A 71,373-nucleotide genomic window follows, 5' to 3' on the forward strand; every position below is an offset into this window, starting at 1 on the left:
GGAACTCCTGGGGGACATGGATCGCAATGAGTTTGACCAGTATTTGAACACTCCTGGCCATCCAGACTCTGCTGCAGGGGCCGCGGCCCTCAGTGGGCACACCCCCGGCTCTCAGATGACACCCACGGGCCCCACAGAGACCAGCCTCATCTCGGTGCTGGCTGATGCCACGGCCACGTACTACAACAGCTACAGCGTCTCATAGAGCCGGAGGCCCGCCCAGCCCTGCCTCCGCCCAGCCCTGCCTCCGCGCCTGGGCACGGAGCTATGGACCTGCGACCTGCACATCTGCACCAAGGGACCGAGACCGTCAGGGAACCGGCTCTGCAGATCCCAGTACCCTCTCCATCCCCCTCCTCCCCGGCCCCAATCCCCTCTGCCTGCATTTTGAGTATATTCCTTCAAATGCGTTGTCATTGGCTACACCTGGGAATAAGGCCAGGGAGTTTTTGAAAGACACAGGTTCCAGGTAGAATTTTCACGGACCTTTCCTCCCGGTTCCCATCTCAGAAATAACTGTAAAAAGCCCAGCAGCATTCCCACCTGGGAGCCGTGGGCTGGGATCCAGACACCCAGGATCTGCAGAGGTTCTGGTGATACCCTGACTGGCCTCTCCTTCCCTTCCAGCCTGCTCCCCACCCCCATCTGCAAAGTGGGGGACAGATTTAACACCCAAGGTCCCTTCTGCTCCAGGGTTTTCTGATTTAGGATTCTCTCACGGCTAAAAGGAAAATAAAGGTGGCCCCAGGAAGCTCGTTGAGGTGTAATCTGGGATAATTTCGTGTGCACAGCCCAAGGACACGGGGCTTTCTGCACTTGCACTGCCTTCCAAAATGATCCTACTTGTCAATTTTCCTTCCAATTTGAGGGAAAAACACACACACTCATCTTGATTTGGGGAATTAACCACTGAATTACTGAAAATGAGATTGTATTCAAGCTGCATTTTTAAAAACGTATATTTTAGACATTTCAAGAGAATATACACAGCCTGAATATATATAGTCAGGGTGTAAGAGATGCACGACATACACACACCTTCATGCACACCCTTACATGCATGCCTGTGTGGCCTAAATCAGATACTCTTGTTGACATTGGCAACTTTTTGTCAACTCCCTCTTCCTATTGACCCAAAGAGCAAGGAACCTAAAAAGAATTTCCTCTGATCTGAATGTGTTGGTTTCTTGAGCAAGATTTCAGCACACCCTCCCTTCTGCAAATGCAAAGGGAGCTTTCTTCCCACTGTCTCCATCTCCCTCTCTCCCTTCCTGGGATTTCTTTTTCCCTTTGCTCTTCCTCCACCCCGAATTGGCCACTAATTCAAAGGTCCCCTGACTTGAAAATTCCAAGCTCGATTCCCATGGCTGGGATGGGAATCCCTCCTCCTCACCAGCCCTGCTGGTCCTTTAGGTAACATCTTCAGACAATACTTCAAAACAGCTTCTCCTCTACACCTTCAGGGTGCTTACTTCCCAAAGAACAGAAGCCCACTGTGATTCGGAAGGTGTTTCTGAGCCCTGCCCCTGGCCCCGCCCCCAGAACATTTCTATCCTCTCAGACCTCCTTTGAAGGAACGTACCCAACAGGGAGCGAAAAGGCCGTTGTTGGTCTTTTGATGTCTGCGTATTATTGCCTGTATGAAATATGTAAGTGTTTTATATATTCTCCTATTTTCACCTTATATTTTGTATTGTTGAAAGTTCCTTTTCTTTCCTTCCAAGGAGTCCGATTGTAAAATCACGTATAATACATGATTAATCCTTATGCTATTACTGTATATAATGTTTGGTAATAAATAGTAAACCATTGACAATACGATTGACTGGTGCAGTCCAGAACGTGTATCAATAATCTTGTAAAACATGATCACAGACATTAAGCTAAACTGTTCCTTTTTTTTTTTTTTTTTCCTAAAAACTACACATGGTTTGGAACGGTTGTAGATATTGTTTTGTCTAAGATATTTAATTTAAATAAACCTTTTTGTACCGTGACCATTCTATCATTTGAAATCAAGTTGTGCCCAAAGAGAAATGTTTTCGAGTGAGGCAGAGATAGCATGCCCAGCGCTGCTGAGAGTATTGGCCCAAATGTTTTCCACGTCAACTTTTATTTTTAATTTAAAGAAGTTGTTATTTGTAGGGGTGGCTTACTTTACCTTTGAGTTATGGTGGAGACATAAAGGCTGGTATTACACATTGAAAACAGCGTTGTTTGTAATAATAATGAAAGAAAAGAGCAATTTATAGCCTGCTGGCAGGACAGTTTTCTCCTTAGGATGTCTTCATACTTGAAAAACAGAACTGTGTGTTATCTCAAGATAGGAAGTAAGTTCTGCCCAGGTCATTGCTTACTTAAGGCTACCACAGTTTATTTATTTATTTATTTTGAAGCAGTCTTGAAAAATACCTGGGTTGCCCTCTCCACTATGTACGTACGGATGTGGCAATAACAAAACATGTGGGCTCCCGAAATTGGATGGAATGTTGTGAGAAGGCAGGGAGCACACGGATCAGCAATTAAAGGATGTAACCACGTGTGAGGTTTGGGATTAAAATGCCAGCCAAAAAGTGCCTGGAAAAAACGGAGGATTACTCAGTCCTGCAGGTCACTCATGCCTGGCTTCTCTCTGTGGTGAAGCAGTTGTAACTTGTTTGAGTCATGGGTAGTCTTGTGTTCCCCCGGGGCCCTCTGGGCCAAGGAGCGGGTCTTGGGAGAGCCCAATATGTCCCTCCTTCAATTTGGATCATAATCTATAGTCATTATGTTAATAGCACTTTATAGGTGTAGAGAGTTTTACAGCAAGTTTTATGGGCTATTTCTCATCTACAGCCCCAGGTGGGGCCTTGTCATCCATCCACCCCAAGGACACTGAGGTCCAGGGGGGGAGGTGGTGCTGTGCAGCTCCCCTCTCCCTACTCGGCCAATGGTGGCTGGGGTTTCCCCCTTTGTTTTCACATACATTTGTTGGTGGTATCAGCCTGACAGTCTCACAGCGAGGGGCTTTGTACTCCACCATGGCACGGAATTACTGTACATGCAGTCCAATGTGTACCTATCCCAGCCCAGGAAAGAACGAGCAAAGAGGCAATCACAGGGCCAGAAATAGACCTAATTTGAACTCGCAGCCGCCCAGGCCCACCACGGCTGACAGTGGCGGTTGCAGGGTCACAGTTGGCTGGAGCACTCGCCCAGCAGCATCTGCCTAAGACATCGGCCCTCAACGGTGCCAAAGGGGCGTATTTCATTCCAGGACACACGGTGGGAGAGGGGGTGTTGTCCCTGCCCCTGGGAACGCAGGAAATGAGCAGGCGACAGGGCCACTGTTTCACTTTTGCCTCAGCTCTGAGTGCAATGGTGGTGCCCCGGTGATGAGAGCACTTTTTGCTTTGCCTGATAAGAATTGATTGATGGGTATAAAGTGTTATAAGTTATTTTTCTAAAATGTAGATGTTATCATTTCACTCTTTTCCTTAAGATCCTTCAGCGCCTGCTGGCCACTGCGGCACACAGGGTGAGTGCGGCCGGGGGCTCATGGGAAGCCGACCAGGGTCAAGCCGCCCCGTCCCCTCAGGTCTGCAGGTTCCTGGGAGGCACCTGGTAATGTAGTCACATGGCCATTTGTTTTTATAAACTTTGTGAAAAAAAAAAAAAAAAGGATTTCTTGGTATCCTTTTCTTTCAAAGCCTCCCCCCCCCTCCCCCCCAGTTGTACAAGCTTCAGGACCCTTCACCTGGCTTGGTCGCATGTGAGTGCCCCTATGGCAGAGCCTCTTTCCAGAAGCCTCTCATGGTCCTGTCACCCTCCCCCACACGGTGCACCGACTGCACAGAAAGCCTATTGTTCCTGGAAATGCTGTCTTTTCCATACTTTCGTGTTTTCCCCAAGCTTTTCCCTGACCTGGGAGACCCTCGCTTCCATTATCTATCTAATGACATCCTACTCCCTGTCCCAGTCCAGCTCAGATGCCCCTGACCCTGCTGGGAGGGCTTGAGCAGATCTGGGTTACGGCACTTATAGCCCGGCAGCATCAGAATCATTTACCCATCACATGGTAGCAGCGCGACAAGTAAGTGAACAAATGAATAAAGTCGTCATCTGAGATGGCCTGTAGGTATTCTGCCTGGTGGGAAAAACCTGAAACCTTTGGGTTCCTAATTTTCTGGCTCATCTCTCTGGAAACGAAGGAGCAGTGGTTCTCAACCTTCCTAATGCTGTGACCCTTTACTACAGTTCTTCATGTTGGGGTGACCCCCAATTTCATTGTTACAAATTGAACATAATTAAAGCATAGTGATTAATCACAAAAACAATATGTAATTATATATGTGTTTTCCGATGGTCTTAGGCGACCCCTGTGAAAGGGTCATTTGACCCCCAAAGGGGTTGCGACCCACAGGTTGAGAACCGCTGCTCTAGAGCCTTTGTGTGTGCAGTTCCCAGGCTCTGAGGCTGGATGTGATGCAGCCACAGCTATTCACCCTCACCTGCTAGAGTGTAGCCCGGAGCAGAGAGGTCAGGGGGTGGGCACGAGGGCACCAGAGAGGAATCTTCTCTTCCACTCTTACAGCAGCAGAATAGAGCTGAGGACAGATGATCTGTAACATTTGTAATTGTCGACTTTTTCTTTTTGAGAAGGTTGTGCTCTTGATTTCATCCCAGTGAAAGGGATTTGGATGGAAGGAAGGAAGGAAGGAAGGAAGGAAGGAAGGAAGGAAGGAAGGAAGGAAAAGAGATAGGTCTATGTATGTATGTATGTATGTATCTATCTATCTATCTATCTATCTATCATGCATTTTTCTATTCATTCACCCATCTCACCCACCCATTTATCTTTCAGCTATTTCATCCATCCATCCTACCTTCTATCTATCCATCATTTTTTGATATTTTAATTCTCAAAAGAGACAGTCTTTGTATAAAGTTAAAAAAAATAACACCATAGATTAAAATAAGTCATCTATTAAATAAGTCCACATCTTAAAGACATTACTGGTGATTTTTTTTGCATCCATCCAGTCTTTTTTTTTGGTCTAGTTCTACATATACATATGTCTTTTATAATAGACAATTTTTCATTAATATTAGATAAACATTTTCCTATGTCATTAAACACCATTAAAACACCATTTCTGCAAAAGGTATTTTCTTTCCAGTTGAAAAATCACTATGAAAAAATTTGGAAGGAGATTACCCACTCCATTGATGTAACCATTTTTAACCTACTTATTTTTACATACCAACCTCCTTAGTCTTGCAATGATGTGTTCAGAATTGGACGTGGTGTGCTCACAGTGCAGATATAGATCCATTGGTATTTGTCTTTATAGTGGTCATTGTGACAATGGCACTATACTTCGGTGCATTAACGTACTTCATGAGCTTAACCACCCCCTTGCCATTAGATAACTGAATTGCCCCATTTTAGTTCTTTTCATTATAAGTAACACTGCAGTGAACGTTTACTTCTTCTGTTGTTAGCTGGATTCCCAGCAGGGTATCACTGGGTCTGAGCATATGAACAAGTTTCCAAAGAGTCTCAATTGGTAGTAGAGGTACAAAATGACTTCATTCAATACCCAGAATGAATGAACTCTTTCTTAGCAGGAAGAATGAACCCCTGAAGACTATTTATAACTGACTTACCTCTGACCAGGTTCAAGTGGCTGTATTCATGGTGGCTTTGCCTTCCTGAAGACCTATTACATGCTTGCTGCTGGCTTCCACTGGCAAATTGAGAATGTTCCTTCCCTATACACCATGGTGGATGGCACGCCATTCCCTGAGCATCCACTTATCAGTGGGGGAAAGGGTTAGTCCAGTGGTAGGCAAACTGCAGCTCGGCAAACCGCGGCTCGCGAGCCACATACGGCTCGTTGGCCCCTTGAGTGTGGCTCTTCCACAAAATACCGACATCTTCGCATGGGCCATGAAGTTTCAATTGCACTGTACGTGTGCACCCACACGTGGTATTTTGTGGAAGAGCCACACTCAAGGGGCCAACGAGCCACATGTGGCTCGAGAGCCGTGGTTTGCCGACCACGGGGTTAGTCTATCAGTTAGCAAGGCAAGATCTTTGGTTCCCCAGCATCCCTGGAGCACTCTGTCAGGGCTGCTGGCTATATTCATGGGGCGCGGAGCTCTAGATGCAGCAGGACAGCGTCTGGAAATAGCCCGGACCCATGGACAGGGTCTGCCCTTACCCCATCACTGGATTTTGATTGGGATTTGGGTAAATCCCTGGACCTGTTTTCTCACCTGAGGAGGCAGTTAGTGAATTTGTGGGAACTTGAGAAATTGTAGAGCTTTATATGCACGTACAAGATAAGTACTGTCTATTCTTTCAGACAGTGTAGATTTCTTTCAGGCCTGGAGGCCGGTACTCGTTTGAAAAATCTGGAGCCATGTGATTGTCATGCTGGGATTGACTGCCTGGGAGAGACCAGGGAACAGGACCCCACCGTGGCTAGAGAGATAGCAGAGGAACTCAGCTTTCTTATCTGGGCACTAAACTGGGATGGAAAGAGACCATTTGGGTCATTTAGTCCATTCTCCCGCTTCTACTGAGGACCGCCTCTTAGCCACTCTGGGCAGCGGGGTTCTATTTGGTTTGCCAGCCCTCTGGGAAAATGGATTTTTCTCTCTGTAAGCCAGTCTAACAAGTTCCATCATCGAAGGTTTTCTTCTGCCTCCCCTGAGTCCCTCCTGCTTTCGTCTGCTTTCCTGTCCGCCTGGCCCTGAAGGCTGGTGCTTAGGCTCCTTTTCATTTTGTCTGGGCCCATGTTTGAGGCCGGGTAGGGGTTACGGTCCCCTCCAGACCCTCTCTCAGGTCTGCATTCCCCTCAGTCAGAGACTGAATGTTGTGTGGATGTGGGCGGGGCGGGGAAGGAAGGTCTCCTAGCCACACTGTGAGGGAAAGGCAGGCGACTTCACCGGGAGTAGGAGAGCGGACTCCTCGGGCACTTTTGGAATGCTCTGCGCGTAGGTGTAGGGTGTGGTCACTTCACATCACTGGGTCAAATAGTCGCTCATCTTCCATCCATCCGAAGGGCGGTGGAGGGGCACTGATCTGGGCCAAGGGGAAGGAGACCTTAACCCAAGGAAAAGATTTCACTGGATTCTGGAGAAAGCACGAGATTGTGATGGACGGAATGGCTCTGCAGCTCCAGGGGCATCAGGGAGCTGGCTCTCCTGTTTGATGCTGAAACCCAAGAGGTGAGGCTGCTGCGACTTCCAGGGGTGAGAGGTCCTGTGAAGAGGGCAGATGGCCAAAGGCACCCGGTTGCTCCCCCTGCATCTCTTCAGTCTGGTTTGTTCTTACCGAGTCAGAGAATCCAGGAAAACATCCACATTTCAGGTGCTGCACCGGTCAGGGAAGCGGGGAACCTTATCTCCACGGAGCCAGGGTAACAGGAGAAAGCGATTTGCTCTGATGAAGACCACCAGCTGTCGGAGGGGCGTCCTCATGGCAGGAGAGGGGTTCCATTTGTCCTGAAAAGAACACGGGCCTCGGAATTAGGAGATTCTCATCCCAGCTCTGTGACCTTGAAAAAAAATCACTGGCGGTCAGAGCTGGAAAAACTTACTGTTATCACGCTGTCACCCCCCAGATTTGATGAAAGAGGAAGCGGAGGCCCAGGGAGGTCAGGGGATTCGCCTGAGAGCCAGGAGCTGAAAGCAGAAGCCAGTGGAGAACTGGGGATGGGGGGGGGGGGGATAGACTGTGGGGGGAGCAAGTAGTGGGGGCCGACAAGACCCCTCAGGGACAGGGGGTCAGTGGTCACAGGGTGGGGCAGGCAGTGGTGGCCAGGGGGACAGCCAGGGCAGGGCTGTGGGAGAGGGGCTCCATTGCTCTCTGCTGGGCCACAGGTCTCAGCAGTGGACAGGAGCAAGGGGCACAGGTACAGGGAGGTTGGGTGATGGGGAGAAGCGGCCACAGGAATGCAGATGGAGGGGAGGCAGAAGCCCTGTGCGTTGGGTGCACCTTCAGGAGACCGCTCACGAGGTTTCTTTTTGTGCTTCCTGAAGCCCAAATGGTCTCGGTAGGTGCTGGCCCAGGAGGGTGAGGCTGGGAATGGGCAGCGCAGAGGATGGAGAGGCACTGCACTCCCTAGCGCATGCCCTAGGGCTCCCAGACAGTCCAGGGACCAAGTGGTGGCTTCTGAGGGCCAGGGGCTGGCACAGAGAGGCCCGAGGAGCCCACCTGGACATCTCTGGGAGCCAGCGGCCCTCAGTCATGCTTCTGCCACCCCTGCCTGCCCCACCCTGTGTACGGGCTGCAGAGAAAGGCAGCAGGCAGTCCAGGGGCGGCAGAGGGGCTGGGAAGCCGGCACCGGGCAGAGCTCCCAGGGCAGCAGACCACACACTGGACACTCTGCCTCCCCAGTCGCTGGAGGATGAGGAGGAGGAGGGCGAAGGCAGCAGGAGGGGCTGTGAGGGCGGAGGAGCAGCGGCTGCTGAGTGTTTTCCTGCCCCTGGGAGCTGCTGTGACCAGGAGGAGGAGGATGTGGCCGGAGCCCAGTGTTTCCTGCCTGATAAGCCGGCCCCTCCCTGGGAGCCCTGGCCAGCCTACCTTCCAGCGCACAGCCCTGCCCAGGGAGGGGCTGGCTGAGGAGGAAAATCACTTCTCCAGATTAGCTCGCCCAGGCCCAGCCTTCCTCCCCCGCCTCTGTCCCTGCAGCGGCCACAGGAAACGGGCTGGGGCCAGCCACCCCGAGGTCCCCACCTTCAGGGCACTCAGGCTCCAGGCCCAGGGATCAGGCCTGTCTGGGAGCCCCACCATCCAAGCTCCCTGAGTGCGGAAGCCCTCTGGCTCCAAAGCCAACTATTTCCAAGGAGCGCAGCGCCTGCGAACCTTTTATGTGTTTGTCAGATCTCCTGCCTGCAGTTTGGGCCTAGAACACTGGCCGCTTTATTCACGGTGAGTATAAGTACCAGCCCCGCCCACCTGGCCACTTCTCCCAGAGCACAGAGTACAGAGGGTGCTGGGCTTGCAAGGTAAGATGCCAGGCTGTCACGGAGGGAAGGGCAGGGGCTTCCTTCCCCCAAACCCAGCTCCCGCTCTGCTTTGCCCAGATGGGCTGTGTGTCAGGGGTGAGACCCTCACCCTCTCTGAGCTTCACTTCTCATCTGTAACTGGAAGGGGTGACCTTGTGAGAGCGAGGGCTTCCCTCCCTCCCAGCATTCAGGATCAAGGGTGAGGGTGCTGGACTTGAACGCTTGTAGGAGCGCCAGGGAGAGTGGCACCCCTGAAATAAGGACAGAGGCCCAGAGAGGGTAGGGGGGCTGCTCAGAGACACGTTCACAGACACGACCCCACCAGGACTGTGGGCCACTGACACCCAGGTGAGCCCCTTCCCCAACAGCGTGGCTCTCCCCCAGGCTCACCGCCCCGGGGGGTTCCACTCTGAAATGTGGGTGCCTCCTTCCCCACAGCCTAGACCTGCTTCCCGAGCCGCTGCTAAGGGCCCCCCTCCACCCTCATTGGGGAGCCAGCTCTTGGTAATAAAAGTGCACAAAGGGAGGACCTAGTGCCTGGCACAGAGGAACACGTGCTTGCCTGGGGGAAACATTGCACAGGTGTCGACAGACACTGAGTCGCACACTGACGTACATGAGCAGGCAGCACCTCTGCCCTTCCAACGTGGGGTTAACTGCCTTTTACAAGGCGCGTCCCGGCTGGTGTCTTATGCGATCCCCACAGCAATCCCGAGGTAGGCAGCTCCGTAGGTACGATTATGTCTTTCACAGGTAGGGAAGCTGATGCTCAGGTGGGGCAAAGAGGCCGAGTAAGGTCACCTGGCTGGTAAGCAGAGATAGGGATTGGGGGACACACCTGCCCTCCCTCATTCCTGCCCAGAAGGAAGGTCTGGCTGTCCTCAGCCTGCTCTTGGGGGAGCAGCCACACAACCACAGCTGCGCCTGAGCAGCTGGTGGGCGGCTAAGAGGAAGATGGGAATTCCCTGGGCCACAGACTGCCTGCAGCCCTGCGGATGGCACAGGGCCACCTGCCACCTCTGCTCACCTGGGGTCTCCTGATTGCCGGAGACCTGGATTTAGGAGAGGCGGGAAAGGAAGGAAGTTTGGGGTCTAGGCCTTGCCATCTTACACCAGTGATGGCGAACCTATGACACGCGTGTCAGAGGTGACACGTGAACTCATTTTTTGGGTTGATTTTTCTTTGTTAAATGGCATTTAAATATATAAAATAAATATCAAAAATATAAGTCTTTGTTTTACTATGGTTGCAAATATCAAAAAATTTCTATATGTGACACAGCACCAGAGTCAAGTTAGGGTTTTTCAAAATGCTGACACGCTGAGCTCAAAAGGTTCGCCATCACTGTCTTATACTCTGCAGGGCTGGTCCAGCCACTTGCTGCCATGGGCAGGTCACTTTCCTCCTCTGTGCCTTTCTAAACAGGAGGCCAGAATCCATAGTCTTGGGGGCTAGACTACCCTGGTTCTCTGAGACTGTGAAAAGGCAGCAAGGAAAAGAGGAGTCCCCTCCTCTCTGCTTCTGGCCTCAATGAGGAGTGGTCTCTAGGGAGGTGGCACTGGTGGGGTGTTGCTGGGCAGTGGTGGGGTGTCCCCCTGAGCAGAGAGAGAGCTGTACAGGTCCGTGCTGGAGCTGCAGCTCCCGAATGCAGGTCCTGAACACCTCCCACCGCATCCCCCACTCCTGCCTCAGCTGCCCAGGGCTGCCTCCCAGCCTCTGTCACTAGGCCATAACATGAGGTTCCAAGACACCTGGCCTGGCCCCACTCCCATACGTCAGCCAGGCCCTGGCCCCACCTTCTTGGAGCTCTGCCCCATCTTATCCACATCGCCTAATCTCTCTACCTCTCCATATGGGGTGCTGGCTGGACAGGATGGGGCAAGAGACCTCTGTCATCTGAGCCCAGCCCAGCAGGTCCTCACGTAAACTTGACACCCAGGAGCACCCTCCCTGACAGGCAGGATGTGGTGGAAGGTTGCATCTGACCTCCTGATGAAGGCTGGGCCTCTATGGAGACTCTCAGACTTCATCTTCCCCATCCCTGTCCACTCCAGGCCCCCAGCACAGCCACTCAGGGCTGTCACCTTGCGCCTCTCTACCTCCAATCTAGCTAGAGGTTCCATAAGGTCTGAAAATGTCACCCTTTTGCTTAAGCTCTTTTCTACCCAGTACTGCCAGCAACAAGAAGCTCAAACTTTTTCTGAGGGACATTCAAGTCCCAAATCACCTGGCTGGCTTGACTCACTCCCCACCCTATGTTCTGAACATAGAAAATTTCCAAATAGGAATTGTTTCTTCATACCTCAGTGCCTTTGCATAGGCTATTCCCTTGGGCTGGAATGCTCTTCCCCACATCTTCACTCTGTGGATTCCTACTTATGTCTCAGGAGGACCCAGGTCAAATATTTCCCCTCTCAGAAAGCCTTTTCCTCACACTCTCCACCCATCCAACCTACCCTCCCCTAATCCCCGCCCCAGGTGAGTTTGTGGGCCCATTTTCTGCATATTCCCACAACCCCCTCATACAGCACCTATAGGGTGCTGATGCAATCTCTATGTTTTTAAGCCTCTATCCTCCCACTAGTCTGGGAATGTATTTATCTTGGAAAGACATCTCATTTCTCTTTGATTCCATGGGACCTACTTTGTGCCAGGCACATAGTAGGTATCCATCAATATCTGTTCAATGATGGAACAACTACTCATCTCGAACATGTACTGGTCCACCCTCTTCTCGGTCTTTAATCTCAGGCCCATCGTTTTATTTCTCTATGACTCAGCTTTTTTCTCTGTCAACTGGCACTGGTTTATATCAAGAGCTTTCAGATTACGGGAATAGCTCTGGGGATGATCAATGGTGAAGTATAAAGTCCTACTGTTGCCTTTTCATGATCCCTGGAAAAGTGTAATTCTCACTGGCAATTCTACCACCTACTAGCCCGTGTCCATACCCCACCCTTGGCCATCAGTCAGGAATGAAGACTATTTGTAATGTTGTCCCTACCAGAGCAGATTAGGAAGAATATTTGTGCTGCATATGGAGATTATATATATACACACACACACATCGTACACACACACACACATATCGTACACACACACACACATATCGTACACACACACACATATAGTACACACACATATAGTACACACACACACACACACACACACACACACACACACACACACACACATGTGTGTGGAGCCTGATATAAAAGGCCTGGAATACCTTATTTTCTGGCTGCCTCTAGATACAGGGGCTGACATGAACAGGTAGCATTAGGCTTTATCACAGTAAGGAGCTGGCTGCTAATTCTATAGTAATACAAATGCTAACTTCCCTGTGAAAATAAATTTAGCCCTTTGGTAAGTTGCCTTTTCCAGGCCTAATTAATTTTTTAAATTATATTCTTATTACATTTGTTGTTATATAGGTACATCCGGAAAACTTTGAAAAACATCGACACAACTAGAGAGGAGAGAGAGAGAGAGAGAGAGAGAGAGAGAGAGAGAGAGGGAGAGAGAGAGAGATTGTCATCTGACCTTGCAAAACCTTCTGTTAACATTTTGCTGTATTCTTTCTAGGCTTTTTTTCTATGCATAGGTGTGTGCTCATACAAATATTTTTTAGCTTTAATTTTAGAATATTGGGATGACATTGTTTCATACACTCTCTTTTTAAAGAAGTGAAATTCAGCCCTGGCCAGTGGTGCTCAGTGGTTGGAGCGTTGACCTTGGCACTGCAGGGTTTGTTTCCTTGTCAAGGCCATGTGCCTGGGTTGCAGGTTCCATCTGTGGCCCTGGCCACAGTTGGTCAGGTGCCAGAGGCAACCAATCGATGTGTCTCTCTCACATCAATGTTTTTCTCTCTCTCTCTCTCTCTCTCTCTCTCTCTCTCTTACTCTCTCTCCCTTGCCCTCCCTCCCTTCCATTCTCTCTAAAACTCAATGGAAAAAAATATCCTCGGGTGAGAATTAAACAAAAACAAAAAACAAAAAACAAAAAACAGAGAGTGAAATGCAGCATGCTTCGGCTGTTTAGAAGCCCCATTCTGTTCCCTGTGTTACTGGAGCCTGTGGATGCCCTGCAGGCTGCTGAAGAAACCTGGGTGGCCCTAAATGAGGACCTTCTATTCTGCTAGAGAGTTCACCTGCTTGTCACATCTGACGAGTCAAGTATGCAACTCCCACCTCTCGGGGGTTCTCAGCCTTCAGCTGTCCTCTCTTTCTGGGAGTACAGCGCCCCCTCCCCCCAGGGACTCCCTCCTGTGCCTGTTCCCATCGCTCAAGCAGTGTTCAGGGCTTTCTTCCGTGGTGTGTGTTGTGAAAATAAGTAGGCACTGTTTTCACTTTCTAAATGCAGGTTCTATTTTTCCGTGGAATATCAGCTTTCAAAGGAGATGTTTCCCACTCTCCAATATCACCTGACCTCCCTTGCCACCCAACCAGCAGCGGTAGTTCTGATGGGAAGAGACCCTCTGGCAAGAGTGTGGGTGGTGAGGGACGCAGGGATGCCCACTTTCAATGCCAGGCTGGGTGCCCGGGAGGGAAGTGACTTGTCTGAAGGTTGCTCGGTGAGTCAGCAGCTTGGCCCAGCTGCCCTGCGAGTGCTGGGAATGGGCCCCAGATCGCGGGCTGCGGGCCTCGGCCTCTGACGTGTGCTGTCTTGCTCAGGGCGGAAACCTCTCTTCCTGGGAAGGAGGGGCAAAGGCCCTGGGGTGGCCTTGGGCCTGGCGCTGCCTCCCTCTGCTAGAAACCGCACAGGGGGCTTTGGGTGGTATTTTCCTGTGTGCGTCTCCTCTGTCCAGCCAGACTGTGACTGTGCAGGACGTGGGCTTCCTGTCTCCTGTGCCTCCCCAGGTGGAGCCCTTCCCAGCTCGCTGCAGGGCAGAGCGTGCGCACAGGGGGCAGAGGCCAGGATCTGTGAGACCAGGGTGAGTCACTCCATTTCCCTGAACCCCAGTTTCTCCAGCGGGAAGGATGGGGATCCTGAGACCCCCTCACAGGGTGGGTAGAAATCCCACGTCGTCCTCAGATGATTCAAAGCAGGCCCTCCTTACTGAGCACTTTTCCTTGTGCTTCATCCCATCACTGCCCAGCTGGGAATCACCGTGGCTCCTCCCCTGGGAACACTGCTCGGAAGGCTCCACCTCACCTGTAGGCCCTTTTCCAGGGTCTTCTCCCAGCCTTGGTCTGCAGCGAGGCAGGGTTTGTGGAGGGGGCACGATGCCTCTGTGAACACACAATTTAAAGAACAACAGGACTCACTGTGCTGAGGCAGCTTCAAGATAGGCCTCCTGGTGCTGCTCTATGAACTCGGCGTTCAGGAGCCCCCACCCTCCTACACAGACATCCCCAGGCCTGGGTCCCACCGGCCAGCCTTACCTCCACCACGGCCACCAACTCTACCATCCACTCTCCTCCTCAGCAACCAGCCTTTGCTCCAGTGAACACTGTGCCTGCTCTGGTGCCCTCCCCTCCCTCTCTCCAGAGACTCCTATCCCTGAGGCCTGGGCCCTCCTGGGGTCCTGCGGTCCCTCCTGGGCAGGAGTCTGCTTCTCCTGTGACCGCCCCGTCCCTGAGTGCCTATGGGCCTGCCACTCTTGGTCACATACCTACGGATGCAAGAGGAGGTTTTGGCCTCTTGTCTAATGGACTTCCTAGAGGGGAGGGATCACATTCGTGGGCAGACCCATTTAGAGACGAGGTTGAACCCAGTTAGGATTAGGTCAGATGGGCTTGGGTTTGAATCCCAGCAGGTTACTTATTAGGTCAGGAACAATATAGGTAAGTCCCCAACTCCCCCCAAGCTCAGTCTCCTCATCCGTGAAATGAGGATAATGAAATAAAGTGCCCGGTACTTGCTAGGCACTGAGTGCAACGTTAGAGATGACGTTTGTTGTGCTATTTCTGCATTCTCTTCAGTGCCTCTCGTGTTCCAGCGGTTCCACCAGCGTTCCCGACACGGGGAGCCGCGCACTGTGGATGGGACAGCGGTGGGTGTGCTGGCTGGGCTGTGCAGCCAGGACAGGCACAGATGCAGAGCCGGCAAAGCTGCACACAGAGGCCCTGTGGGGTCCAGTCTGAGCCCCTGCCTGTGCTGGCAGCCTCAGCCCTTTCACAGGCTCCCTCCTACACTCGGTTTCTGAAGAGTTTTCAGTAGCTGCTTACATCAGGTTGAGGGTGGCATGTCCCAGGGATAGAGACTTGAAAGGGATTTGGAAGGCAGAGGTCTAGATGGAGAAGGTGGCCCTTCTTGCCCTCCTCTGGCCAGCATCGCAGCACACTGGGAGGATTTGCACTGGGAACTCCAGGTCTGGGCTTGTGTCCGCCCTGCCGTCCCCAGGGCCTTGGTTTCCTCAGCTGCACTGTGAAGGGCAACCTCCTGAGAAACTCCTCTGAGTCCATAGGGCCTGGATGGCAAAGTCGTATTGTATCAGGCTCAGAAAAGTTTCTCCCTGTCTCCCTCTAACCCAGGTGCCTGGGAACCTTGGCTGGCAGCCACGTTGCAGCAGAAAGGGGCGTCAGAAAGGATACAAGGGTTACCTGGCTCCTCATTTAAAAAATGTGGGCCCGGCAATGTTCTCTGTTTTCTCAACCTTTGGTGTAGAGGACTTGACAATGTCAGAAAGCCCATTGGGTTATTGGGTGGACATTTTACAAGTACGCCTGTGGGGAGCTATAATAATAAAACGCTGATGGCTGACAGAATTTTGGACTGGATGCGTTTTAGGCTGGAGACCCCATTGAACAGGTAAGATAAGATGGGGCAGTTTTCTGAAGAGGAACCACTGATGATTGGTAAATTCTGCCTCGTGTTGCTCAAACCTTCCATTTGACTTTGTGCGTGCAAGTTCCCAGAGAAGAGGTTCTGTCCTCTGGGCCCCGAGTAGTTTTCCATCTAAGAGCAGATGCTGTGGCCTCGATCAGTGTCCAAAACAAAAAGGGTGGCTTATACCCAGGAGCCATGCCCATGTGGGCAGGGTGGTGGTTGTGGCTACAGGGACTGTGCCCTTTGAGGCAGTAGATGAGACAAGAACTCCCAACGAAAAGGTAGAAGTTCTGGTTGCTTCTGTCCCGGCTTCACCCCTATTAGTCAAGTGACCTTGAGCAATCGTTTCACCTGTCCGAACCTCAGTTTCCTCATCTGTCATGGAGGAAGCATTCCTTGCCCTGCCTGTCTCGCTGACCTCAGTCAGATCCTGGGTGTGTGCACACCACTGCCAGGGTGGAGCTGCCTCCAGGGTGATTGGATTACAGAGCAATCTCTCAATCAATCTCGCCTTTTTTCTCTCCTGCTTCCCATTGCATGTTGTTTTTCTTCTCTCAGGCTGGAAACAGCTACTGGCTGCTCTGACCTATTAGAATCCTTACAGCCTCAAAGCCAAAAGCTAGAGAACCCTGCCAACAGTAGGTAGAAAAACTCCTGAATCAATCACCATGGCTTGGTGACGGTGGTAGGTGGAGTGAGGATAGAGTGTTTTGATTGGTCTAGCTTGGTTCATGTGCCCATTCCTGCCTGGTCCAATCACTGTGGCTGAGGACAATGGAGTACTATCATTGGTCTACTTGGGGAATGTGCTCATTCTTTGGCCAGGGAGGGAGGCAGGTAGCTGGGAGCCCCTATCAGAACCAGCTGATTGTGGCAGGGAGTAGAAAACAGTTCTTCAAAGGAGGAGCTGTTGATCTGGGAAGTCAAAATTAAATACCCACTGAGGCACAGGGCTCCTTTGTAAGCCTGCTGGTGCCATATCTCTGTTGTTAGCCCTGTACCTGAGTTCTGTGAGGAGAGCCAGGGACTGGTACCCTGCTCCACACTGAGTACCCTGGCCAAAATAATGGGAACTTGAGTTCTTGCCCATCATTGAGAATTCCAGTGTCTGATAGATAAAACAGGTCTTCCTTTTAAAGCAAAGAACGCAGGATGAGTGCCATTAAAAATGGTTCTCCTTTTTACTCTATCAACACAACCACTCTTGGCTGAACAGGTGGCCTTTGGCAATGCTCTCGAGTCTATGTGCATGCAACGTGCCCAGCACGGTGTGCCTCTGAGCAGACACAGTAGAGATGCAATGGCTCCTGGCTCGCAAGGAGTTGCAGGCTAGCAGGCAAGGCAGCTGGCAAACGAGTGCTCAGGAGCTGCTGGGGGAGGGGAGAGAGCGGGGAGGCAGGGGCTACAGATGCCTAGTCTGGTGAGAGGAAGGCCCCTGTTATTACCAGGCCACCAGCCCATGAAAAACAGTAAAATGTGGAAGTGGAGTATGTGCTCTGTCCAAAGCTTCTGGTGTTATTTAAGCCCTGCCCATCAGTTTTCTCATCTATAAAATGGGAATGATAATAATAGGATCTACTTCATGGGACTGTCACAGAAATAAAAATATGTTAGTAGATATAAAGTGTTTAGAAGAGTGCATGGCACACAGTATGTGTTTAACTCATATAACTGTCACATGTATTACATCAACTATTTACATGTTTATTCATTTACCCTCCCCCCACTAGATTATGAGCAGGGACGTTTTTACTTTTTGGTGTAGTATTCTCAGGGTCCAGAATAGTCGCTAGCACACAGTAGGCACTTACTAAATATTTGTGTATTGCATACTGACAGCTAATGTTACATTTGACCTGAATTATTATTTTTTAAAATATATTTTATTAATTTTTTACAGAGAGGAAGGGAGAGGGATAGAGAGTTAGAAACATCGATGGGAGAGAAACATCGATCAGCTGCCTCCTGCACATCCCCTACTGGGGATGGGCCCACAACCAAAGTATATGCCCTTGACCGGAATCGAACCTGAGACCCTTCAGTCCACAGGCGGACGCTCTATCCACTGAGCCAAACCAGTTAGGGCTTGACCTGAATTATTTTAATAGCTTCCTTCCTGGTTTCCTTTCTTCCAGCCTATATATCCCTCCAATCACTTTGCTCCCCGTCTAAAGCCTTATAATGGCTCCCTTTTCCAGAAGTGAAGAATCCACACTCCCTGGCCCCGGTCTTTGTAATTGGCTCCACCCTTTGTAGACAGTTTTGACACCTGCTCTTGCTCCAATCCCTGCAGCCACCTGCCATAGCCTGCTTCCTACCCTGGCTCCAGATTTCTCTTCTCCCACTAGGACCAATGTTTTTATTGATTTTAGAAAGAGAGGAAGGGACCAAAATAGAGAGATAGAAACACCAATGAAAAAGAAACATCGATTGGCTGCCTCCTGCACGCCCCCCACTGAGGATCAAACCTGCAACCTGGGCATGTGCCCTGACAGGTTTGAACCGTGACCTCTTGGTTCCCGGGTCCACACTCAATCACTGAGCCACACCAGCCAGGCCCTAAGTATTTTTCAATATCCATTTCACTCCTTCATTTGAGAATCTCTCCTGTCTTTTCCATATCTTTATATACTCAGCCTATTCCAGTGTCTATCACTTACTAAGAGCCTGTTGAATAGCCTCAGTAGTAAAGTTTCTGTCATCCCGTAGTTACTTGAGTTGTATACCTTCCCATGGCCTTTGTATCACACATTTTAATCAGGGAGTATCTTTTTAAATTGCTTATTTGTGTCCATGTTGGAATGTGAGCTCCTCAGAGAGCGAGGTCTTATTTATCTTGTTTATTTCTGAGCCCCTAGTGCCTAAAAGTGTCGGGTACAAATCGCTGTAAGTAGTATTTGTGAGATGAATGAAAGCACAGTGTCTGTGTGGAAGGAGTCTAACTCTGTTATTCCAAGTTGCCCACCACTTTCTCCCATCCCTCCTCCATCCTTTCTTCTTCCTGTTCCTCTTGGTGCAGGCCTGCATACTGTGTATGCCCAACAACGAATTCTGGGTACATTTCTGCTCTATGGTGTGTTTTTTTTTAATTTAGTGAGAACATTGCTTTCACAATAATTTATATATTTGAGGTGATGATATTATAACCTAAACAACAAACACTGTTGTCTTTTACATTGAACTTATAAACAGTGAGTTTCCAGTAGTGTTCACAATATTGAGAGATGTTTCACCTTGAACACAATGAATTTCAAACAGCTTTATGTTGATAGACGATGGAAAAAGTGAGCTATTATTGGAATTGACTGATTTTTTTCTATTGATGCATCTGATTACACTAATATGAAACTGGCATCATTCAACCCTATGTGAACTTCTCTTGAGGGTGCTACAGCTATCACTACGCTCTGAGCATGTGTACACGAAATCTTGGATTTGACAAATGGGCTGGACAGAGTTCTTCAGAAAAACACAACCAATAGGATATAAGATAAATATAATTATATGATTATATATAGAAAGAGATTATATGATTATATACAGAAATTATGTGATACATACACACATATCTATCTATCTATCTAATTCTCTCTCTCTCTCTCTCTCTCTCTCTCTCTCTCTCTCTCTCTCTTTCTCACGACTGACAATTCCAAAATGTTAGAGCTGATGTTTCAGTTTAAGTCTAAAGGCTTAGTCTGCTATAGCAGTGGTCGGCAAACTGCGGCTCGTGAGCCACATGAGGCTCTTTGGCCCCTTGAGTGTGGCTCTTCCACAAAATACCACGTGCGGGCGCGCATGTACAGTGCGATTGAAACTTCGTGGCCCATGCGCAGAAGTTGGTATTTTGTGGAAGAGCCACACTCAATGGGCCAAAGAGCCTCATGTAGCTCGAGAGCCACAGTTTGCTGACCACTGTGCTATAGAAACAAAAAGAGCTGATGTCCCATTTCAAAGGCTGTCTGGAAGGAGGAATTTTTCTTACTCAACAGAGGTCAGTGTTTTGTTTCATTTAGGCTTTCAACAGATTGATTTAGGTCCACCATGTTAGGAAGAGCAATCTGTTTTATTTAGTCTACTGATTCAAATATTAATCTCATCCAAGACACCCTCACAAAAACACCCAGGATAATGTTTGGCTAGGATTTTAGACAGCCTTCTTAAAGTTACTGATGACCTTTGAGTTAGATGCTGGTGCTTTTGAGCAGATTTTGTCTTGCTTTTTATTTAATAACTAGAGGCCCAGTGCATGAAATTTGCCGAGCCTGCACCCTCTCCAATCAGGGACCCCTCGGGAGATGTCTGACTGCCGGTTTAGGCCCAATCCCAGGAATCGGGCCTAAACCGGCAGTCGGACATCCCTCTCACAATCCGGGGCTGCTGGCTCCTAATTGCTCACCTGCCTGCCTGCCTGATTGCCCCCAACTGCCCGCCCCCCACCCTGCTGGCTTGGTTGCCCCACAAAGCCTGCTGTTCAGTCATTTGGTTGTCCCTCACTAACCCCCCTGCCAACCTGGTTGCCCCACACAGCCTGCTGTTTGGTCATCTATCCAGATGTTTTGGTTGTGACGACCCCTGGCTTTTTATATATTAGGATTGGCATCACTATGATTCTCAGGGGGATGGTAAACACAGGGAATCATTTTACATGTTACAGTTTCATCATTAATTTTCTTGAAGAAGAGAAAGTCAAGATAACTTACATTTTCATTACTCATGCACTTTCCTTTTTTTTGTCGAAGTCATTGCTACTGAGGGTTATCGAAAAATGAAAATGCCATAGCAAACACCAAGATAAATAATTGTAGATTCACACTGTACAGTAAATGGCACTGTCTCCAGCAAGGCTGCTCCCACCACGGTCTGAGTTCATTAGCAAGACACCTGCCTTTGAGCTCCTGCACCTCATGTGTATACCCTCACTTGTCACTCCCATCTTTCCCTGCTGACCCGGTGGCTTCATACATTTGCAGGCCATGGCACAACTGGCAGAACAGCAATACTGTTTGTCCCTTAGCATCACCCAGAGGGGAAACTAACTCTCATTAGTTGCTATATCTGCATGCGTTTCACCATCTCAAGGACAGTTGCATGCATTGTCCCTGAGAGGGTAACACTGAGTCAGGAAAGGGTGGGGAAGGACAGGCAGGTCAGCCCTCATCACCTTTCGTATTTAGCTTTGAGTTGGGGTGAAAACTTGCTCACTGCGCATGTGACGCACACACCAAGAGAAGCAATCTTGGGGGAAGCTGGAAGTACAAGTGGAGGGCTACCCGTCCTATCCAATTCTTAATTGGATTCCCTTAAGCAATGACAAACTAGGCAGGACATAGTGACAATAGGAGTCAACCAGCAGGTATGGTCACCTCACCAATGGGGCACTTTATCCTCGGTCTCTAAGGGATGCTCCAATCTTAGCCTGATTTTAGGGCATTTTCTCAGTTTGGGGTTTCCACACCTGGTGTCAGCATCCACGCCTGCCTAAGAGTGGGGCACAGGTGGGACTGCCCTCCCACCGTAGACCTGGGGTCATCCACAAGTTGCTACAGGAGGCTGCTTAGTGCTGCTTCCTCAAGTGGGGCAGTGGGAGGGGCTTTCCCAGGGGGCCCTCCCATTCTCTGTTCTAACCTTGATAGAGAAGACTCAGTTTTAGCTCCCCTGGTGTAGAGGGCTTGAGGCCCCCACCCCTGTTTCTGCGGAAGCCTGGGATCCACTTGTCGCTATGGCTTCCCTCCTCATTTCTGGTTCCTTGCGACTTCCCCATTCCCAGGTCCTTCATAAGTGCAACTCAGCTCCATGTGAAGCAGACATTTAACAGGTTCTGTAACCAGGACAACTACATAATTGGGGAGGAGCTGAAGGGGGACAGCAGCTTCTCAAGTCTGCGCAGGGACCTGTGCTTGGAATTAAACTTTTCCAAAGCCATTTGGTTTGCTCCTGGACTGGAAGGGCCTTGAGGTTTAGGGTTTCCCTCCTCCTCCTCAGACACCAAGCCCTCAGGCTTCCCCTGTTTGTCCTTAAGCAGATGACACCAGGTGACTATGGAAATCAGCTGGGCATAGAGGTGTTGGTCTCCCTGCTAAATGGGGAGATCTTTTCTAGGACAGTACCTTAAGGGCAAGGCAGGCTCTTATTTCCATCAACCCTACTTTTGCCCTTGGCAGGTCCCTCACAGGGAGGAGGGTCTAATACCTGAGAAGTTTGATAAGCTTCCCAATATTTTTGTGAACAGAGGAAGGGAGTTCCATGATTTTCTTAAAATTTGCATTCATTTATTCATTCATTCATTCACTCACTCATTCTTCCTTCACTTCCCAAACATTATTTAACAACTGTATCTACTATGTGGCTGAAACCCTAACTCCAACCCCAACCCTTCCAGGTTAGGGAAAGCCACCCCTAAGGATAAAATGAGGGGGTGGGTCTTTCAGGCTGACTATGCGGACACACAACTTCAGGAACCACCTTCTCCCCCCTCACAGCTTCTGCATTACCCCTCGGTCCCCTTATTAGACACTTGGTTGATGCTAGGAGGATGGCCCTGGCCACACTGGGGTTCTACCCATGGGGTGGTGACTGGCGGCACCCATGGTAGGAGTCCTTCTGGGAAAGGTCAGGTCCAGTGAGGAGAGCAGTGTCAGTAGTCCATTGTCCACAGTTCTGGATACAAATGGCCTGAATCTGAAAAGGTTTAAAGCCTTGGGGGTCCTGAGGATCTCTCTGGGCAGTGGCAAGGCAAGGCTGGGATGCGGGGTGTGGGTGTGAATGGGATGGTTGAATCTCCCTCAACTTGGAAGTAAGGCAAGGCAAGAGGGAGCTACAATCCCTTTGTACTGAATTGCCCCAGCCTATCGTCAACCGATGCTTCCAATGCCTTTTGGACACAATAGCAGTGCTCACAACCCGGTTTGTTCCTTGGTTGGCCAGGGTGTCTGATTATGTCCTGCTTCAGCATGGGGGTGGGGGGTCGTCCCCAGCATATGGCCTAAACATGGAGCAGTATCCACTTGCCCCTTCTGCATCCCCCAAACACACATACATGCTTGCACATATGTGCACACAAACACATACACAGCTGCATGGGTGTTTGGGGATCCTGGTCAGGCCTGGACAGGATAGGATGGCAGCTCTCACACTTCCCTCTGGGCCCTGGAAGTTTCAGTAGATATGGATATTAAAAAATGTCTGTGGAGTGAAGGATAAATACATAAGTGAATGAATGAAGAGATGAAAAATTTAAGGAAAACCTGGAACCTCCTTCTTCTGTCCAAAGAAGTATTGGGAAGCTTATAAAATGTCTCAGGTATAAATTATCCTCATTATGGCATCAAAGTAAGATGGAGAGAGAGAGAGCCTAGGGTAGTGTTCCCGGTAAGGCCCTTTCCAGGCCAGAGTTCCTGTCTCCTGGAATTTTCTCAGAGGGCCCCAGGGATGGTGACCTGCCCTCCCGGGGCTCCCTCTTCCTACCGAAGTTCAGCCTGGCCTCCCAAAGCAGGCTGGCTTTGCCTGGAAACAGAGACCCAGGCACATCTTCGGTGGCAAGACCTAGAAAGCAGCTGTGGTCATGGAGAGACAGACGTGAAAATGACAGGGAGAGCTGCACTGTGGCCTGTCCCATTGTGAGCAAGGAGCATGGGGTGGACGGCAGAGATGACAGCAGGTCACTGGCATGGGAAGAGTCAGTGAAAGGTAACGTCCTTTCTGCCATGATCTCTGGGGCCCATTCACCTGTCATTATATGTCTGCAATAGCCAACAGCTACAGGATTTGTGTGACTGTTTACACGTGGCACAATGTTGCAGGGGAAAGAGCACATGAATGAGTCTGGAAGCCTGAGTTCTAATCCTGGTTGTTTCATTGCCTAGCTGAGTGACTTTGAGTAAATACTCCACTCCTTGAACCTTGAACCCCCTTGACAAATGGAAATACCAAACCTTGCTTCATCTATCTTCTAAGGAAGATGGACATTCGACACCAGCCAGGAACTCTCTCACTTGATAGAAGAGAGAGCTGGGGCCCTGAGGCAGAAAGGACACTGGCAAGGTCACACAGCAGACCAGCAGCAGAGTTGGGTTTGAAACCTGATCTCTGATCTCTAAGACAGAGCTTGCTTCCCTGACTCAGTCTGAACAGAGTGGATTCTCTCAGAAGGAAGAGTTCTCTGGAGGCACCGGGCTCCTCCAGCAGGGAGACCAGCACATGTAGAGCAGGCTGCACGTAGGGTGGTCCACTCTGTGTACCTGTCTCAGAAAGGCCACAGAATCCTAGGACCTGTTCTCCCATGTGAGCAACAGAACCAGTGTGTCCCCTAGAAGTCCTTCTTGGTGTCTGGTGTCACCCCTACTCTTACCTGCTTCAACCCACTGGTGGTGGTTCTGTCTTCAGTGTCTAGACCAGGGCTGGGCAAACTTTTTGACTCGAGGGCCACAGTGGGTTCTTAAACTGTACCGGAGGGCCGGAACAAAAGCATGGATGGAGTGTTTGTGTGAACTAATATAAATTCAAAGTAAACATCATTACATAAAAGGGTACGGTCTTTTTTTTTTTTTTAGTTTTATTCATTTCAAACGGGCCGTATCCGGCCCGCGGGCCGTAGTTTGCCCACGGCTGGTCTAGACTCAGGCTTAGTAAGGAGGGGATGTTTGCTTGTTCACCAGGCACAAAGCTCTGTGCTTGGCAGAGAACAGCCTTCTTATTTGGGTTAGATTTTCAGGTGGTAGAAGATGGTTTCCAGAAAGAAGATAGAGATAAGATGATGGGTGTTGTTACATTTCTTTTAATCACTAGAAATCACTGACCTATTGGGTGCTGAGCATAATACCTAATACTTCCATAATCGTCAATGATTGTTCCACAATCAGTCTTTAGATGCCTTCTTGCCTTTTGCTTTCTTTGCTTTGCGTGCTTTGTTGATCTTAAGAGATTCATCTTGGCCTAGCTGGCCACTGATGGAGAGTGGGAAAGGGATAGGAGCATTGAGATTTAAAGTCTTCTTCTGAAGTTTCAGGTCCAAAATATCAAAAGTTGTCTGTATCTCATACTGAAGCAGCTCTTTCAGGCAATTGATCTGGATGTGAATGGCCTCGTTGATGATATTTTCTAACTCCTGGAAGAAACAGAACAAGGCTGGTGAACAGGCCTCAGGGGAAGGCCTCTGTAGATAAGGTTCCTCAACCGAATCCAATTCTCTCTTCTTACTGAGTGCTAGCACCTTCCATTTCCCTCCACCCTTCACCCTACTCTGCCCTGGGAGGCCAACGTATGAGGGCAGCATCAACCGGCTACCTTAGCTTTTGGCTTCTGGTGGAGTTCCACCAATGGGAGGTTCTGGCAGGAGATCTGAGTGTGGGAGGAGAATGAGGTCTCTCACCTTCCTCCCAACCAGCTCAGGGTTGGCCATATCTATGATCCTCTACCTACAGCTAGACCTCCAGCAATTGCTCCTTTTCTTCTCCATTCTGGCCTATTATGGTGATCACCCTATTTGAGTGTGTCATTTATTACTAACATTGTTCTGGAACCACAGGCTAGTGCCATATCCCCTGCTTTCTGGTCAACACAAGCTCCATTTGGATATCATTCCCCTTCCTTTTTCTCCTGCCCTCATCTCATTCCCACATATCAAAGTTTTAGTAGCTTCTTTGGAGAGGATGGGAAATTTCTTAGAGAGTGCAGAAGTCCCCCAACCAGCCACCCACCATCTGCCACCTTAAACAAGAGACCTTCTCTGTCATCTAAATCAGGATTGCAACATCATGAAATCCTGGAGACATGAACTATGTAACTATTTTTTCCAGTTCCCTCCTCAAGCAGCCAAATAGCAGTTCATGCCTGCACTGGGGGTGTTGGGGACATACTTGGAGTAACCAGTTGCCTAGCAAACATTTCTTTGCGATCTCATATTTTAGTTCAAAATCTCATGGAAAATCTTACATTTGCCCCAGAATATTTCCTTGATTGTCTATAATAATAAAAGTATAATATGTTGATTGGACCAGAGAGCCAAATGACCTTCTGGATGTCATTCCGGACATCCTTCTGGATGAAGCCATGGCGGTGGGGGCCAAGGCAAAGGCAGTTAGGGGTGATCAGGCAGGCAGGCGAGTGGTTAGGGATGATTAGGCAGGCAGGCAGAGGCAGGTAGGGGTGATCAGGCAGGCAGGCAGAATGGTTAGGGGTAGTGAGGCAGGCAGATGAATGGTTAGGAGCCAGCAGTTCCAGATTGCAAGAGGGATGTCCGACTGCCAATTTAGGCCTGATCCCATAGGGATCCCGGCAGTTTGACATAGCCTGAGGGGTCCTGGATTGCGAGAAGGTGCAGGCCGGACTGAGGGACCTCCCCCATGCACAAATTTTGTGCACCAGACCTCTAGTTTTTATATAAAAATAATGTTCTTCCCCTAAATACTTAGGAAAGATTGTGCTCTAAGAAGATGCACCATGTTTATTCTATGGTGTTGAGTGTCCCCAGCTCAGGCACACCACTAGGGGCACACAGCAAAGGGGACCCTAGCCACAATCCACCTGGCAGAGACCAGCAGCAAAGTGATTGAGACCCACAGGGAAGCTGGGAGGAGCAGGGAGAAACAGCTGTTTGTGTGTGTGTGTGTGTGTGTGTGTGTGTGTGTTGGGGGAGGGGAGTGGTGTGGGTAGGAGTTGGACAGGAGGTATCCCCTTCTACCCATGTCTTTGCCCACATATTCTAGAGCAAGATTCCTGGAAGGGCATGGAGACAAGCTCCCACTTGGGTTCTGTTGGTCCCCATTGGATGGCTTAATGCACTAAGATTATGTAATAGCCTGACGAGCTATTTACCTGGGAGACTTAACTTTAGAAGAGTATCATTCCTTCTGTTGTGTTTATTGTTCTTTAGAGATTTTTTCAATGCTTTATTTGAATACTTTCCAGGGCCATTTACTCTTTGCCTGACAATTCAGAAATCCCTCCCTCCCCTTCATTTTTGTTAATCCTCTCCCATGGATATTTTTCCATTGATTTTTAGAGGTAGAGGAGGATGGAGGGAGAGAGAGAGAGAGAGAGAGAGAGAGAGAGAGAGAGAGAGAGAGAGAGAGAAACATTGATATGAAAAAGACAATCAGATCGGTTGCTTCCGGTACATACCCGACCTACACCCCCACCGAACCTGCAACCCAAGTACATGCCCTGAGCAGGAATCAAACCTGTGATCCTTTAGTATGTGGGCTGATGCTCTACCACTGAGCTACACTGGCCAAGGCAGAAACTAAAGGCCCTGTGACTTCAATGCCACATCTGGTTATTACCCCTCATACATGTGTACATGTACATACGTATGCACATGTCACATGTCTGTGTGTTCAAAGATGATCCAACAGTGATGATATCAGTGCCTATATATAGCTAAAAAGTGAGTTTAGACTCTGCCAGGCCCTCAAGAAGTTGACTGCCCTGAGGCCAACCTAGTCGCCATTTATTAAAGAGCTGGTCACTGGAGACTCTGGCTCCTGGAGGGCAGCCCAGTTTCTTAGATCCACACACCCCACTTCTTTACCCACCTCATTGCATCACCCACTCTGAGCTGTGTGACCCATGGCCCTTCCTTTGTCATCTCCACCCAGGCCTCATGGCAGGCAGACAAAGGGCCCTGAGAGAATCTGTGGTGGTTCAGAGCTTGGAAGTCTTTCTGGGTAGAATATGTCACTGATTCCTGATGCAGTGGAACGAACTTGAACTTTGGAGTTGCCAGGCCTCAGTCTAAATCTAAATTCCACCACATGCTAGCTTGGTGACCTTGAGCAAGTTGATGAACTTCTCGGAGCCTCAGTTGGCTCATCACTAGAATGGGAACATGAATTGTACCTTATAGGCATGTTTCATGAAACATGCATGCAAAGCGTGTGGCAGATGGTCAGTGACTTGCTGTCCCTTTCTGCCCCCTCCCATGTGTGCAGACAGTCAAAGTCTTGTTGGTGCCTGGATGTTCTCTTGGTAGGAATGAATGTTTGCTCATGGCAGGTGAGCAGCATCCCTCCTTGCAGGCACAGCCTTACCTCTCTCTCCAGAACCTGTTTCTGCTGCACAGCCATCTCCGAGAACTTCTTCTGCAGCATGTGCTCCTGCTCCAGGTGCAGCGCCTCCTTCAGGAGCAGCACGTTGGTGCGCTTCTGCACCTCGGCCATAGTGAGCTCAGCCAACTTCAGCTCAAGCTTCCACAGGTCCCTGTCCTTGCCCTCAGCCAGTGGGAGGGGCTGGGGCGGCACACACACCTCCACGTGGTTGACGGTCAGGTTGACTTCTTGGTCCTGGCCCAGGACATATTGGTAGAGTCTGTAGTGGCGGATGAAGGTGTTGTAGAAGTAGTCGCAGAGGGCCAGCAGGTGGGTGGTGTTGAACTGCCCCTGGTAATCTCCAAGCTTATTCCTCAGGATGGTAATGGCCTCGGTGATGGAGCAGCCTATGGGCAGAGGGTACGGGCATGGAGTGAAGCAGGGGACGGTTGCATTGATGGCTTGACCAACATAGGCTCCGAACCCAGGCACTCTGACCCCAGAGCCCATGGGGTCAGAGCCTGCCAGCTATTTTATATTACTATTTATTAGCTTTCAGAAGCTACCAGATGTACTACATTTCCCTTCTTACCTTGGATTCTTGGAAGCTCAAAGCCAATTTTATGTAATAACATTTATCCCATTGTTTTCTTATGTGATTATCCTTCTCCTTTGCTGTATTTTTACTTTTAATTCAAAGCCTTCCTTCAGCTGTGCCTTATATTGTTCCCACTTCAAACCCTTTGGGATGGAGATGAGGGTGTAAAAAAGGGAGTCTGATAAGAGAGGAGTGTGAGATGATTGGAGAGAGAGATGTTATATTGGAGATTTGTGTCACAGAGTTATTAGGAAAATACTGTTTGTACCACGGAAACACCAGCTCTGTGGGTGGAGCCATTGGCATCCTTCACAATGTGAAAGTCCAAGTCCTAGCCCTGGCCAGTTTGGCTCAGTGGATAGAGCGTCAGCATGGGGACTGAAGGGTCCTGGGTTCGATTCCGGTCAAGGGCACATACCTCAGTTACAGGCTCCAGGACGAGTGCAGGAGGCAACCAATCTATGTTTCTCTCACATCCATGTTTCTCTCTTTCTCTCTCTCTCTTCCACTCTCTCTAAAAATCAATGGAAAATACCCTCGGGTGAGGATAAAAAAATGATATTGAAAAAAGTGTATGAATGATATTGAAAAACAAACAGATCAATAATAAATTAAAAAAAAAAAAAGAAAGTCCAAGTCCTACAGGGGCTCATCCATCTCTTCCTTTTGACTTGGTTGCCCCCTACCTCCTCCTGGCACACCAGCCTCAGCCTAGGGTGCCCTGCCTGTGCAGGACTCACTCCTCAGGAGTGCCAGTTTCCCACAGAGGCCTCCTGAACCACCCCACCCCACCCCACACTCCCTAGAAACTAGTTCTTTTGCCATATCAAGCAAAAGTTAGAAGTTAAGTTTAGTGAAAAGAATGTTTAAGAAATCAACTTCATCTGGAGGTGGAAGAGGGAATAGGGAGACTAAATGGTGATTAGAAAAAAAATAAAATAAAGAAAAAAATAAAAAAAGAAATTAACTTTATCAATTGTTTTGCTAGAAAAGTGACAGTTTCAACTGATATAAGGTTTGTTGCATTGCTGTTATTATTATGTATTTATGTAAATTGCTCCTTTGCATATTTAACTTGACAATTAAAATTTAGGTAGGTAAATAAATTACATTAAAAGTTACTCAGAAAGTATAGTTACAATATAGTTAGGTTAGATGTTGATAGCTTTTTATTTTTAATTTAACTTAGTCATCCTTAGCCCTGAATTGAATACAAAGAGTAAGCTTTCTTTGTGATTAAAGCAGATGCTCTACACATCCAGTGTGTAATCAGATGTATAGACTATGGCATTACAACTTGATGGGGGTGGGCAATTAGAAAAAAATGTCTGAAAGATCCCCTCAGTATGACCCAGCAATCTCATGTCTGAGTTCGTATCCAAAGGTCATTCTATTAGGCTCTTGAAAGGATATCTGCATTCCCATGTTCACTGCAGCATTAGTCCCACTCACCAAGGTATGGAAACAACCTAACTGAATGTCGACGGGTGAACGAGTTTTAAAGACTATGTGATACACACACACACACACAATGAAATGTTATTCAGCCATAAAAAAGAAGGAAATCCTGTCATTTGCAATAACATGGATGGACCTGGAAGACATTATGCTAATTGAAATAAGACACAGAAAGACAAATAACTGTTTGACTCACTTAGATGTGGAAACTCAGAAAATGGAAATCATATCAGCAGAGAGTAGAATGCTGGTTGCCAAGGGCTGGGGGTGGGAGAAATGGAGAGATGTTTGTTCGTCAGGGAGGCCAAGTTCCAGTTACGCAGGATGAGCAAGTCCTGGAGATCAGCTGTGTAGCGTAGTGCCTATAGCTAGCAATGCTGTTCTGAGTGCTTGAAGCTTGCTGAGAGTATACCTTAAATCAGGGGTCCTCAAACTACGGCCCGCAGGCCACATGCAAATACAAATATTGTATTTGTTCCCGTTTTGTTTTTTTACTTCAAAATAAGATATTGGGGGTATAGCTCAGTGGTAGAGCATTTGACTGCAAAATAAGATATGTGCAGTGTGCATAGGAATTTGTTCATAATTTTTTTTTAAACTATAGTCCGGCCCTCCAACGGTCTGAGGGACAGTGAACTGGCCCCCTGTTTAAAAAGTTTGAGGACCCCTGCCTTAAATGTTCTCACTACCAATGAAAGTGGTAACTATGTGAGTTAGTGGATATGTTAATTAGCCTGAGGGTGGTTATCATTTCATAGTGTATATCAAATGTCACCTTGTACACCTTACATATTTGTGAATTACTGACAACTGGAAATTATCCTATCTAATAAAAGCATAGTATGCTAATTAGACTGGACATCCTTTTGAACATCCTTCCGGAGGACCTTCTAGATGAAGCTGGGGCTGTGAGGGCCGAGGCCGAGGCCACTGGGGGTGAGGGCCAAGCCCCTTGCACGAATTTCGTGCATAGGGCCTCTAGTTTGTTCATAATATGTCAATAAATCTGGTGGAAAACCACACACAAAAATATTTTTTTAAAAATTGCTCTTGAGGAAAACAACAGTAACAGGTTAAGCTGCTGCCTTGGCCTGCATGTCAGTGTGAGGTGCACTCTCTCCCATCTTCTCATTTGTTCTCACAGCTTCTCATTGTGCCTCAGAGACTGAGCCTCAACGACAGCCATCTCTGCATTCTTTGGCCTCGTTCTGGGAAATAAGCCAGCCAGGTTGCTGATCCCGGGGACCTCTTCACCCCTGAACCTTTGTCTCAGGTTGGTGGTGGGGAGGGGCCCAGGGCCAGCAGGAGCCCTATGTTCCAGAATCAGCTGGAGCTTTCTAAAAACACAGAGCCCCCCCGGCACACACACACACACACACACACACACACACACACACACAAGCAAGCACGCATGCACACATGCACAAAACACATATACATCAGCACAAAAATGCTGATTCCAAGCTGGGGACTGGCTTGGGAATTGCCTCCTAACTTTGATCAGTGACCCAGATTGAGCCTAAAGAACTCAGACGTTAGCACACAAGGACCATTGAGTCATCAAATGACCAACTGCAGGAGGATGGTGCCAAAGGTCCCAAAGGCCCTATTCTGACAAGTGACCTTGCACGTGGCATCTGCCCTCAGGACCCTGGTCCCCTCACTAGTGGTATGGCTGCTGGGTCCCTTTCTGCACACATGGGAGCTTCGTGCTGCTCAGATATGGTGGGCATTTTGTTCTATTCCTCTTTTTCTTTGGGAGAGAGGTGGTTAGAAGGGACAATATGGAGTCTCTTATTCTTATGGTGCTCATATACATTATACAATTACAGAACAAGCGCTGAGGGCTCCTCTAAAGGCAACATGCAAGTCAGTGCCCAGGGCAAAACCGGGCACCCACTCAAGTGCAGAGAGGAGGAAGGGGAAGCACAATAAGACCAGGCGAGGGAAGCGCTCTGACCCCGGATGCTGGGGGCTGGTGCCAGGGAAGGTTTCCTGCAGAGAGGACGTTGGAGCCCAGAAACAGGATGAGTTTGGCAGAGATGGCATTCCTAGTGGAGGGACAGACGGGAAAAAGGCTAGAGGCACGCGGAGTACTGTGTGGCTGTGTGCATGTGTCCCCATGGCTCAGGGCTCCTGGGAGGCAATGCTGGAGCCTGGGCATTGGGGCTGGAGGACAGGAGACTTGAGGTCTTCAGTTTGCAAAAGGCAAGCGTGTGTAAGGCACATGGAAGAGCTACACTTCACCCCAAAGCCCGAGTTCATGGAACCCGAGGATATCCAAGGATGGGCTTCAGGACCCGTGGGACCCCCAGGAATTGCACTGTCCAGGATTTTGCATGTGCATATGTTTCTGGGGAGAGTGTGCATAGAGCAGTGGTTCTCAACCTTGGCTGCACATGAGAATCACCTGGGAATCTTTTTAAAATCCTGATTTCTGGGCCTCATCCTCTGGAAATTCTGTTTCTTTGTTACTAATGTTGTGGCCCCACCCCATAACAAAGAAACAGAATTTCCAGAGGATGAGGCCCAGAAATCAGGATTTTAAAAAGATTCCCAGGTGAGCTGAAACAGGTTTGGCTCAGTGGATAGAGCGTCAGCCTGCGGACTAAAAGGTCCCAGGTTCAATTCTGGTCAAGGGCATGTACCTGGGTTGTGGGCACATCCCCAGTAGGAGATGTGCAGGAGGCAGCTGATAGATGTTTCTCTCTCATCGATGTTTCTAACTATCTCTCTCCCTTCCTCTCTGTAAAAAATCAATAAAATATATTTTTTTAAAAAAAGATTCCCAGGTGATTCTAATGTGCAGCCAAGGTTGAGAACCACTGGCATAGAGAGAATCATCAAACTAAGAACCACAGAAAAGTTATGAACCGTAGCTGAGAGCTGCAGAGCCACTCAGAGGTGTTAAGATGAGACGTGAGAGGTCAGACGGGTATTTCCGAGAGATGGTGATGGCACCTGGAGGCCAACAGGGAAGACCAGTGAAGGCATCCCAGAGAGTGGGGGCATGGTGAGGTCACCTGTTTCTGATCATCAAAGCTGGAGTCCAGGCCGGCGTGGAAATGACTGCATTGATTTTGTCAGGTGAATCATCACACCTCTGGGCTCCGTGGAGGTTGAACTGCTGGAAGGAGTCCTACTCCTCCCCCAGCTCAGCCGGTAGCTCATGGGGCTGGGTCACCGGCACCCCCCACCCCCATGACCACCTCGCCATCAAGGCCAGCCCCTAGCATTCTCTATTTGGCCAGCAGCCATGCACTCGGCTCAGGTTTGGTCCAAGGTCTCCAGGCCCAGCAGGGCTGAGCGCCCTCAGTGTGTGCCTGAGCTCCCAGCTGCCCGGCATCCTGGAGGAGGCCCCACACTGGGCGTGGGCTGTGGCCTCAGCCTGGAGGTCATGAAACACAAGTGGGGACCTTGTCCTGGGTCAACAGGGAAGGAGCCCTTGGACATAATTCTAACACTCAGCCCCAAGACACTCGGGCAGGCCCGGTTTTCAGCAAAGCTCATCCCCAGCTGGCCCATGAGACACACTTTCCTGGCCCCCAGACCACTCTCCACTTGCCGCAGGCTGAGAAGTCTTGATGACTCAGAGGATTAAGTCTCCGGAGAAGCCTCTGGCTGCCAGGTAGACAGATCTGTACCTGCAAGTGGTTCTTCAATAACAGGGAGTGGCCTTCATTTGCATTGGCTGCTGGGAACTTCCTGAAGATGGTCCCCAAGCCCCTGGAGGCCAGCACCTGCTCGGGGACAAGGGCAATGAGCAGGGAAGAGCGGGGGTGGGTGACAACCCCAGACACTCCAAAATCGGGGCAAAAAGGCACTGGGCATGGACCAGGCACCCTGGGCACCCTCCCACTGCCCCTCACATTCGGGTCTGGGGCTGGGAGATGAACAGGGGCTGCTCCTTCTGGGTGGGCGTGAGGGGGAGGATCCAGGTGCCACGGGTGCCCCCTGACAAACCAGTTTGGTGCCCCCGCCTTGGCTCCCAGGGGAGGAACCAAGTCAGGTCACAGCCTGGCTGGCTTACATTTCCGAATGCCTGAGCGCCTACCAGGGCTGACCTTAGATGGTGGGAAGCAGACCAGAGCACAGGGCCCACCCCGCCACCCCCTCCTATGGCCTGAATGCTGCCCCTCGCCCATTTTTTCTGCTCTTGGCAAAGCCCTGACAAACTCATTCACCCCAAGGTGCCAATGACAGTGACAGCTCAGAGGACAGGTGTGCTTTTGAAGTAGCAGATGACTCTCGTGTAGGGAGTGCTCTCTGTGTCCCTCAGGCCCTGGGTCACCACAAGCTCCACCCCTCCCGGCTCTGTGAGACAGGTGTAGGCATCATCCTGAGTTTATCTAAGAAAGAAACCGAGGCTCAAAAAAGTGAGGGAATTTGCAAATGGTGAGTGGCAGAGCGAAAATTCAAACCAGGGCCTGACCCAGGGACGCCCCTTGCAGCCATCTAGCTCCTGGTGGCTCTGTGCTCTCTTTCCAGACTCTTGGAGGTAGATACTAGAATATGTTGGATCAAGAGAAATTAAACATGCTAATAGGCTCAGCAAAATGTGTTCATAGGCCAGAAAAGGTTGAACATATGCCTATTTCTCAAATTTATTTTCAGTTGAATAGTCTCTTGGGACCAAGGAACATATTTTGGCAACTATTGAGCTAGTTAGTCCTTTCATCCTACAGGTGGGAAACTGAGGCCCAGGGAGAGGCAGGGCCTTCCCTAAGGCTCATTGTGACAAAATCAGGACCTGAGCTCCAGCCCAGGCGTTGGTGGTCTAGGGCCTGTCACCACTCGCACTGTGGGGAAGGGACTGGTTTTGATTTTCATCTCTGCCCACTGGCCCTGAGGCTTCTTGGTCGGTCAGAAATGTCTCTGAAGGGTGGGTGGGGGTGCTGCCTGCCCAGGGGAGGAATGAGCTGGGTGAGGAGACACGCATTTGGTTCTGCTCTGGGAAGTTTGCTCTGTGGCTGCCCTCCTAACCTCTGGCCTGGACCCAGGCAGGAGGAGCCTGGGGTGAGAGCTCGAGCGCCCTCCATGTCCTGCAGCTCCTGCCTGTCCCAAGGTGTCTGGGCTGCTGGCCTCCCCTCCGCCCATTGCAGAGCAAGCAGTTCCTTGTGGAACACCCCTTTCCAGGTGTGCCCATGGTGCAGCTGCCTGGTGAGCTGCAGGGAGAGGAGAGTGGGTGTCTGGTTTGGTCTGAAGGCCATCTGCACTGCCTGGGATTGGCCAAGGGAAGAGCAAACTGGCTGGATAAACCTTCCCCGCTGTCCTGTGATCACGGGACCAAGGATCCCATAGCACTTCATCTTGCCAGCCACATGCTCTGTTCTCAGCCACTGTCCAAGGTCATGTGAGCCTGGGGCAGCCCCTGGATTGGAGTTGACATTGATGCTGGGGGTCATTCTCAGAGCTTGTGTGGGGTGCTGGGTCAGAGTCCAGATTGGGAATGCAGACCGATATGGGCCCACATGTTGCTTCTTGATCACTTGCACAGATTATTTGCTTCTGTGGGCATTAGTGTTCTCATCTGTGAAACGGAGGTGATAACAATGCGCACCTCATAGCATCAGAGGAGGGCGTGTGTGTACAGAGCTTCCCACCATGCCTGGGACACAGTAAGCCATCAGTTAGTACCGGGGTCGTCATTTTCAATATTGTGAAGAGGCCACTAGCATTTCAACTCCCCAGGGCTGTGAATTGTTCGGGAATCCACCAATTCTTCCTGGTCAGAGAGCTCAGTGCACTGCTGAGTGAGTCCTTACTCTTCCCCATCCTCTGGCCCAGGGCTCTGGATGCTGGCTGGAGAATGGCTGGGGGAGTGGAGCAGGATTAAACTGATGGGTGGGGCAGGAGGGGCTTGTCAGAGGGCAGAATAGGAGCTATTAGGCAGAAGGCTCAGAGAGACAGATTTCAGTTCAGCGGCAGGAAGACTTTCTGGAAAACAAGAGTGTTGTCCATGGAGTGACTCTTACTTTGAGCAGTGAGGAGGCATTTAGCTAGAGAGAGGATTCAGTGGTGGTGAGGTGTGGATCAGGTGACCTCCTGGGTCCCTTTTGACTCTGAGTAGCTATAGTGACTTCCAAGAATCTGACAGTTCCTCAAAGCCACATGGGGTGGTGGTGGGGGGGGGGGGGGGGCGGCGGCGTGTGGGCCTCCTGGCAAAACTCTGCAGCTGTCTCAAGCTTGGCAAGGGGAGCCTGATGGTAAGTCTTCATCACCATCCTTGTCGTTAGCATTCCTGAGATGAAAACGACCAAGCCATCCCATCGTGCCAGGGACAGGGCACATCATAGCTGTACCTCATCCCCTTTGATGTTGGGATCTTCAGGAACCAGCATGTCCAACTGACCGCAGGAGGACATGGGAAGGTAGAGGTAGGGAAAGGTGTCACTCCAAAGGGCTGGAAGTCTGGTCTCAAGGGCACTGGTACCATCTGCCCACACACGGGTGGCACTTCCAGGCCAGAACACATTAGCCAAATGGCACAGTTCACCTTCTCAGCTTGGCCTGTACACTGGAGCCACCTGCTGGGGGTCAGGATCTCAGGTCCATGTTGTGAGCAACCCCAGGTGATCCAGTTAGGAACCCAGCCCCCAGGTGTTCTCCCTGGTCCCACCAGGTTCTCAGCTCTTCCTGCTCCTCGGCGGCCTCACGCCCCTCACTGCAGGGTGCTCTCCTGGGCCACATGCTTCTCAGGCCTCCACGTGCCCGGTGTACAGATCCTTCTGGTGAAGATGAAGGTCATGGGTGGGACTCATGCTTTGCCACCAGGCAGTCCTGGGTTCAAATCCCAACCTCGCTTATTGGAAGTGCAACCTGAAGGAGGTTATTTAAAGTCTCTGAGCCTTTAAAGCAGTGGTTCTCAACCTGTGGGTTGCGACCCCTTTGGGGGTCGAACGACCCTTTCACAGGGATCGCCTAAGACCATCGGAAAACACATATTGAATATATAATTACATAATGTTTTTTTGTGGATTAATCACTATGCTTTAATTATGTTCAATTTGTAACAATGAAAATACATCCTGCATATCAGGTATTTACATTACGATTCATAACAGTAGCAACATTACAGTTACGAAGTAGCAACAAAAATAATTTTATGGTTGGGGGTCACCACAACATGAGGAACTGTATTAAAGGGTCACGGCATTAGGAAGGTTGAGAACCACTGCTTTAAAGGAACTTCAGATAAAGTTCCTTTATCTTTAAAATAATGTGTATGTAATCCACAGTGGCCAAGACATGGAAACAATGAAAGTGTCCTGTGATAGAGGATTGGATAAAGAAGAAGTGGTCCATATACACAATGGAGCACTACTCGGCCATAAGAAAGGATGAAATAGCGCCATTTGCAACACATGGATGGACTTTGAGAACATTATGCTAAGTGAAATAAGTCAGACAGAAAAAGCTAAGAACCATATGCTTTCACTTGTATGTGGGATGTAAAACTGAAACTTATGAACACAAACAGCAGAGTGGTGCTTGCCAGAGGGAAGAGGATGGGAGGGAGAAGGTGGACACACGGTGCAATACACAGATCTTGTAACAAGGAAACCCACACATGAAACCTATATGTTCATGTTGACCAATGTCACCCCAATCGACTTAATAAAATTTAAAAAATGCTTATGATTCAAGTTCGAAGTAAGGATTACTGATGATGCTATGTGTGCAAATGCCAGGCTCTACAGTGCCCCCTTCTGCACGATGCACAGCTGCCTGGGAAGGTTCAGGAAGGTTTCTATGGCACAATCTTGATTTCTGGACTACTAACTGGTTCAATCTGCCCTGGTAAGATGTGATCTCACTCAGTGCTATGGGCTGACTTATGGTGTCCCCTCCTCCATTCATATGTTGAAGTCCTAATCCCCAGGACCCTCAGAATGTGACTATACTAGAGATAAGGTCTTTAAAGAGGTTTGAATTAAGGTTAAATGAGGTCATGTGGGTGGGCCCTAATCTGATCTGACTGGTGTGCTTATAAGAAGAGAAGATTAGGACACAGGCACACGCAGAAGGAAGACCATGTGAAGTACAGAGTGTGAGGATGGCTGTCTAAAAACCAAGGAGGGAGGCCTCAAGAGAAACCAACCCTGCTGACACCTTGATCTTGGACATCCAGTCTTCAGAACTATGAGACAATACGTTGTGGTATTTGTTATGGCAGCCTGAGCAGGCTAAAATGCTCAGGGAGGTATCTCTGAAATGATAGTTGCCCATTTGCCCCAATAAATGCTCTCCCAAATTATCTATCAATGGCCTCTGTGGAAGATTCCTCTAACCATCAACAAAGAACTTGCCTCCAAAGGCCCCTCCATCCAGGTTTAGTGTGAGGGGCATTGGGTTTATGCTGGGAAGGTGCTGCTGTTCTCTATTCAGCCTGGTCCTGAATCACTGGAGGCTCCTCGATGTGGGCTGGGTATTTGGGGGTTGGCAGATAGACCCTGGGCATGGCCATGAGTATGCCGGGTGGGGCCGGGGGTGGGGTTAGGGAGTAATCCCCTCCTTCCAGCCCCCAGCAGTGGGGGGTGGGCGGGGTGTCTGCCTTCCACCCTATGGCTGCCTGGATGACATTTCCTGGAGAATCAGGAGTGGCTGTGGGTGGGACTGCAGATACCAGTGCTGTGACACGCTTCACTCAGCACTCGCCTCGCCACCTTGTATGTCCACTGACCGGTCATCAAGCCCACTTCCTGTCAACCCCGGGAGAGCAGGAAAGGGGTGTTTCCTAGCCCAGACGTCTAGGAGCATCAGAGAGAGGCCAGTGCTCACTAGACGCAGAGGATGACAAGAGGCAAAAGCTACAAAGTGGCTGAAGAGATGGCTGGTAGATGAGTAGTGGTTGGGGGTCCTGGTAAGTGTTTGCACCGGCCTGCATACCTTCAGCCCTGAACTCCCTGCTGAGTGACGGCTGGGGCAGGGGAGGCTATTTCTCCTCTTACCGTTCTGGCTGCAATGTGCCAGTCACAGGCAGGAAGTACACTCTAATCCTCTGCAGCTCCCCCAGGTGGAGGAGTGACTTCAGAGTCAACATACGCCCCAACATCTCTCTCTGTTCCTGGTCTTGGCAGGGTATGCAACACATCTGCCCTTTTCCTGAGATTTCCTTCCACCAGAACAGAGCTGGCAGCCTCTGTCCCTCTGTGCTGTGCCTGGTGACTTCATGATGGGAACTACCCAGGGCTTCCGGAGGCTGGCAGGGGAGGTGTGAGGGAAGGACTCATTCTTCTGGCCTGGGGTTGAGACCAGAATGTCCTGGTGAGCCATTTGCCAGGACATGGAATCAGCTTACACTTTTGAATAAAGGGCCACCCTTTCCCTCCTGATCCCAATGCTCGATTGGGCGGGGAGATAAGCTGAGCTGTGGGCTGTCCTGGCAGAGCTCTGATTCATTGTTGTGCAAACATGACTCTCCTTAAACGCTGTCTGCCAACTTCGTTATCTAGTATGCAAGCAGAGCTCAGCCATCCTTATCCCCAGATTAAACACACACATACACACACACACACACACACACACACACACCTGGAGAAGCTACCTTCCAAGAGGAGTGACAGGCCAGTGTGGACTTTAGCTGAAACAGAAGCTTGAATGTGAGTCGGTTGGCCAGTGGGACCCCAGGCTGTCTGTAACCTGCACCGCATGACCTAGGGAAGACGTAGCTAGATATGCAGATGGGACGTGTGCCCAGGAGGAGGGCAGGGCGGGATGTGAGATGGGAGGGACCTGACCTGTTATCTTCACCAGCTCTATCCGCCACTTAACAAGAACAGTGAGCAGATGCCTTGGGCAGGAATGCCTCCTTACATGTGTGCCCGAGGATGGGTCCCATGAGTGTTTGGAGGGTGTCTGGGCCACCATTCAGTCTGGTCTGCAGGGTGGGGAGAAGACAAGAAATGGCACAGACAGCAAGCCCCTGAGGGGCAGCATTCTGTAACTTCCAGTCCTGGACCACTGGCATCTGCTATTCATCCTGCCTCGCCTCCATGCATGGTGGACACATGGGAGCTGACATTAGCTGAGCACTTACTATGTGCCTGTCACTCGGCAATAAATACATTTTGCATGCCCTGTCTCATTTGATATTTCGAACTGTCCTAAGAGATGGAGTTATTACAGCCTTCATTTTAGAGAAGAGGAAATGAAGGCTCAGGGCGGGAATGTTTGCAAGATTACACAGTAGTAAGTGTGGAGGTGGGATCCGAACTCAGATCTTCTGACTGTAGAGCTTGGTGGACTCCACTGTGCTGTTTCTATCATCATCTGCACACACAACCCTCAGCGAAGTAATCCTGGGACAAGCCAAGCAACCTAACCTCCTCTCTGCATGCAGAACATATCTTCTCCATGGGCATCAAGATTTCGTTCATTCATTCATTTCTTCATGCAACACCTACTGTGTGCCACATGCATTATTTAACACTGGGGGGATGGATAGAGGGGACAAAAATAAAGAAGGCATAGATGCCTTCTCCAGGGATTCAAGCCTCCCAGAGAAGGGCAACAAGAAAGGGGGCAGTGGTGGGGATTGGGGTGAAGGGGCTCTATGGAAATGATACAATATTAAGATGATAAAAGGCACAGGGGATCTCTAGTCCAAACGTGAACACCTGATGGTCACACTATGTAAGGCTGATTAAATATTTCCAGGGCCTGCACTCTGCTTCTAGAGGACACAGTTGGAGCATTTGACTAAAAGGTGTAAAAGGAAGACAGCTAGATATGTGAAGGACTTCCTAACAACAAAAGCAGTGTACACAGGAAATGCATTGCCTCAGAAGGAGGGAGCTCCCGGCTAGGATGGTTCCCGCAGAGGCTGGAAGAACCTTGTTGGCTGCTTGGGCTCCCTGCAGAGAGGGAGTTAAGTTTTCTGATCACCAAATCTTCCAACTCCAAGGTGTTAGAAGCCTACGAGACACAGATAGGCTGTGCTGGTAAGGTACGTGATACCAGAAACGCCGACAGCTCCAGTGCGATCTAATCTCCTCAGTTTGAAGCTGTGTTTGCATCATCACTGACTGTTTTGGAAGGTTTTGGCCTGTGCAAGGCTCTGATGGAAACTTGAAAGAGCCCGCGCTCCCACCTGCTTGGGGCTGACATTTTTCTTCTCTCTAGTCAGTGTTTGTTCTGGCCGTGAGCCACTGCAGAGCTCAACCGACAGAGGTGAACTCTGGTACCCATGCGCTGCTGTGAGCAGCCGGGAGTGGGACCCAGAGGGATGCCAGGAAGGCCCCGGGGTGCGGGGGCTGCGGGTGGCAGGGGTGGGATGAAATTTCCCAAGAGCTCTGAAACCAGTCTGTGTGTAATGCTGTGTCTTGCTCAAGTCTTCAGACTGGGACCATTGGGTGGGAGCAGAGGAGTGGAAGGGCACGTGGCGGCTCCAGAAATAAAAGGTGGATCTAAGTGCACAGAAGATGTGTGATGGGAACACTGAATGGCTTGAAGCAGAGGAGTGATGGGATTTTATTTGTATCTGAAAAGAAATCACTGTATTGTTTGGTGAGTGGGTGCAGAAGTACGACATTTTCAAGAGACGGAGCTGGGTTAGAAAGGGTGGTGGACGAGGAGGTGGTAAAACATGAGATTATGGAAGGACACAGATGCTGATAGGACTGGTGGACAAGCTCTGGGTGCATCAGGTACAGTAAGTGTTCCTTGAACACAAGTACTGCAATACCGCCACAGTCAACCTGATAACAGAGATGGTCCCTAAGTGAGCAACATAGGGGACAGTATACAGCATGGAGACACTGGACAAAGGGATTATTCATGTCTGAAGAGGGACAGAGGGAATGCCATGAGATTTCATCACATTGCTCAGAATGGTGCACAATTTAAAACTTAAGAATTGTTTATTTCTGGAACTTTCCATTTAATATTTTCAAACTGCAGTTGAATGCATGTAACTGAATCCATAGAAAGCACAACTGTGGACAAGGAGGGGGACTACCTTATACAAAGTACTCTTTTTTTAAAAATATATTTTATTGATTTTTTACAGAGAGGAAGGGAGAGAGATAGAGAGTTAGAAACATCAATGAGAGAGAAACATCGATCAGCTGCCTCCTGCACATCTCCTACTGGGGATATGCCCACAACCCAGGTACATGCCCTTGACAGGAATCAAACCTGGGACCTTTCAGTCCGCAGGCCGACGCTCTATCCACTGAGCCAAACCGGTTTCGGCTACAAAGTACTCTTAAAATTCAACAACAAAGAAACAACCTGATTGGAAAATGGGCAAAGATCTTAACAGACCCTTCACTAAAGAAGATATACAGATGGCAAATCAGCATATAAAAAGATGCTTCACGTCATATGTCACCAGGGAAATGCAAATTAAAACAATGGGATACCACTCTGCGCCTATTAGAATGACCCAAATCCAGAACACTGACATCAAGTGCTGGCGAGGATGGGGAGCAACTGGAACTCTCGCTCATTGCTGGTGGGAATGCAGCCCCTTTGGAAGGTGAGTTCTTACAAAACTAAACATACTCTTACCATATGACCCAGCAATAACACTCCTTGGTGTTTGTCCCAAGGAGCTGAAAACTTATGTCCCCACAAAAACTTGCACAGATATTTATTGGAGTATTATTCAAAATTGCCCAAACTTGGAAGCCACCATGATGTCATTTGTAAGTGAACAGAGAAACAAACTGTGGTTCATCCAAAAAAAATGGAATATTATTCATCTCTAAAAAGAAATGAACTATCAAGCCATGAGAAGACATGAAGAACACTGACATGTAGATTACTAAGTGAAGGAAACCAAAACGAAAAGGCTACCACCTATTGTGTGATATCAACTATATGACATCCTGAAATGGGCAAAAATAATAGTATGGAGACAATAACAAGATCTGTGGTTGCCAGGAGTTGGTTAACCCAGAGGGATGGGCGATGCGAACACTGATGAATAGGGGAAGCACAGAGGATGTTTAGGCTAATGAAACTACTTTGGGTAAATGTCATTATACATTTGTCAAAACCCATAGAACGTACACCACCAACGGTGAACCCTAATGTAAACTATGGACTTTGGGCAATTATTATGCATCAATTATATTCATCGATTGTAAAAAATGCACCACTTTTGAGGGGGATGTTGACAATGGGGAGGCTGTGTGTGGCAAGGTTTCTGTGGGAAGTCACTGTACCTTCTGCTCTATTTTGCTGTGAGCCTAAAACTTCTCTAAAAAAATTAAGTATATTTAAAAAAATAGTACAGCCCGAAGCCATATAACTTATAGAGGAAAAGCTCCTTGACATTGGTCTTGACAGTGATTTTTTGGGTGTGACACTAACACACAAGCAATAAAACAACAAATCAACAAATGGGACTCCGTCAAACTAAAAGCTCCTACATAGCAAAGGAAACATTAACAAAATGAAAAAACCTACAGAATGGAAAAAAAATTTGCAAACCACATATCTGATAAGGGGTTAATACCCAAAATAGATAAGAAACTAATACAATCCATTAACGAAAACTCAAATAATCCAATTTAAAAATGGGCAAAATACCTGAAATGACATTGCCCCAAAGAAGATATTCAAATGGCCAACAGGTACATGAAAAGATGTTCAACACCACTAATCGTCAGGGAAATGAAAATCAAAACCACAATGAGATATCACCTCACACCTGTTAAGAAAGGCTGTCATCAAAAAGCCTAGAGATAACAATACTAGAGAAAGGGGACTCATGTGAAGAAAAGGGAACCCTTGTGCACTGTTGGTGGGAATGTGAATTGGTTCAGCCACTATAGGAAACAGAAGCTCCTCAAAAAATTAGAACCAGAACTACCATATGATCCAGAAATCTTACTAGGGGGTATATGTCTGAAGGAAGTGAAATTACTATTTTAAAGAGATATCTTCACCCCCATTTTCATTGCATCATTATTCATAAGTGCCAAGACATGGAAACCACCTATGTGTCCATCAATAAATGAATGGGGAAAAAATAAATGAATGGAAATGTTATTACACACACACACACACACACGCACACACACTGAGGAATATTATTCATCCATAAAAAAGAAGGAAATCCTACCATTTGTGACAACATGATGAACCTTGAGGGCATAATGCTAAGTGAAATAAGTTGGACAAAGAAAGACAAATACTGTATAATTTCACTTACATTTGGAATATAAAAGACTGAACTTATGGAAACAGAAAACAGATTGGTGGTTGCCAGAGGTGGCAGAGGGGGTCGGGGAAAATGGGGACAGCTGGTCAAAAGGTATAAACTTCTAGTTATAAGAAAAGTAACTTCTGGGAATGTAACATACAGCTTGGTGACTATAGTTAACAATACTGTATTGTATATTTGAAAGTTTGCTAAGATAGTAGACCTTAAAAATTCCCACTATTAAGAAAAAAATTATAACTATGCATTTTGCAATATATATATAATCATTATTTTATACACCTTAAACTAATACAATGTTAATATGTCAATTGTATTGCACTAAAACTGGAAAAAGTAGTGCAAAGAAAATTTTCCTAAATTGGCCCATATAATGCTCCATCATCCCAGAGTCTTTTCATGCACATTTCCTAACATGAGGACATTCATAACCATCAGAATCCCATCACCCTTGACATACCACTACCATCTAATCCCCAGACCTCACTTAAGTGTCTCCAGTTGTCCCAATAACATCCTTTATAGCAAAAGGACCCAAACTGGGGCCACATGTCACATTTAGCCGCCCCGTTTCCTCAGTGTCTTTCAGTGCGAACACTTCCCATCTTTCCTTGGTTCTCAGGACCTTAATGTTTTTGAAACTTACAGGAGAGGGATTCTGTTTAATGCCCCTAACTTGGTGTTTTCTCATGATTAGACCAGGTTCTGAGTCTTTGCTAGACCCATCACAGAAGGATGCTGGGCTCCTCTGCATCCAATTAAGGGGCACAGATTCTCAGTGTGTCCTCTTACTGATGACACCCATTTGGATCATTTGATTAAGGAGGTGTCTGCCAGGCTCCCCCCTTGTCAGAGTGTTCCCTTCCCATTGGGATCAGTAAAGATGTTGTGGGGAGGGTCTTAGAAAATATGAAAGCCTCCCATTTCTTGTTAAGCATTCCCCACTGGTTTTAGCATCTGCTCATGATTCTTGGCTGAGTATGACTATGATGGTGACCATAGAAGGGGCTGCTCCATAAATTTGTTTAATGAATGAATCTGCATCTCACAGCCCCAAAGGTCTACAGATGTGACCACATTCCCGTGTGCCAAGAACTCACAGAGAGAGAGAGGCTCATAATCTTCTCATGAAGCTCAACACAGGGCAGGGGTTCCCTCTGTCATCCATCCATAGGTGCTCCATCTATAGTCTCACCTGCCCGCTACTCCCTCACCCTGCCAGCAAACTCTTACCTATAAAAGATTCCCTCAAGACACTCAGCAGAGCAGCCTGATCTTGGGAACAATGAGCCAGCTTTTAAGAGTGCAATGGGAAGTCAATGAAGGATTTTAAGCAGAGGAGTGACACATTTGATTGATGTTAAGCAAAAACAAAACTAAACCAAAATTCTGAATTACGATCCTCCCTCTCTCTTCCCTAAAACAAAATTTGACTTCCCTCTGGGCCAACCCTAGCTACCCCAGAGGTATTGGTCTGATGATGAAATTCATGCTAAAGTGCCAATGTCTGACTGGGAAGCAAACAGCCTGGCTGCTGTGTGAACAGCTAGGAGTGGTGCAAGGTTTTCAGCCAGGGAGACTAGTGAAGTTTCAGTGAGAACATTCTGTTTTCTTTGCTTTCAAGAAGCCTGGACAGGGACTCCACTGATGTGCATGTGGGAAGGGTAAATGCTGGGGCGGGCGGGGGGAGGGGGTGCGGTGAGGTAGAGGGAAGAAAGGGGCTCTCAGCTCTTTAGAGAGCTCCTGGGGCGATGGACTGCAGGAGGTTCTGTGTGTCCCTCCTCCTCCTGCAAGCCTCTCTGATTCCTGCCCTGGAGGAACCATACCTTTGGTTTCCTTGAGCAGCTCATCGGTGAACTTGACCACCTCGACCACCTCCACCCACGGGAAGCCTTTGCCCACGGCAAAGATGATGCTCTCGTAGAGGGTATCCAGTAGGATGCTTCTGCGGGAGTCTCTCACTTCGTCAAACTTTTCCCAGTTCAGCAGTCTCCGGAGGTGCTCTCGACCTTCTGGTTTCTGAGAGGCATGACATGAGGGGTGGAGGGTGACAAGGGGGAATCAGGATCACTGGGCAAAACACTCCTAGGGTCCCCACATGGCTCCCTACTGTCCTGAAGAGTGACCAAAGAATGTATGTCTGCCCGGTCAGAACGATGCCTTCGATTCTGGACAGCACCCTCCCCCCTCCTTTCTGGGGATGCACTCTTCTTTCTAGCACTGCGCATGCCTCTGAGCATTCTCATGCTAGTCATGGTAGATCTGAGTTTGTAAACCTCCAGCAGGCTCCATGTCCTGAATCACGGTCCTTCCTTCCTCTTCCCTGAAACAAAATATGACTTCTCTCTGAGCCTACTTTCCACTAGCTGCCCCAGAGGAAAATTCATACTAAAGTGTCAATGACTGAGAAGAGGCTTGGCAAGGCAAGAAGGAATGTGTCTTGCTTGGTGAAAATTCAGGCACTCTGGCATGCCAGTGGGGTAAAGCTTGATCAGGGTACCTTTTTCCCCAATCTATAGGGGAGGTCCCATTTTACTTGAGCATTTGTCTGGCCCTTCCAGAAAGGCTCTTACAGATCACCAACAGATGGAGAAGAAACAAGTGCCTTGAAGGGAAGGGGTAAGAAGAGGCGTGGCATGGAGTGGAGACCCATGAACCTTGGAGTGTTGCTCCCCTGGCATGGGAGAAGGCTCTGGCTGGGGGGACTGTTGATGGAGGGGCCAGGATTGAGGGCTGAGTTGGTGCCAGAGAGAGGCCCAGGGCCCTGTCCTCAGCCCCCAGGGCTTCCTGTCCCCCACCACCACTCTGCTCTGACCTAGTCAGCCTCACAGATGCCCAAGGTGGTGTCTGATGGGACAGCTCATTGACACACTTGGCTGGGACTCAGTGCCTGCACCCCTCTGTGGACAGCCCTGCTCTGGAAGGAGCTTGCTGATGGGTCCAGGCCCTATGGCTAGGATCCTCATCACTCCTTGTCACCAAATTAGTTCTGAGAAACCAAAGAAACTGACCTTTTCCTGCCTTAAAGAAACAGACCCCCCCCCCCCACACACACATGTACACCATACACTCCTTACACACTTTGGCATACAATCCCAGAGGACTCCCAGGGCCCCGAGGCTCCTCAGGGAGAGGTAGCACCCCCTGTGATAGCCCTCAGGACCTCCTGGCTCTCCTGGGGCAAAGGCAGCCCCAGAGCCCACATACCCACCCTCCCCTCCCTCCAGCAGGCTCTGGGCATCAGGGGCTGTCCCTTTAGGCTCTGAAGACAGCCCACAGCTTCAAGGGCTGGGGAGCCTTTGGCTGGGCATTCTAGAGTGGACACACCCATTGGGGGCCTCAGAGGTGGTGTCGGGAAAGGGGTGGTATCCAAGTTGTCCATCTGAGGAGGCACCGTGAGGGGCCACTTCTCGCACGCACCTCACTGCTAGACCAGTCTGAGCAAACTTCCTTTTAAAAGGCACGTTTTCTCTTCACCTGAAGTTGGAAGACATTTTTCACTCCATGGGCTGTTAAGAATGCCATTGCCCCTGCATCCAGTTGCTAGTGGGCCCACCAGGACTGACTCAGTTCCCAGAACCTGGGAGTGAGGGCAGGGCTTTGTGAGGTCATGGAGTCTGGCTTTCAGGGGGCTTTTTTTCAGGCTCCTTTCCTCCTGGCCCCTCATCTCCAGCTGGGCTCTGGGTCTCTCCCTGACACCTGTTTGGGGACCCTGATCCCTTTCCCACTTTCAACATCTCCCTCATAGCCCATTTGCCTTCTGAAGGTGAGCCTTCTCAGGTTTCCCTGCAAACACCCCTCACCCCCATCCAACATATTCCCCACCCAAGCCCCATTCTCTTCTTCCTCCGGCAGTCAAGGCCTTGTCTCCATGCAAAGGTGCCCTGCATTTGTTCTCTTCACTAGGATCTGGCTTCCTCCTCACTTCTGGTCACTGCCGGTGACTCTGTTTCCAGCACCCTGACTTCGCTTTGGGGTGCAGGAAGGAGCTCGGCAGGGCTGTCTCCATGTGCAGTGCCCGAGGATCCACATGCTGAGATTCTCAGGGCTCCAATCTCTCACTCCTGGCTGGTTTTGTCCTCTGTCCTGGAAGCCCTGGTGTCCACTGGTCACCTGAGGGGCAAGTCCTGCTCTCCCCTGCCTCCCCAAGTATAAACTCCAGCTCGGTGCGCAGGAGCCACAGTGAGGAAAGACGGGGGCATTGGCTGGCGTTGGTGGCTGAGACGTCTGGTCCTGGGGCTGCCTCCACTGGTACCTGGCCAGGTCTCCTCGGCTCTTTGGGTTTGAGACTGGCCAGGGGTTTCTGTCCAGGAATGAGAGCAACCAGGCTCTAGCTCTTACCCCAGTAGGGGGAGGAGTAAGAGCGCCTAAGTTTTCAGCATCTGCCACCTCAACTACTCAGAGCCATCATCCCCGTGGGCCACATGACTCCATCAAGTCTTGTTCCACGGCCCACCTTCCTTACCCTCATGGTCATACTACTACAGGCCCTCAGCGCTCCTCCCACAAGAGGAGAGATTTGGTTAGGATCACATTGTCCCACCCCGGCAGATGATCAGAAACATGGGGATGGGGAGGGGGTGTCCTTTCCTGCTTTGAGGCTGCCGGGCTCCTCATGCAAACTTACCCATTCGTCAGCAACTTTCACACTCTTGTTTATCCATGAAGGGGCTGAACATACGAAGTGCACCCCTGAGCAACATGTAGTTGCTATGTCGCGGGTCCCTTTCTGTCCTTGTCATCTTTGGTGGCTGCCTCTGTTGAACACATATTTACTTCTTGGCTTCTAATAAGCTGTTCTGTCCTGGATGATCGCCTGTCTCTCCACCCATTCTTTCCCCGCCTTCTGTGAAGGCTTCCCTTCCTCTGCTCATCCCCTACTTGTTAGAGCACTCCAGGGTCTGTCTGCATGCCCTCTTTTCTTTCTAGAGCACATACTCCTTTTTGAAAAGAAAAAAATATTTTTATTGATTTTTCTTTTAGAACGAGAGGATGGGAAAGGGAGAGAGAGAAACATTGATCAGCTGCCCCCTAATAGGGATTGAGCCTGCAACCTGGGCACATGCCCTGACCAGGAATAGAACCAGCAACCTTTTGGTGCATGGGATGACACTCAACCTCTGACCAACACCAGCCAGGGCCACATATTCCTTTTGAAAATTCTAATACAGCTAGAACAGAACCTGAGATCTATGCTCAATACGTTTCCAAGTGCAGAGTGCAGTGCTGTTAATGATAGTCACCCTGTTGTACACCGACCTCTAGAACTATCCATCTTGCCTAATTGAAGCTTTATGCCTCTTGCTGAGCAACTCTCCATCCTGCTCTCTCCCCAGACTCTGGAAATCACCATTCCACTGCCTGACTCTGTGAGTCTGACTAATTTAGATACCTCATGGGAGTGGAATCATGCAGTGTTTGTCCTCTGTGACTGGCTGATTTTTTTCTATTGGGCTAAAATACACATAAGATTGACTTTTTAAGTGAGTTCAGTCAGTAGCGCTATTCATGTTGTTGGGCAGCCATCCCCCCAATGCATCTCCATCGCTTCCCCAACTCCCCAGCTGAAACTGTCCCCATAAAAACTGCCCATTCTTCCCTTCCCCCAGCTCCTTTCCACCACCGTTTACTTCCTGTCTCTATGAATGTGAGTACTCTGGGTATCAGTGATAGTGGAATTATACAGTGTTTTCCCTTTTGTGACTGGCTTCTTTTCTGGATGGGAGTGTTTGTGACAGTTCTTGTCCTTTGCTGCCATTGTATATGGGGCATACTGGGGCAGATTCTTTGATTTTTAGAGCTTTGGGCCATGAGGGACCACATCTTAGACATGATAGAGAGAAGAGCATCACCCAGAGTCCTTTGTGTCCCTTAGTGGGAATGTGAATATGAAAGCAAAGGACTGTACTTATGGATGATGGGTAGTTCAAGAGGGTGGATCCTGGCAGATACTGCTTTTGGTCTGTTCCATATTTATTCTCCCCTAGTCTTACCATAGAACCCCAGTTTTCCCAAGGGCAGCAATGTGCACAGCCAAAAAACATGTCCCTGCCTCCCTTGCAGATAGTAGTGGTCATGTGACATAGCTCCTGGATAAGTTTTCCAGCCTTTGAAAGTCCATTTGAACTTTATCTCTTTCTTCTGATTTGGAATGCAGAGGCGATTGCCGGAGTACCAGCAGTCATATTGCAAACACGAGAATGAGAATCCTATCCAGGTCCCTGAGGACAGCCAAGGTCTGCTGCACCAGCCACTGGCTATTGACCTCTGCACCTTTCATGATATGAAAGAAAACACACACACACACACACACACACACACACACACACACGCACACGCACACGCACACACATCTTGTTAAGACACTGTTATTTGGGTTTAGAGTTACACGTAGCTACCTACACTCAATCTCTCAGTGCTAGAGACACTAAGTTCTAAGACTCAAGTTGGGTCAAATCAGGTCATGAGATGGACCAGGCAATGAGGGGTTCTTGTTCACAGAAGTAAAGCGATTTGCCAGAATCAGGAAGTGGGGGCGTTTAGGTTGCAGGATATGTCCCCTGGTCACCAATGTGAGCTGCACGTCCGACTTCCTGTCAGGACCCTGAGAAAGAGACAGTCTGTCATCTTGGGAGACTGTTTTGGGCTGGAGGAGGATGGGAATTCTCATTAACATGAAAGGAGCCCATCAAGGACAAACCATCATGATGAGCCAAGATTCTACCCCATTGTGGACACTTCTCAGAAGATAAATTTAGCCTTTGTGACGTGCAGCCTGTTAGACAGGTAGGAACCCTTCATTTTCCTGGGAAGGACCCCTGGAGGTGGGGTGGGGGAGACAGTGGAAAAAGGTCATTTTTAGGGCACAGTAAATCTCCGCATGTTATTCATTCATTCACTCATAAAAATGTTTATTGCGCATTGAAGAGTCGCCATCCTATTAAAAGCATGAGCTACAGAGATGCCTGTAAAGTCTTCTATGACGTGGCCCTGACTTCCCCTTCCCGTTTCCCAGCACTGTCCTCCTGTCCTCACGCCTCCTCTGCTTTATCTGCTAGACATTCCAGGCCTTGGGGCACCTCCTTCTTGGGATCTTTGTATCTTTCATTGCCTCTGTCTTGAAGATTCTTCTCCCAGGTCTCTGCTCAGCGAACTCACTTCACTCAGGCCTTGCCATCCTCAGAGACGATCCCTGTCCCCATCACACCTTTACGGTGGCAGTCCCTTCCTCTCTCTAGCCCCTCATTCTGCTTTCTTTTCCTTCACAGCATTACCACCCTCCACATGTTTATTACTATATGTTTGCTGTCCCTGACAGGAATGGAGTATCCATGAAGGCGGGGTATTGGCTTTGCTCACTGAGGGGACACCTTGCCTAGAAGACTGTGTGGTGGGAAGCAGATGCTCCACGTGTATTTACTGAACATGGGCCTTGCCCCCAACATGTGCCCACTCCAGGGAGGAGTAGGCTGTGTCACAGATGTGCTGTCTAATGTAGTAACAGTGCATGGTGAGAAAGGGGGGGCATGGAAGAGAGAGGGGCGACCAGTCCAGATGGGGATGGCTTCTTGGAGAAACTGACACAGCCCTTGTGCCTGGGGATAATAAGGTATTGTCTGGGAGAGAAAGAAGTTGAGGACCTTGGGGGTAGGAGAGATGAGGGACCTGCCGTTGCAGGATGGGGGCAAACACAGTGGAGGAGGCTGGGGTCTGAGGGGAGGCCACCGTGGGAAGTCCTCAGCGGTGGGGAAGGGAGAGGATCAAAGGCTTTGACCTGCAGGGGTGTGTCAGAGTCACTTTAAACTGTCCTTCCTCACCCCCAAAGTCACAGTTGTCTATTCTACACATGGGTCTGATTGGGGAGAAATCAAGATCAATGTAGGACAGAAAGGTAGCAATTCAAATATCACTCTGTGAAGGATTGGGAATGTGGAAGTAATAAATGAGACTTGGGGGCAAAGGGAGAAAAGTTCTAGCCCCCCAAATTCCTTCAGAGATAAGGGATAGGTGCTGAGTTTTCCACCCAGGTGGGTGGGGTTGGAGTCTGTTTAACTGCTTCTCCAGGAGAGAGAGGGACCCCAGTCTGATTTCAATAGCAAGGCAAGGATAATGTCCTCACTGAGAGCAAGGGGTGGGGATGGGGTGCAGGCCAGTGGGGTGAGCAGAGGTTCGGAAGAGCAGCTGTAGAGACGATGAGCAGGCTGGGGATGGATGCAAGGAGAGCCCTGGATCTCCCAAGCCCCAGCTGCGGGAAAGCTTAATTCAATCAAAGCCTTCACCACACTGAGCGAAGGACTCAGTCAAGGTCTGCAGTTTCCCTGAGGGCCTCTCTCGAGAGGAGGGTATAGCAGGGAGGCCAGAGGGGCCGGGGACCTGAGGCTGGCAAGGAGGGAGCCTGGGAGCCCGCCAGGGGAAAGGAGAGACTGGAGAATTTGCACATCAGCCCATTAGAGCACATTTTGTTTCTTTGGCATCTCCAGTGCTTAGAACAGCATCAGACACATAACAAGAAATGGATTAATATTTGTTAAATTAATGAGAGAAACAAGTTCCGGGATGATTATAATTTTGCTGCCCATGGCCCCATTGGTTCCCAGTTTGCAACTGGTCAGACACTTCCACACTGAGCTGAGGTCCACGAAGTCCTGCCATATTCGCTATTCTGTTATAATCCAAGAGCTAAAGAAGGTTCAGGAGAGTGTTGGGAGTAGGGTGGAGGAGATACAAAAGTTGAAAGGACCACATTCTAACTGTGTGATGTCATTTGTGTTATGAGCTGAATGGTGTTCCCCACAGAGCCCTGTGTTGAAGCCCTCATCCCAGTACCTCACAATGTGACAGCATTTGGAGATGGAGCCTTTAAATGAGGTCAAATGGTGGGACCTAAACCAATCTGACGTGTGTCCTTATGAGAAAAGATTAGGACACAGACCCTGGCAGAGGGAAGACCATGTGAGGACATGGGGAGAAGATGGTCATCTTCAAGCCAAGGAGAGAGGCCTCAGAAGAAACCGGTCCTGCTGACACCTCGGGCTTGGACTTCCAGCTTCCAGAACTGTGAGAAAATACATGTCTGTTGCTTAAATCGCGAAGTCTGTGGCACTTTGCTATGGCAGCCTGAGCAGGCTCAGACAATGTGGACATCGGGCCTTTGTGGGTGGGATGGGAGAGATATGCACAATTACAAGAAGGTTCCTTCCTTTCAAAGAAAGGCGGAGGATGCTGTGACTTGTAGGGCAGGGAAGTGCTTCTCAAACAGTCTTTGGGGAAGAAATGGTTTGTTTGTTTTTTAAATTTCCAATCTGAAGGTCAGTATGTAAAAGAACACAATAAAATGGATTACTAGAAAACATATTATCCCCGTGCCGCCAGCTGACCGGCGCTGGTGCTTCTTGGCCATGAGGTGGGTGGTGACTGAGAGCAGGAGAAGCAGCAGCAGATGCTGGTGCCTAGAGGCTGTCACGTGAGCTGCGGGAGGCTTCTCAGAGCCAGAGCCCTGTGGTCATGAGGAAGCAGGACAAGCACCCAGGGGCTGAGGCCCATGGGCCCTGGGGTTAGGGGAGGGCAGAGGCTCCAAGAAACAGGGACCCACTGCTCCATGGAAAACACCTGTGGCTTAAGGATGTAGTTCATTTTTAAGGGCAGGCAGGCCTCACAGGAAGGATGGAGCCGTATGTTTATTGCTTATTAGTCTTCTCCTTGTGGCTAGAATGCACTCTCACTGCCCCATTTCCTGGCAAAGAGGCAACACATCAACTTGCATTTCCCCCAAGAAACACAGGGCCCATCCAGCCTCTCTTCCCTCTGCTTGGGGTGAACCTTCAGGGAATTTGAATGGAAGCAGTTTTAGTATCAGATAATTCTCACCCTGAACTGGGTAGCATGTGATGCAGTATTGCCATTCGTTAAAACTGACTGGAGCCCTAACTGGTTTGGTTCAATGGATAGACCATCGGCCCTCAAACTGAAGGGTCCCAAGTTCGATTCTGGCCAAGGGCACATGCCTGGGTTTGTGAGCTTGATCCCCAGTAGGGGGTGTGCAGGAGGCAGCCGATCAATGATTCTCTCTCATCATTGGTGTTTCTATCTCTCTCTCCCTCTCCCTTCCTCTCTAAAATCAATAAAATATATTAAAAAAAAACAACAACAACAAAAACACTGACTGGAGGTAAAAAGAAAGAAAGAAAGATAGAAGGGAGGAAGGAAGGAAGGAAGGAAGGAAGGAAGGAAGGAAGGAAGGAGGAAGGAAGGAAAGAGAGAAAGGGAAGGAGGAAGGAAGAAAGGAAGAAGGAAGAAAGGAAGAAAGGAAGAAGAAGAAAGAAGAAAAGAAAGAAAGAAAGAAAGAAAGAAAGAAAGAAAGAAAGAAAGAAAGAAAGAAAGAAAGAAAGAAAGAAAGGACATATTAGATATACAAAACACAGGTCAACCATTTCACACTTGGATATTACCACAAGGTCAAATCATTATAAAAGTTTCTAAATGCTTACTCTTAGTATCTGGCCATATCATTTTGTGCCGGTAACAAGCAGCTCAGGACTCACTTCTGGCTGCATGCTTTAGTAGCACCGGTCTAAAGCAAATCCTCTCATTCCAAAGTCTGCCTGTAGAGGTCAGACACATGGCTATCTGCCCAACCAGGAGCTTCTAAAGGGCCCTGCCAGCCACCCCTCCTGCGATGGGGCCCTGCAGAAGTGGCCAGGGGGTGGCCTGGCCACCTGGGGCTCAGAAGCCCTTCTCTGTAGTAAGGAGATGGAAAGTGGGCATCCTTCCATCTCCTTCCATCTCCTTCCATGGGTGAAGAGGAAGAGGGAAGAGGGGGATCCAGATGATCAGAAGAGGAAACTCCTCATCCGTCCAACCATAGCAGCCACCTTAGATCTGAGGGCAGATCTCCTGTGGGTTTCCCATCAAAGCCACCTACCTTGCCAGGACTGCAGACTGTAGCTTGCAAAGAGGCAACACATAGTAGATGAGGAAGGTGATCACGGAGATCACCCTACAGCAATTTTTCTCCAGGAGATTTTCTATTACTCTGCAAGCAGGAATAGTTTGAACCCAGTGGGCAAAGAGCCCAGCTCCTATTGTCCTGATCAGCAGTCTGTTGAGACAGTGACTTGGGGAAATTGATGACAGTTCAGAGTAGCTACAGTGAGGACTGGGCCTGATCGGGGCCTGGTGAAAGCACTGGAGAGTCGCACTGGAGGCTCAGTTAATGTTGAGACCATGAATTTGAAGGAACTTCAATCCACAGGAAAGAGTGAATTCCTCCAGGTGCTTCCAACCCCTGAAGGTGGAAAAGAGGAAGGAGGTGGCTGGATGGATCAACAACAGAGTGGCCGAAGCCATGTTCCAAGGGCACTAGGTTGGGGGCAGGGCAATCTTGAGCCAGAAAAGGGGCAAAGGGATCCAAGGAATATGACGAAGGTCTGCTGAGGGTGAAAACAGATGAAGAAGAGCAGAAGAGAAGCCAGAGATAGAAGGCTGGGGCCTGCACCCTAACCAGTTTATCTCAGTGGATAGAGCATCAGTCTGAGGACTGAAGGGTCCCGGGTTCAATTCTGGTCAAGGGCACATACCTCGGTTGCAGTTTCGATCCCAGGTCGGGGAGCGTGCAGGAGGCAACCAATCGATGTGTCTATCTCACATTGATATTTCTCTCTCTATGCCTCTCCCTCTGCCTTCCTCTCTCTCTAAAAATCAGTGGAAAAATATCCTTGGGTGAGGATTAACAAAACAAAACAAAAAAAAAAAAAAAAAAAAAAAAAAAAGAAAAGAAAAAAAGAAGGAAGGCTGTGCCCTGGGACTGATCTCGTAGGTTCCTAGAGCCAATCCTTTTTGGGCAACAAGGCCTGGGGAATGGACAGGGGAGTGAGTTGGGGAGGAGGGTGTAGACAAAAGGTCTTAAGTCAAGGGAATCTGAGGCCAGGTTGTGGTCTGGGTGCCACACATAGTTGATGTTAGCTTCTCTCATATTCCTTTGCATCTTTAATAGTGGCTAAGGAGGCACTGGAATATAGTAGGTATATAAAAACATTGAGTTGTGACTCTCTTATTGTTTGATACAAAGGCCTCTGTGGGTCAGGTACAAAAGCTCTAGTTACCCTCTTAGAGCTCTGAGTAATTTAAATAGGTTTTCTGGAGGACAAAATCTACTTGACCACACAACTCATTCAATCATAGACATTTACACATAGCCCTTTTCAGGACTAGGGTAGTCCCAGGTCCAGATTGCCCGGGACAGTCTCGGTTTACTCCTATTGTCCTGAAGTAATTGGTAGTGCCCTGTTTCACTTCCTAAAGTATCTTGGTTTGGCTGATGAAATAAATGGTCTCTCCACTTAGAGGTCACTGGGTTCACTCATTCCATTTCACAAATGTGGGCATTAAACAGATTTATTTTCCCTTTACTTGCAATGGTTTCCATGTTGAACACCCCAAAAATGAAAAAGCGAGTGAAAGACATGAGTGTCCTTACGTGCTTATTCATAGGTTCAGACGAAGTGGCATTTATTAAATACCAGTGAACACTGTACCCTTTGCAGGTACACAGAATGGGAACCAACACATACCGTCTGAAATTTCTTTGTGTTACTCATATTCTGCACTTTGCATGAATAATCTGGATTTCAGCCATGACTATTGTGTTTGACAATGTTTGTTCTAACTTATTAAAATTACTTGGGCAAGCCCAGTGTGATGGTTAATCTTATGTGTCACTTTGGGCTAAGGCTGCCTAGATAGCTGGTGAAACATTGTTTCTGAGTGTGACTGTAAAGATTTTTCTGAAAGAGATGAGCATTCACATTGGTAGACTGAGGGGCACTCTTCCTCCCACGAGCACACACTCACCTTTCCCTTTTCTTCTCCCACAGGCATGCATCTCCTAAACTCTAAGGGACCCCACGAGACTTGCAACCAGGGGAGCAATGGGCGGCAGCAGCTTGTCCCAGGCTAACCCCCTGAACCTGTCTCCAAGGCCCCCTTTTCTCTGACTCTCTAGTGAGCTAAAGGAACCCCACCTAGATTCACTTCTTTGCCATATGTTTCTAGAGAGGCAAAACAGCCCCATCTAGGCTCTCTCCTAGCCGAGCCACTTCCTTATTTTACTGTCCCCAGCTTTTGACTCTTAGCAGTGGATCACTCAGCTTGTACTTCGGTGAAGAATGCAGCTAGCTGCGAGATTTAATGTGCATTGCGGGACACATTGATCATCAACACTTTGAACACACTTGCAGCCCTGTCTGAGGGTCGCTAAAAATATACATATTTTTTGATTGACAGGCTGAGTAAAGCAGATCTCTCTCACCAATATGGGTGGGGATCATCCAATCTGTTGAGGGCTCCCGTAGAACAAAAAGGCAGAGGAAAGGTGAATTTGCCCTCTCTGAGCTGAGATCTTCACCTTCTCCTGCCCTTGGACATAAACGTTTCTGGTTCTTGGGCTTTTGGACCCAGACCATAACTTATATCATCAGCCTCCCCGATTCTCAGGACTTGGGGCTGGGACTTGAACTACACCCTGGCTTCTCCTGGGCCTCCTCTTGCGGACGGCAGATCGTGGGACTTCTCAGGCTCCGTACTCAGCAAGAACCAATCCCTCATAATAAACCTCTCCCTATATACCTGTATATATCCTATTGGTTCTGTTTCTCTGGAGAACCCTGACTACCACAGCCAGTTTTCACACACAGAGTGAGTGCCACACTATAGCCTGTATCCATGCACATCTGATCGTTTGGACTGAATGGCCGTGACTGGCAGCCAGCTGTAAGCCTTGAGTGATTTTGTTGGCAGAATGGATCAGTCATATTGATGTGGAACGTACATTGGCTCAGTTTTTACCTCTTGATGACAATGCAGTCTCAGTCCCGATTGTGTCCACAGGTGGCTCTTTAACCTAATTAATTCCCAGGGTGGAAACCACTGGCTTCAGTTCACATAGTTCATCCCTGCCCCCGGGCAACCCTGCACATAAACAAGGATATTCTAAGAAGGAATCGTTTTCTGCCCTCAGAGAGAGTGGGCTCGATCATCCTGGGCTTCAATGATTAATTTAGTCTAAGATCAGGAAGGAGGGTCCTGGGAGGAGGAACTGGCTATTTGGCATTGGTGGAGAAAACAGCTGATGTACGGGTTTCCTGCAGCTGGTTTTCTCAGGCCTCCATGTACCTAATTCCTGTCTCATGGGACACTATTGTGTTTTTTTTTCTGCTTTATTTGGGGAGGTGGCAACCAGCGAGCCACCTTTTTCCCTCTGTCCCTAACGCAAGACTCAAGTTCCTGTGGGACACTCCCTGTGGAACGGCACCCCCGCGGGCACAGACTCCCTGTGGTGCACCCAGGTGACAGGAATCGGGTGGGAGCTCCCAGGGCTGGGAGGGCTCCCTGCATACCCATGGGACTGTGTTTAACAGTCTTGAAGGAAAGAGAGTACCCTTAGGCAGAAGGCCAGGAACAATCTGTGAAACTCACTAGGCTAATTATTCTCTCTGCAGATGGTGTCCCCCACTAATCCTCTTTGGGTTTGTAATAATCCAGCCCTGTTCTGAGAGCACTGCGGCATGGCTGGCCTCAGTGCAAATGGGCTGTCTGCCTGGGCCGAGGAGGCAGGGCAGGTTGGGGTTCTGGGCTCTTGAGCGGAGGAGAGTGGCCGTGAGGACTGTCCGGAGGAGAACCACCAGCTGCCATTCCTGGAGGTCGAACCAGCTGTGGGGAGAGAGGCGACATTCAGAGTGGCCTGACTTTCCCCTGGGGCTCAGGGAGCTCAGGGACCCGAGCATGTCCTTGTTCTCCCCGGAGGATGGTGAGTTGGGGTCTTGTGGGTCGCCCAGCTGGGGCAGAGTGTCTTGGCGCTGGGAAGTCACCACAAATGGGGAGGCGTTTCAGGCTGAAACTCTGGGAGGGACGTCTGAGCAGGATGCTTGTGGTGATGCAAGATTGGGGCTCTTCCCTCAGCCTGCTGGGCTATTTGGTGTTGTCATGTTTCAACACGGCACGACTGAGATTCAGGCTCCTGCTCGCTGGTTTATGGGATGTTAATAGTATAGTCTGTCTGGTTCTCTCACCTGGATGTGGGGGGTGAACAGTGCAGTCACTGGAGCCAGAGAGGGAGGAGTCCCTCCCAAAGACCCTTCTCCGGTTGTTGGTGTGGTGGGGGTGGGGATGGGGGGGGGGACTCAATTCCTGCAGGGTGAAACCAGCTGTGTGAGGGGTTTTGGGGGAACACATTTGCTTCTGAGGGGATCAAGACTTCAAGAGAAAGCTATGAAGGGCCAAGGAGAATATAGAGCTTGGAATGGGGCTTGGGGGTCCCTAGGAATGACCTCACTGAAGGTGGCCATCGCTAGGACCATCTCTCCAAAAGAAGAACGTGAGGCATGATGAAATTTCATCCAGAGATGAAATTATGGATGGTCCACAAAGTCAAACTCGGGTCTGCCTCAGACCTCTTTCTTCCTTGATGCTCTTTTTATGGTCATTCCTGAGCAAGGCAAGCGCCATCCTCCTGTTCAGGGTTGACTGGCCAAGAGGCCTAGGACTGGGGGTAGGTGACTTGCAGAAGGCACACAGCCAGTGAGGGCAGGCCCTCGGCCAAGTCAAGTGTGATTGACACACACTGTCCCCATGCCTCACAAGGTTCTGTACCTTCCATAGCCCATTGCTGACTCCCCTCACACTGAAGGCTCCCTCCACAGAACAGGAAATTCACCAAAGATGAAGAAGGGAGCAAAAGCCACTGCCTCCCAAAGGTGTAAGGTGGAGGTGTCTCTGTGAGGGCCTTTGGTCCCCTCCCACAGCCCAGAGTGCACCTCAGATAGGGAGAATATCCCCTGCTCGGGGCAACCTCCAGAGAAGTATAACCCATATCCTTCTCTATTTACCCTCTTAGATATACAGACACCATCCAGAAATCCTCTTATCAACTGTGGTGACCGCAGACTGACCTGCTCTTCTAGTCTAACCGTGGTGAGAGAGAAGAGCAGGTTGCCATTTTCAGCAGCTTAGTGCTTAAATGTATGTGTGTGTGTGTGTGTGTGTGTGTGTGTGTGTGTGTGTGTGTGTGTTTATGCACATGCTGGTTGGGGAGACCTGGTGCTGTAGAGAGACCACTGGACCAGCCATCACAAAGCAGAGCCCTGATCTGGTTCTGCTCTGGGCCTTGGTCTCCCAGGTCAGATGCAAGCAGGTTGGACTAAACAAGCCATAGCTTCTTTCCAGCGCCATAGTCTATGCAACTTTCTCTGCTCCAAGTTAAATAACCCCAGTCCCTAGAACCTTCCCCTGTAAAGCACATTTTCCAATCCTTTGATCACCTTGGTTATTTTCCTCTGAACTCCCTCCAAGATGCCTATGTCATTGGGTAAGTATGTCGCATAAATTAGCCAGTAAATCAATCTGTCAACAATCTCTCTTGAGCAACCAACCTGTGGCTTGCAGAAGGTGCTGGGCTGATATGGTCCAACCCCACAGGAACAAAAAGAGTTTTCACTCTGGCTCAGACCAAGGGTTCATTTGTCCAGCAGTGGCCTGAGGCACTGGGGTCATGCTGGGAGAACATGGTTCCTTTTAATGCCATCATACCCCCCAAATCAGGGCCTTTCCCCAACACCAGTGTCTAAATTGTCTTAAGTAAACATCTTCAGGTCTCTGCTACGTTCAGAGCCCTATGCTAGGCTCCACAAGGGTTAAAAAAATGAGTGTCATGCAGACCCTGGCCCTCAGGAGGAGAGGCAGGGACATGAGGTGGAAAGTGGAGGTACAGAAGCAAAGAGGATCTTAAGTGGGGAACTAGCCAATCTCAAGGCTGCAGAGGGTTAGATGTGGTGTTAGATGTTAGGTGTTAGGTGTTAGATGTGGGTTGCTTTGAAAGGTTTTCTCCCAGATGCAACATGATCAATAATAAAGTGAAGTAGCCAAAAGAATTCAAAATTTGGAGAAAACTATTTCTTTATTTGAATAGTGGTTTCACCACTCATTATTTAGGCTTTCTGAGCCCCAGGTTCTTTAAAGACAACGTGGTAGTATTACACCCTTACCGGGAAGAATTGCTCGAGCTTTGATGACGTCATATTTGTAAATATCTGGTGCATAGTAGGTGATCCATATGTATAATCTCTCTTCTCAAAAAAATCATAATCAGTTTCAGAAGAGTCTTCAGCTCTTCTGGAATGGATATGTGGTGTTGGACACCCACTAGTTGGGTGTTAGGTGACTATGTGTTGTATACAACAGTATATATTGTCTCTGCTTATTGATCCCAGCATAATTTTTTTCAAGGTTGAAGGACAATCTTTTACTTATAGTATAGCATATGCTTCACCATTTTACAGTCTTAGATCAACAACTATGATCTTGTCTCTTGGCTTTTATCTTTATGGTTGGGGAGGCACAGCCCATATTCTTTTTTTTTTAGTTTAGCCTCCGATTTCTGTATTAGAGAGAGCACTTGGCCCTTGATGAACACCTCTGGCTAACCTGGCAGGGTAACTTGGACAAATCACTGAGGAGTAACCTTGGTGCAAAGCAATCACTTCTCAAACATGTGTGTGGGTCAGAATCATCTAGAAGTCTCAGTGAAGTGCAGACTATTGGGATCCACCCCAGAGTTTCTGATTCGGTGCGTCTGGGTGGAGCCTGATAATTTGCATTTCTAAGAAGCTCCCAGGGATGCTGAGGCTGTGGGTCCAGGGCCTCTGTCTTGAGAACTGCTGGTGTAGGAAGAGCAGCCCTGGAGCTTGGCCAAGTGAATGGACCCATCTGAGCCTGCTTCTTCATTTATAAACTTCTACCTTACAGGTCAGAGTTACAGGTGATAGTTAAACAAGTTATGATGTGGAAAGCACTATAAAACACAGTATGCCTATTAATCACTTAATATTCTCCATCAATTTTAACTTGCCTATAAATGGGGATAATGATAGTAATTTTTATAAAGATTAAGTGAGATGATCTATGTAAAAGCAATTTGTGAAATATAAAGAACTATAGATTCTTGTTCTTATAACTTCCCTAAGCCTCAATTTCCTCATCCACACTATGACAGGATGGCCAGTGGGTTTATTGTGGATGCCAGTCTTAGTCATGTGGCAGGTCATGATTGCAAATGTGAACGCAAGTTAGTATTCAATACACTGCTGATGCTGCCCTGAGTCCTGTTGGCCCCTTGGGTCAAAGCTGCCTGTTGGGCCACTGTTTTCTTCGGTTGCTTTTGGCTGCAAGTAACAGAATTCCCAGCTAAAAGTCGCTTTAAGATATGGGGTTTGTTGTCTGGTATAACAAGTATAGAGGCAGGGTGGTTTCAGGGTTGTTTAACTCAGTGGCTTGACCACGTTAAGACTCTGGAATTCTCTTAGGCCTCTACTCATGGCCACAAGGTGTCTGCAGCAGTGCCAAACGTCCCATCCACACTCAACAACAATCAAAAGCAGGAAGAGATAAATCCCTAACTTGTATTCCTTTTAAAGGATACACATTCTTCCTTAGAAGCCACATGTTGGCCAGTGTTGTATCACATGCCCTATGACAATGGAGATGGAATTACATGACTTGATTAGATGAGTCAATATGCAACCTCTATGGCCTCTATGGGAAGAGGCCCAAGAAACACATGGTTACCCCAATCATGCCTTTGCCAGCAAGTGAGAAAGTGGTGTGGGAATGGCCAGGGAGGAGACCAACAGTGTCTGCTGCACTCCAGTGTCTCTTTCCAGTTGGAAGCATACCCTTAAGGGCTTTACTAACACATCTACTAACAATATGGTGAGATCTTCCTGTAACTGGGAGCATAGCTAGCAGGGGCCCCCGGCAGAATCTTAAAAGGCTGTTTAAGTTGGTATTTGTGAACTTTTGCAAGAGAAACTGAGCTCTCTAGGACAATCCAGCTCCCTGTCCTGGCAAGGCGGGGTCTAAAAGGTCAGGGGAGACCACAGCCTGGTGGACTCAGAGGCCATAGGGTTTTTCCCAGGCAAAGTGCCTGACCCTGAGGATTCACAAGTCAACACCACAGCGTTACTCTGGTGTGTGGTGTATCCTCCTGAGTCTACCATAAGGCCAGTGCCTCAGGTGCCTGACAAATACCTACGTTTTTCTTAAGAAGGAAGCTGTAACTGCCATTATTGAAGTGGTTTGGTCAGCAAGTGTGGATGGGGAGAGTGAAGAAGAAGGAGGAGGGTTTTGTAGTGGAATAGGTTTGGGGGCATTCTAAGAAAGTCATGTCTGTGGGTTGTTCCAAACTCATTCTTCTTTCTCTGTAGGAGCTTTGCCCTTAGAGTGGCAGATCCAAGGGTTTTCTAAGGGAAGGGAAGACCCCACCAGGTGTTTTTTTATTCTAAGGTCTGGTCTCAGGGATGGCCACCAGCTCTGAAAGGAAGCAGGGCCGGGAGGAGAGGGAATGTTCACAGCCCGTCAGGCTGCAAGTGGATGTCCTTGGCCCTGAAGACCCCTCCTCACTCCTGTTAAGTGTTGTGGGAAAGCTGTGAGGTTGATACCCTTGCAGGTGTCTCTAGGGGAGGTACCTGTGGAATTGGGGAGGGATAAACACAGAAAGTGGAAGATTGTGACCAATCCCCTGTGTGTGTGTCCATGCTCAGTAAAAGTGATTTCCCTACACGAGTTCCCCATTGAGTCTCTTATCCAGTAGAAGAGTCAGAGAACAGCAAGGCCAAAGGGACCTTTCTGCTCTTCTGGTTTGAAGCTCTTGTTTTATTGGCAAAGACATGGAGGCCACTTGGAAACAAAGAACCCAGGGCTTTGGACGTCATTGGATGCCATTCCTTGTGATGCTCATTTTAAAAGCTTGGAAATATGGATCAGATCCATGTAGGAGAAAGATGCTGTAACTACAGGATTTCAGAGCTGAGGTTCTCAAAACTATTTCTGTGTCAGACTTGCCCGGGGCACATAAGAAGCACAGCACCTCTAGGGGAGGGGCCTGGGGACCTACACTGAAAAACAACAGGAGCCATAAAGGTGGCCACTATTAAAAGAGCATGGGTTAGTGAAAATGTGGAGAAATTGGAACCCTTGTGTACTGTTGGTGGAAATGCAAAATGGTATAGCCACTATGGAAAAAAGTATGGAAATTCCTCAAAAAATAAACATAGGATCTGGCAACTTCACCTCTCAGTATTGTACACAACAGAAATTGAAAGCAGGATCTCAAACAGACATTTGAACCCATATTCAAAGCAGCCTTATTCCCAATAGCCAAAGGTGGAAGCAACTCAAGTGTCTATTGATGGGTGGATTGATGAACAAATGTGATATATAGCCCCACCGGTGTGGCACAGTGGTTGAACATTGACCTATGAACCAGGAGGTCGAGGTTCAATTCCTGGTCAGGGCACATGCCTGGATTGTGGGCTTGATCCCCAGTGGGGATAATGGGGGAATCAGGCTGGCAGGGAAAGTGACCCCTAAACAATGTTGCTATTCTGAGATCCTCATCACCGCAGCCTCTCAGCAATATTCCTGGCTCTGACAACGCAATGCTGTCTGCATGGCACCTTCTGCTTCTCCTCATACAGTTTGGTCCTCACCTGTCTCCCAGACCAGACTCTAAGCTCTGAGCTGCAGGGGTGGTTCTATCATGTTCTCAAGAATGAAGATGGGGCAGGGCAGCCACAGAGGTTTGAAGGAATCAGGCTCCCAGAGCAAGACAAAGGGCAAGCAGGTTGGGAGGAGAAAGTCAATGTCAAATGTGTCCTCCGCCTGACAGGGCTGTGACAGAGGGACTGCCCTCCCTTGCCCAATGGGAAATGACCCTTGCCTTCGGGGTATGTCTCCAAGGATCACCACAGCCCATCATTTACAGGTGTCTCATTTCACAGTTGGAAGCATGGAGGCCCAGGAAGTGGGAGCCGAAGGCTCAGGGTCACACGACTTCCCTTCCCGGAGGCCTTCCTTTTTGGCAGGATGTGCTCATCCGGGATGAGTTAGCCGTGATTCTCCAACCTGGCCAGGTGTCAGAATCACCTGGAGCCATGGCTCCTCCCCATTCCCCACCCGCAGAGGTTTGGATTCAGTCCTACAGTGAGTGTTTGGAAAATCTGTGACTTCAACCAAAATCTCATGGTTTGCATATGTTTGTGTTGAAGACTGATGTTTGGGAACCACTTATTTGGAGGAGATCTTTACAGAAATGAATGAAAGATTTCTTAGTATTTATTTATGTATTTATTTTCTCGTCCCCACAAGAACCTGAAGCATTATGAAAATCCAAGAGAGCACTGTATGGGCTCACTCAATGTTATGCCAAACAACATTAAAATAAATGATCATTAGGACAAAAATCACTCAAACTGGTTGTTAGTGTTATATAAACCAGATAATTGGCTGAGTTCTTCATCTTTAGTGCAATAACAGCAGAGTGCCAACCCAGTGAGGGCCTCTGAGCGGGGCTCTGGGTGGGTCCTACTAGGTAGCCGGGTTTCAGAATTGCTGTGACAGCATCAACAGAGCTCCCCTCAGTCACCTTCATGGCATCCTTAGGGCAAGCCGGTGGAATAGGCAGGGATTTATTTTATTTTATTTTATTGATGAAAAACAGTGAAAAGGCAAAGGCCCAGAGAGGTGAACACACCAGCCAAAAGCTAGGGAAGGTAGGGCTGCTTCTGTGTCTCTGTTCAAGATGCTGTAGCCTGCCCTTGACCCAGGACACTCTCGGTCATCACAGAGCTGCATATAGTTGAGAGAGGGCTGAACCAGGCCGCGCGGTCTCTATGCACCTTCAAAGGGCAGGGGTGCGGCAGGGGTGCAGCAGGGGTAGGAGGCAGTGATGCAGGTGGCCCCACTCTGGGAGCTGCAATTTGGAAGTCACTGGCTTCCTACAGACACACAGACCTTCAAGGCGGGCAGACTCTTTAGGGGCCACCATGTCTGGCTTCTTCAATTTTTTGGAGAAGAAATCAGAGTCCAGAGAAGTCCCTGAGTCTTCACTGCCCCCATGAGGCTGCATCCGGTCACCTGGCCCCAGTCCCAAGCACTCCCTGCAATGCCAGTTGCCTGGCCCTTGAATGGAGCCCGGGACCTCCTGGAGAAGAGGGTCAGGGAGCTACAAGCTTTCCCAGAGGCAGAACTGAGCTGGCTGCTCTCAGGACACGCAGGGCCTCCTCATATCCCAAATCTGGCAGCACACCTCCTTGCTGACAGATGCTGGAAGGCTCTGCTGCCCTCCCTCACCACCGCCCATTCCCTTTCAGCCCACCCCTAGCCATGTGTGCCAGGATGACACAGACTGCACCCAGTTTTATTGCTCTGGTCTTGTCAATCACCTCCTTGTAACATTCCAGTTGCTTCCATTCTCTGAATTGCATGGATCTATCCGCATGTTTCTGGAACTGGATGCTTCGCCACACACCACCACCTGCCCAGGTGAGAGGTAGCTGGCAAGCCCCCAGGGGAGGAAGCAATGTTTTTCCAGCTCCCACATTAGGTTGTTGGTAGAACCTGGATCTCCTCTTTCCTGGTCCTGGGACCGGCTTTCCTCTCCCAGGCAGGAAACACCACATTCCAGCTCTTCCCAGACTCTTTGTCATCTGGAAAAAAGAGACAGATGGGAAGACATTGTTGATGTTTTTCTAGGACATTCGTATACATGCTCTCTCCTCCTTTCTGAGAAGCTAAGAATGTGTCTCTCATCACGGATCCCCAGGTCTTGCAGCGGCCTCCCAGCGAATTGGTCATCCTCTGGAAGAAGTCAGATGGGGAGCCATCAGAAAGGAAAGATCGAACATGAGCACCTGCTGTGTGCCAGGTGTTCTCAAACACATGCTCTCGTGTAAAACTTGGGGTCATTTTAATTTTCTTTTTCAGATGAGCAAATGGAGGCTTGGGAGCCTAGTTAATTCCCAAATTATGTAACTAGTAAGTGGGGAGAACACCCCAAATTTGACTTCACCTGGGCAGCTCCCAGCTTCATTGTGTCTTGATGAAAGCTCTGCCTTAAATAAAGAAAAAAGAAAGAAGAAAGAAAACGAACTTCCCTGACTTTCCTCTTTAAAACTATTTTTTTTTTTTTTAGAAATTGGTAAGTTTTGCTAGAGCATAAGTCCTCTGGCTTATGCTGCCTAACAGCACTCTGCTTGCTTTTTAGCTTTCACTTCAGCTAGCTGGCTCAGGAGGCCCCGGCGCAGACAATTCCGACTGACCCAAATGTGCCTGCGCTGCCTGGCGGTACTTCTCAGTCTGAGGGCAGAATAAAAACCACACCGTTCTGACATTTAAAAAATTATTGATTGATTGATTTTAGAGAGAAAGAAGGAGCGGGGGGTTGGGGGGGGGGAACTTCTAGTCTTTGTTCTATCCATCCATGCATTCATTTTGAGGTAATTTTTGTATAAGATTTTGAGGTAGAGGTTAATTTTTTTTTTGAAAATGACTCTCTGATTGTTCCAGCACCATTTGTTGAGAAAGCCATCCTTTCTCGCTTTGCATCTTTGTCAAAAATCAGTTGAACATATCTCTGTGGGTCTATTTTTGGGTTTTCTATTCTGTTTCATTCATCTATGTGTCTATACCTGCAACAATAACTTTTGGGGCTTTTAAAAGAAAATTATTTTTACCACTTAAAGTAATATTACATTATAAAATATTAAATATACACCCGAAAGGTTTTTTAAATTATCTCATAGGTGCCATCATCTAAAAACAGAATTATAAATATTTTGGAGTGTTTTTTCCATGCATATATTTTTTAAAATATATTTTATTGACTTTTTTACAGAGAGGAGGGGAGAGGGATAGAGAGTTAGAAACATCGATGAGAGAGAAACATCTACCAGCTGCCTCCTGCACACCCCGTACTGGGGACGTGCCCGCAACCAAGGTACATGCCCTTGACCAGAATCGAACCTGGGACCCTTCAGTCCGCAGGCTGACGCTCTATCCACTGAGCCAAACCGGTTAGGACCATGCATATTTTTAAAAAATGTGTATTTTTATTTTGTTGTTCTCATGTTTATAATATGTATTAGTGTGGATAGGCTAGGTAATGCTGCAGAGACAAACCTCAGTGGCTTAACCCAACAGAAAACTATTTCTCAATTACACAGGATCATTGTCAATCCATTTATCTCTCTGGGGCTATTGTCCTATACATGGGGACTCGGGGACCCAAACTGCTTTAATTGGCTCTGCTGTCCCAACTCGAGGTCTCCACATTCACTGCCTCAGCATAGTAATGGCACGTGTCATGTCTGTTCACATTTCATTGGCAAAAGCTGGCCACCAGGGCGCCCTGACTGCAGGGGACAGGAAGTGTGTTCATACACTAGGAAGGAGGAATATAACACAGGATTTGGCGAGCCAGGGCATTGCATTGGCTGCATATTGAATGAAAACGGTTGTATGTTATTTTATAGGTTAACGTTATAACAATCTCTTTCCTACTTACAAATTCTTCAAAACATGTTTAGAATGATTTACGGCCCAGAAAAAAAATATCTTGGTATTTGATGAAATACATCCTTTGTTACCTGGGAAGTTGACTTATGTAAATGGCTCATTCTCCAACTATCTGAGCTATATGAGGCCTCACTGTCAGAATAGTATCATTGCTAATTCAGAAACTACAGAGGTAAGCATTTGTATTGTGCATCTTTCCTTCCTGGGCCAGTCTAAGGCTCCTGTCAACCCCACTGTAAAATCTTCCAGTTTTCATCCCTATGACCGGTGTCATTTCGTGGTAGCTTTATTTATTTGTTTGTTTTAAATAAAAACAAGTAAAGTAAAACCAGAAAACACCCAGACCATTTAGCACCCTGTAATAAATACATCCCATGCAACATTCTGCCAACACCATGTCCGAAAAGGAAGAAAATGTCACAGGGCCTTTGCTCATGCTGTTCCTTCTACTTGAAATGCTTTTCGTACTGTCTTCACCAAGTTAAATGCCATGCATCCTTTGGATTTGTTGAATGGGGATACCTTGACACACTGGTACTCTGAGTATAGTTGATCCAAGCCTTCCTTGGGGTCATGAAACAAAAATGTCCATGATAAGATGCTCAAATAGCAGGGCTTATTAAACAAACTGAAAATATCGGTGGGAAGCAAAGGGAAAGAGGTGTGACAGGTTAACACAACTGTATTACCTGAATCTTAGGTTACACAATGTCCATTCTCTCTCTCTCTCTCTCTCTCTCTCTCTCTCTCTCTCTCTCTCTCTCTCTCCCCTTCCCCTCCCTCCCTCCCTCCTCCTTGTATTACCTTTCCTGCTGATGATGGGGTTGCAAAGACCAGAGCTGAGGATGAGCAAATATAACACTCAGCAGACACAATGTGTGCTTTCTCTGTGAGCACAGGTGAGAACAGCTGGCCCAGCTGCCCAGTGATAGCTCCTCCCATTAATCCGTCGAGCAGCTGATGGATTTATCTGTGTCCTTCTATCTGGTGAGACCCCTTATTTGTTCTCAAATCTGGCCCCAATAATGCCAACCCTCAAACAATCTGAGTAGGAATTTTAATCTAATTTTGTAAGAAAAAAATTCAAAGGAATGGATTATTGCAATTCTTTCTTTAACTTTTTTTTTTTCCTGTTTGATTCACTCAAATTTCTGTTTAAGTCTCCAGCATCCATGGAGAGTTCCTTCCTACTTCATCCTGCCCAAGTGCCTGTGGATAAATGGAAGTGTGTTTGCATGTGTGTTTAATTTGCATAGGCAAGGTTAGCCCATACTTTTGTGTTCACATATTAAACACACATTAAGACATACCTGAAACTGACAAAATATTACAAAGCAGGTGTTTGCCAATTGTTTTTTCCTGTCGCGGATTTAGGACATGTTCCCTAGGTCTGGGTCTGTACCTCTTAAGCTGCTCTGGCCTCTCAGGCCATCAGCTCCAGGAATGGGTGCCATTGCCACTCTGCGGAGGGCACCCGGCCTGGGGCTGCAGACAGGAGGGTGGGGCCATCCCAAGAACGACTTCCTTATCAGGAGGATACAGTCTTGGAAATCCCCCCACCCCCGGAGCTTGTGTTTCCTTTTGGATCTCTGAGCATCTTTTGATCTTGAAACTAATCCATTTTTCCTCTCTCTCTTCCTATTTCCCCCTCTCTTTCCCCTCCTGTCTCAACCAATTTAGGGAAATACGAGCCTATGTGGGAGATAAGTTCCCACAAGTTCCAGCCACATTAACTCTTTCTTGCAGGAAATCTCAGCAGAGAAGTAATTAACCAGAGCATCTAGACAGGGGTGGGCAAACTTTTTGACTCGAGGGCCACAATGGGTTCTTCAACTGGACCGGAGGGCCGGGACAAAAGCATGGATGGAGTGTTTGTGTGAACTAATATAAATTCAAAGTAAAATCATTACATAAAAGGGTACGGTCTTTTTTTTTTTTTTAGTTTTATTCATTTCAATGGGGCCGGATCCGGCCCGCGGGCCGTAGTTTGCCCACCGGCTCTAGCATGTATCAAGTAGGTTGCCCAATGACAGAGGACGTTCTTTTGACTCTACTTTTTATTGGTATGTTTATTCCTCTATTTATTGCCAAAAAGACCTAGAAGAGTCTTCTGGTCCTCACATAACATCTCACACTGTAAATGCTCATTAAATTTATCATCTAATTGCCTTGATGATGAATTGTATTAGATAAACAGTGTTTTAGATAAATAGCTCTACTCGGGGGCCAGAGGACCTGTCACTCGGCAGGATTTGTGACAAGCTGGAGGGCTGGGGAACATGAAGCTGATGCCCCTGAGTGTGCAAGTCTTGAGTTTGGGTCTAGAAACCTGACCCAGAAGGTTCTACTCTGTGGGCCCTGAGCAGGCCTTTCTCCTCTCTGGCCTCATGATCTTGTGCACTAAAATGCTCGACCTGTCTGTCTCCTTTACAAGGTTGCTGTGGGGACCAGCTGAGAGTGGGTGCAAAGAGCTTCCCCAAACAGGGCCTTTGTCATGGCCTCAGGTCCTGCGGCTGGGCCGGCTTGGGAGCTGTCTCAGGCTGACAGGCTGACCTTTGCCCTGTTCGCTGTTGCTCTTCTGGGCACCTGGCAGCTTCCCGAGGGGCATCTGTGCCCAGACAGCCTCAGTGACAGCGAGGTTGGGTTGGTTCCGACAGGCTACGGCATCAGGCCGTGTTCTGAATTACCTAATCCCAGCTAAGAGCATTTCTGATTGCTTGACCGCTGACCTCCCGCAGCTGGATTATCAGATGTGGCTTTGGGGAATAGGCTTGTTTATAATGCCAGAGACAAAGGGAGGAAACGCAGAGCAGTTAAAACAACAGTCCTTCCTGTTGCCCCAGCGCCTTTCATCCAAGGAGGTCATTATGAAGCAGGCTCCAGGGGCTGGCGGGTCCTGAGATGCCTCAAGGGGGAAGGGGAAGGGGAAGAGGAAGGCACTGAGGGC

General features: G+C 48.7%; 2 protein-coding genes across 2 annotated transcripts in view; one reads left to right on the forward strand and one right to left on the reverse strand.

The window, feature by feature from the left end:
* The window catches only part of SOX7 (SRY-box transcription factor 7), a 6,536-nt gene extending 4,718 nt beyond the window's left edge, over nt 1-1,818 (forward strand). The window contains exon 2 of the mRNA XM_036314868.1: nt 1-1,818. This exon is cut by the window's left edge and continues 715 nt beyond it. Coding sequence (XP_036170761.1) covers nt 1-205 — 205 coding nt within the window. The 3' untranslated portion in view covers nt 206-1,818.
* A 22,808-nt stretch (nt 1,819-24,626) lies between these two features.
* On the reverse strand, nt 24,627-47,549 carry CUNH8orf74 (chromosome unknown C8orf74 homolog). Its single transcript, XM_036315497.1, has 4 exons — nt 47,502-47,549; nt 45,851-46,043; nt 27,799-28,202; nt 24,627-24,875 (listed from the first exon to the last, which is right to left on the reverse strand). Exons 1-4 carry the CDS (start codon nt 47,547-47,549, stop codon nt 24,627-24,629), a joined length of 894 nt encoding a protein of 297 aa, XP_036171390.1.
* Nucleotides 47,550-71,373: the final 23,824 nt, after the last annotated feature.

Source organism: Myotis myotis, unplaced genomic scaffold, assembly GCF_014108235.1.
Source record: "Myotis myotis isolate mMyoMyo1 unplaced genomic scaffold, mMyoMyo1.p scaffold_m19_p_6, whole genome shotgun sequence".
NCBI classification, from domain to species: domain Eukaryota; kingdom Metazoa; phylum Chordata; class Mammalia; order Chiroptera; family Vespertilionidae; genus Myotis; species Myotis myotis.

Coding starts and splice junctions, on each gene's coding strand:
- CUNH8orf74 (XM_036315497.1), bottom strand. CDS start 47,549: ATGGCATTCTTAACAGCCCATGGAGTGAAAAATGTCTTCCAACTTCAG. Junction 28,203..45,850: donor GCTGCTCAAGGAAACCAAAG/GTATGGTTCCTC, acceptor CTCTGCCCATAG/GCTGCTCCATCACCGAGGCC. Junction 24,876..27,798: donor AACAGGTTCTGGAGAGAGAG/GTAAGGCTGTGC, acceptor TGTTTCTTCCAG/GAGTTAGAAAATATCATCAA.